This window comes from Bactrocera neohumeralis, unplaced genomic scaffold (assembly GCF_024586455.1).
Source record: "Bactrocera neohumeralis isolate Rockhampton unplaced genomic scaffold, APGP_CSIRO_Bneo_wtdbg2-racon-allhic-juicebox.fasta_v2 cluster11, whole genome shotgun sequence".
In the NCBI taxonomy this organism is placed as follows: domain Eukaryota; kingdom Metazoa; phylum Arthropoda; class Insecta; order Diptera; family Tephritidae; genus Bactrocera; species Bactrocera neohumeralis.
Genome location: NW_026089624.1, coordinates 24,426,044 through 24,498,132, shown reverse-complemented (window position 1 = coordinate 24,498,132; position 72,089 = coordinate 24,426,044). Strand labels below are relative to the sequence as shown.

Below are 72,089 nucleotides of genomic sequence, written 5' to 3'. Positions count from 1 at the left end.
TTTATTAGTTATTTGTTAATTTTAGAAGAGTACAGAAAAAAAATAAAAACTAAAAAAGTAAAAAATTTCAACAATTATGAGCTGACGAAGTGGGGGGTCTCTAAAAATTTCCACCTGACCATACCCATGATTTCAACCCTCCTAGTTATCTGAAACCAAAAAAAAGGATTGTTAATCTAGAACAGGCCCGTCCAACATAATTTTGTGAAGGGCCAGGTTTAGCATTTTCATAATCGTAGGGGGCCAAAAAAAAATAAAATGTCCTTCAGTTTTGGTATATTTATTTATTTATAATAAGCAACATCACATAAATCTTAATATATTATTATTAATGGAACTATGGCCTTAGCATATAAAGATATTCTTATTCTTAAAATCTAATTAATGAGATGTCTGAAATTTTTTCTGTTTGCACAGCGCATCTATGTGAGCTGGAGTTTAAGAAGTGGCTATGCGCAAAATGCCTTTAAGATGGCTATCTAATAAAGATGATCTGGTTTTTGATTTGTTAAATTTCATGCGAGAAAACAGCTGCTCGCAAACATACATATGTACTACCAAATAAAGAAATATGTTGAATAGCCAGCTTAGTACGGTTTGGGTATTGACTGGGTGTAATATACTTTTTGTAAAATTCAATTAAGTTTGGAAGACAATTATTATATGCTGTTTTTAGATGAGAGCTGCTTTGCAATTCTATTAACTCCAGCTGTAAACTCTGCGCAGCGCCTTCAATTTCAACATCAAATGGATTTTGAAACACTTTCATGCAGGGAGTTTGTGATTTGAAGTCTGCGAATCTCTCATCAAACTCGTTCCTTAATCTTTGTAACATCAACACGTACTTGTCAAAATCCAAGGTATCTTGCTTTCTTGTAGATAAGGTCTCCCAATGAATCAACTGCTTTTGTTCCAGCTGCTTTTTCAACAATAAAAGCTTTTTTGTGAAAGCTAGAACGTGTTCGTATAACTGTGTGCATAGTTGGTCTTTCCCTTGTAGTTTTAAGTTAAGATCAGAAAGATATTTAGTTATATCAACCAGGAAAGCCAGATCAGCCAACCACTCCTCATCTGTAAGGAAAGTAATTTCTTGGTCTTTGTTGCCAAGAAAAATCTTTAAGTCGTCCAGCAGAGAATAGAATCGTTTTAGTGTGGCTGCTCTGCTGAGCCAGCGAACGCGACTGAAGTATACAATGTCTTCGTGATCTGAACCGACATCAGCCAGAAAAGCCTGGAACTGTCTGTGGTTAAGCCCTCTTGAGCGTATAAAATTAACTGTCTTCACTACTTTATCCATCATGTGTTTCAGGCCTATACAACTGGGATGCCCAAAGACTATAAGAGATGGCGGGCCGGATGAAGGGACTATGCGGGCCGGATGGTGGCCCGGGGGCCGTATGTTGGACAGGCTTGATCTAGAATAATGTCGCAATGGCCGGAACTACGGAAAAGTGGGAACAAATTTTTTTCTAGTACCTTCAGCATAAAGGAGGTGAGGCTTATAGGTCTAAAATCCTTGGCATTACCTTGTGTTCTTCTGCCTGGTTTTGGAAGGAACACAACTTTAATTCTTTTCCAACTTCTTTGGATGTAAGATAGTTTAATGCTAGCTTTGTATATATCTTCAAGCCTTTGAACCTATGTCCTACCAGTTTTTGCAGCCCTATGGGCATAATCCCGTCAGGACCTGCCGCTTTAAATGGAGCAAAACTATTTATGGCATATTTGATTTTGCTTTTGTTTACTATTTGGCCTCGGTAATCAGCTGCGCTTATCGGTGGTTCTGGCTGAACCCTCGTTAAAGGTGTTTGCTGACTCCCGGGGAAGTGTGTTGTATTTAGTACCTCCAGAGACTCTTTTGCCGAGGAGGTCCAATCACTTCCCTCCGTCCTAATGTAGGCAGTGTTAATATGATCTTTGGATAGCATTTTGCTCAGCCTTGCGGTTTCTCTGCAACTTTCTGTCGATGTGCAGAAAGATCGCCATGAGTCGTTTTTAGCTTTCCTGACTGCTTTTTTGTATCATTTCATAATATTTTTATATGGCTGCCAGATGGTTCTAAAACTCTCATTGAAAGGTTTCCTTAGTTGTGTTCTCAAATTCTTGAGCTCACTGTTCTACCAAGGAAGAGACTTTCTCTTTTTCAGAACTGTTAGTGGTGTAGATTCATTGAAAGTTGTGGTTAAGATTTTTTCCAACTTCTCTCTTTCTGAATCTGGTTCCTGAGGATTGCTAATACTCTTATTGCCTCTCTTTTCAAGGCATTTTGTTGCTATACTGGTAAATTTTTCCCATGCTGTTCTTCTAGGGTTCCGATGTATTAGAGGAGTACTGTATTTCTCGCGGATGCTGAAGAGTTTCCAAGAGTGATCCGACATGAAAGGCTTATGGATACCCTCCAGTTATCCACCAAAAGACTGTCTGTCTCGGTTGATGGCGTGAGGTCCAGCACTTCCTCCCACCCCGGAAACCTCTCAGAGCTTGGGAAAATAAAGGTTGGCTTATCGCCCTTGTTACATATACTTAAATTCCTATTCTGAATATACTGTAAGAGTGACTCACCCTATTAGGACATCTTCCTTCCTGTTGTCCTCTAGTAGTCTTATAAGTGGTGCCGGTGGTATGTCCTTCTCATGGGCCTTGTAGGCTGAAACCAAGAAGAAATGATTTTCCTTTTGTTCCACCTTTACCACTGTGATACCTGCTGTGCTGTAATTAGGACAAAGAAATTCATTTATACTTCTATTAATAAGAATGCATGCCCTTGGTTTACCTTTGTTTCGTGTGTAAAAAATGCAACAGTTACTGCTGTTTAGCCCTTTGATGGTGTCTTCATTAACCCAGGGCTCCGGTATTAGACTGATGTCGATGCCCCTCTCGTTTATGAGGGTTGTCAGATTCGCTGTAATACACTTCGAGTGCTGCAGGTTAATCTGTACGCAGTGTAATTCCGAAGCTGATTTTGCAGTTAGTCTTCTTAAGAGCCTCTATGGACTCTTCGCAAATGTCAACCAGAATTTGTCTGCTTGCTTTATTGGGTTTTTCCTCCTTGATCAGCTGCCACTCATCTATACCAGGTATAGCTTTCTTCTGCAGCTTGATGCATCTCAAGAGTTTCTCGACCGACTACTCTAGAGGGGGTAGCCAAATGCGAGAACAAGGTCTCTTCGGGATATCCCTGGCGGGTATAAGCCTCAATTGGAGGCCTACAAAGGCGTTGCTGGATTTAGGATTTAGGTTCGGATTGCTTCCTTTTCAGGAAGTTTACGTATTCCTCTACTATATTTTTAAGGCGCTTTGTTTCTGTCTCATCAACTGGGGTATCGGCTGCCTGATGTTTGGCTATATTTCCCAGCTGATTCTAGGATTTTTTGCGTTTTTTTCTGTTTTCTCCTGTAGTCGCCAGTGCGACTTTGGTTGGTGCTCATGGCAGCTTTGGAGGTAGACGCTTCCTCTCTTAGATTGGTTGTTTCCGCTGCTGTATCTACCGATATACTTTGGCTGGTATGTCATGCAGTACTCTTACTCGGCTCCTGGCTGGAGGCGAGTAATTCGTCCTCTTCGGATTCCGTTATAGGATTCCTATATGTTATATAAGTTCCTTAAATCGTCGCTATTGTCGTCAAATTGGATGTTGTTAAGTTAGTTTTGTTCATGCTTGGTCCCACGAATAAGCCGGAAAGGGTTGGTCACTCGTCCGCAGAGCCGGTATGCGTAGAGAAGGCATTTAATACCTCTGACCTCACCCGGGCATCGGAGGGGACCGTTCGCCATCAGCTATTCGTTACCGCTCGCTGACCATTCAGCCATCGGCGCGGGAACCTCAACACGTAGGCATAGGGTGGTGCTGCTGCGGGTATCCTCATACTTTCACATTAGGAGATGGGCGTAAAACCTAGGGTTTATTCATCCATATCAGCATTGTGGGAATTATGAGGTGTCCCTCTTAGTTCGTAAGAGTAGAATGCGTTTACTTTGGGATGCACACTTTACTATTACTTAAGCCCTTTCGCCACGACAAGGCGACCAACTTCAAAGGAGACTTGGTTAATTTTTTACATCGGTCGACTCCGGGTAGGTACGGGGACAAAGGTCCGCTCGGCACCCTTTTTGAGTGACATTTTTCCGGCCTTGAGCTGTGGGGTGTGCCCTCGCGATATCGCCTTAGTCGACCGTTTGGGTGGCGGCTACTGCTGAGCATTTTTGCGCGAGTTAAATAATAATAATGTAGTGTTTATAATTTTATTTATTTGTTGAGTTTAATATCTCCACATTCATGTTTGATGACAATACTAAGACTAAAGGACATTAGGTTTGCTTACAACTATTTGTACTATCGACAGAACATTCATGTTGTTCTGTTGTGTTCTTATTTTAAGCTGATAAAAATATTTGGATAAGTTCTTATCTCTTACTGATAATTACAATACATTTTTGTGTGTATATGTCATACATACATGTTTTTATGTTTACAGCTGATAAGGATTTGTTGATATATTTGGGTTCGTGAGTATGATAAGGAATGTTATCTTCCTTAACTCTTCCCTTTGTTAAAATGAAATGTTCTCATTTCAAAGGCGCTGTGTTTGGAGTCGCTGTACTTCCATTTCGTATATGTATCTGCTCGAAAACTCGGCGTTTTTTGGCTTCTTGTTTAATCTGTTAACATTTACATGCCTTTACTGAGGCGTATATAAATAATTCTTATATTATTACTAAAAGAATAGCATAGTTTAAAAATTGTAAAGGGCGTTCCTCAACTTGAATTAGGCATTTGTAAATTTCTTGTATATTAGAAAATTTATAATTCGATTTGAATTCTAATATTTTCATAATTTTGATTTGTTCATTTCGATGACCATGTATTATATTTTTTAATTCTTGGTCATGGTTAAAATATGTCTTATTATCTAAAGTAGTGCTAATATTAAACTGAACTAATTTTGTGCACATTGCTTTCTTGAACATTATTACAATATGCTTTGTCCTTATTTAGTAAAGAGATGGTACAATTATCTTGCAATTCTTGTTTACAAATATTTATTCTTACACTATTTTTACACTTAAATACTATTATAAAATTATTTTCACATTTTGCTATTTTTCTTTCAATTTGTAATTTTCCATGTTTGTAGGCTAACGGAATTAAATTGTATAATGTGCATTTATTATTAATGATAGGGTATTTGTATATTGTGATTATTGCATTCCTGTCCATACAAATGTGGATATCCGAATATTCTAATATATTTATGACTGGAACATCAAAAATTTCATTTGAAATCAATTCGTGAATATTGTTCAAGTTTAAAGTTCCAGAGTAAAAATTTTCATTTCTAGCAAAATTAATTGTATTTGTAATTGCCTCTAACTCTTTGTAAACTTCTCTGCTTACAAATTCTTCTACAGCAAATTTCGGATCTATTTTTTCTAATAATTTTTCAAACTGAGAGTTAATCTTTCTGTGTTTGCTATTGTTTTCAATAAAGTAATTATTCTTTTTATTTCTATTAAATCGTCATGGTCTGATGTCCCTAAAAAGTTTAGTGAACGTCGTGCCCTGTAGTTTGTGGGTATTAATTGTGATTTTAAAGCCTCTATTTTACTGACAGGAATAGCCTCTTCTTCATTCGGATTTGCATTATACCTGTTTCTCATAATATATTCGTACATACCGACACTATGAGAAACAGGTATAATGCAAATCCGAATCGTTAAATTAGCTACATGGTACAAAAATTGTGTGTCTTCAAATAAATACACTATGTCTGTCTCAAAACAAATTTTATATTACTGAGGTCAGTAACTAAATTTGCAAAAGAGGAGTAAATTGTAAATAATATTATAATACCGCCGTGCATGCTGTAGCCTGTCTTCGAATGCTGTCCTTATGGATAATTTTTTCTCTCTCAGTTAGAATGGTTTATATTTATTGGCACTTTTATTCCGTCTGTCCGTTCGGGAATAAATTATATCACTTGACCTACCTATATGTAATTGTCTTTCTATCTTTATTGTGATAATTTAATACTCTTCCTTGATTTTTAAGTAAAATATCTTCTATTTCCGAATACTTTTCCCGATTGAAGAATACGTCTTCCGGTTTTTATCCTGTAGTTGAATGGATAGTTTGGCCATTTTGGGGTACATTTGAGATAATATTTCCGCTATGTACTCATGGCAATTTAGCTTGTTTTCCAGTTTTCGTAAATAACAATATTTTGAGTACTTATCAATGGAGCTGATGTATGTATATATTATTGTTCATGTGAAATATATCCATTTATTTGTATTCCCCTATTTTTGTTGGAATTGGAGTTTTTCCTATAGGTTGTTTGTTTGTATGTGTCTCATACTTGGGTTGTAAGAAAATTTCACATTTTATTGTTTCTGTTCTACAGATTTCCTTCAAGTTGGGCCAAAAATGTGTAAGTAAAATTTCTTGTGTGTTATTTTTATAATTGCGGTGAGCACGTCTGTGTGTCTTTACTACTAGTTCCTTTTGTTCGTCTATGTTTATAACATCTGTCAATAGATTTGGTGATATTACAAATGTGCAAGTTGGAAAATTAGCAATAATGTCATCTTTGACATGAAATAATATTTCCTCGTCTATTTTTAAAGCGTTCGTGACAGTGGGTCTGGTAACTTCTTTTAATTTTTTTATTAGTCATTCTTGTCTTTGTAGTGGATTGTATGACGTACTCTATTTGGAAAAATTGTTTTCGTTCATACGCCTACGTTTGCTGGGTCATACATAGGTAGAATTTGATTTTTAAATGAATTCAGTGGTTGTTTTACCCTTTTGAAATGTTTTACAGGTGAACTTTCTGCTGAATGTTTAGAACAATCAGTAGTCGCATTTATTTGTTGTCTTGATAAAGCGTCTGCTACAACATTTTGGTGTTCGGATTCTTGTCTGATATTGAATATATGAGGGACTGATGATCTGTGTAGATAGTTAAGGGGTCAGTAGGGTAATCTGGCCTGTTTTTTTGACTTTTTTTTCATAGAAATTTTTATTCTACAATAGAACTTTTTTCACTCATCATGAGGTATATCGTGGAGTGTATAAACAAATTTTTTGGGAATTTTTTGATGACATCTGTTGGAGAAATGGCTGATGAATGAGATGCGTTTTTTCACTGGCGGACACGATTTCTCATGTTTGGATCATCTGAAACATAAAAATCCAATTTATTCTTAAAAAGTACATGAGTGGTTATCGTCCCTACTAGAATCATGAAAAAATGTTGACAAATATAAAAGTATTTAAGGTTTTTTTTGTAATTTTTTCCCATGCTTTTTTTACATAAATTTTGTCATAACATTGTCAATAAATTATGAAAAATATAGAGACGATAGCCTGGCGTTTTGTGAACATTTAAACAAAAATTAAGCAAATCGGCAGAGTATTTCGACCGGAATCATGTCCGCCAGTTTAAAAAGTGTGTTTTGAGAAATACGCGCTTAAAATTTGAGGTGTGTACTCTGAGCGCTCCGAACGTCGAGCGGTATTATTATTTTTATGCCTTTTTCGGAACCTTCCAAAGGTAAAGTAGGTTTCTACATTAATTCTAAAGGTATAACAGAAAATGGACAAAAAAAAATTTTTTGGAAAAAGATTACCCTATTGACCCCTTAAATTTGCTACCATATATAGGTAGTTTCTTAACTTTTGAAATGACCAAATTATGGTTAATAGTTCTTTTTCATTTGTGCTATAATTCGGTTCAGTATCATTTAATGTTCTTGAAATGAAGGCAATTGGTTGTTTATTTTGAGATAGGACTGCCCCAATAGCGAAATTACTTGCATCAATAGTTAAATCAAATGGTTTCGAGAAATCTGGTTGAAAGAGTTGTGTTTGTTCCCGAAGTGCTATTTTTATTTTTGACATTGCTTCCAGTGCTGCCTCGTCTAATTTTATGTCCACTTTGGCGCTCTGATTTTTTTTTATCATTCTTTGATCGCTTCTTAAATTAATTCTATAATAACTAGCTAATCCTAAAAATGACCTTAGTTCTTCAAGAGTTTTTGGAACTGGGAAATTTTTTATTCTTTCAATTTTGTTTGGATCCACAGTAATCTTATTATGCTTAATGATGTGGCCAAGATACTCGACTGGGTCTTGAAAAAAATGTGACTTTTCGTCTGAAATTTTCATACTGGCTTTGTGTTGTACATTTATTATAGTTGAAACGTGTTCAATATGCTCTTCTGGTGAGGAAGAGAATATTACTACGCCTATATAAACATATGAAAATTTACCAATATATTCTCGTAAGATATCGTCTACGCATCGTAGAAAGATTGAGGGTCCGTTTTTCAACCCAAATGGCATCCTCAAACTTATCCTTTGTTCCATTGACTGCAAAAGCGGTCTTTTCTCTATCGGATTCCTTTATTAAAATATGATGGAATCTTGATTATAAATCTATAGCTGAAAATACTTTTGCTTTCCTTAAATTTTGGAGAGTCATATTTACACCAGGTATTAAATATCTACGTATGTACGAGGCCCAGACGAAATATCTTTTGTCATCAAACAAACAGTCGTCGCACTGGCGACTTGGCTCCCACGTTACTGTTGACAGTCATAACTTTGAAGTCGTAGATAATTTCGTCTATCTTGGAACCAGTGTAAACACCACCAACAATGTCAGCCTGGAAATCCAACGCAGGATAACTCTTGCCAATAGGTGCTACTTCGGACTGAGTAGGCAATTGAGAAGTAAAGTATTCTCTCGACGAACAAAAACCAAACTCTATAAGTCACTCATTATTCCCGTCCTGCTATATGGTGCAAAGGCTTGCACAATGACAACAACTGATAAGTTGACATTGCGAGTTTTCGAGAGGAAAGATTTATGGTCCTTTGCGCGTTGGCCACGGCGAATATCGCATTCGATGGAACGATGAGCTGTATGAGATATATGACGACATTGACATAGTTCAGCGAATTAAAACATAGCGGCTACGCTGACTAGGTCATGTTGTTCGAATGGACGAAAACACTCTGAAAGTATTCGACGCAGTACCCGCCACGGGAAGCAGAGGAAGAGGAAGACCTCCACTCCGTTGGAAGGACCAAGTGGAGAAGGACCTGGCTTTGCTTGGAATCTCCAATTGGCGCCACGTAGCGAAAAGAAGAAACGATTGGCGCGCTGTTGCTAACTCGGCTATAATGGCGTAAGCGGTGTCTACGCCAGTGAAGAAGAATTGGATATCTGTGATTGTCTGAGCATTAATTTTTTGGAAATCAACTACCATACCACTTTTTGGCTTACCTTGTTCGTCAGTGGCTTTTTTTTGGAACAGTCCATATGGGTGAGTTATATAGGCTTTTACTTGGTTTAGTAATCCATTTTTAGTAACTCGCTGATTATACTCTCGCAACAAAGTTGCTAAGGAGAGTATTATAGTTTTGTTCACATAACGGTTGTTTGTGAGTCCTAAAATTAAAAGAGTCAGAAATAGGGTTATATATACCAAATTGATCAGGGTGACGAGTAGAGTTGAAATCCGGATGTCTCTCTGTCCGTCCGTCCGTCCGTGCAAGCTGTAACTTGAGTAGAAATTGAGATATCATGATGAAACTTGGTACATGTATTTCTTGACTCCATAAGAAGGTTAAGTTCGAAGATGGGCAAAATCGGCGTGGCAGTGGGATGCCCACAAAATGGCGAAAACCGAAAACCTATAAAGTGTCATAACTAAGCCATAAATAAAGATATTAAAGTGAAATTTGGCACAAAGGATCGCATTAGGGAAGGGCATATTTGGAAGTAATTTTTTTTGGAAAAGTGGGCGTGGCCCCGCCCCCTACTAAGTTTTTTGTACATATCTCGGAAATTACTATAGCTATGTCAACCAAACTCTATACGGTCGTTTCCTTTGGGCATTTCCATATACAGTTTAAATATAGAAGAAATCGGATAATAACCACGCCCACCTCCTATACAAAGGTTATGTTGAAAATCACTAAAAGTGCGTTAACCGACTAACAAAAAACGTCAGAAACACTAAATTTTACGGAAGAAATGGCAGAAAGAAGCTGCACCCAGGCTTTCTTTAAAAATTAAAAATGGGCGTGGCGTCGCCCACTTATGGACCAAAAACCATATCTCAGGAACAACTAGACCGATTTCAATGACATTCGGTATATAATATTTTCTTAACACCCTGATGACATGTACGAAATATGGGTGAAATCGGTTCACAACCACGCCTTCTTCCAATATAACGCTATTTTGAATTCCATCTGACGCCTTCTCTGTATAATATATACATTAGGAACCAATGATGATAGCGGAATAAAACTTTACACAAATACGGTATTTGAAAAATATGTAAATGACGGATAATGAAATCTCGATTATCACTTTATCATGCGAGAGTATAAAATGTTCGGTGACACCCGAACTTAGCCCTTCCTTACTTGTTTTTTTATTCACAGAGTCGTTATCCCCAGTGGGATATGGATATTGTATTGTCCATAATGTGTCCTCTGTCTGGGACCTAATTGTCGCCTTAGTAGTTGTAGTGAAATTAAGAATTTCACTTATTTCTACGTTTTTTAGCATTACTTTTCTAATGTCTTCTTCGTACTAAGGGTTTTTGATAGTAAAATTAATTTTTTGCTCCTCGTTATGGGTCACTTCCTTCTGGTACTTTAAACTATAATCAAATAAATCCACTTCTGCTTTAAGAGTTCTAAGTCCCTGTTCTCCTAATATCATATCGAATTCATTTAGCTTATCTATTTCCTAATATACTAAATCATATCCATATGTCCCAATCACTTTTTTCGAATTAATGACTGAAAAGCCAAGTAAAGTTTTTGTTTTAAAAGGAATAATTTGTATTGACTTGCCAATTTCACATTTGTTGCAGTACCATTATAATATATTATAATTATTAGTTGATCCTGTGTCCACTAAAATTGTAACGGGGTGCCGGTTAATCCACATTTTCTTTCGATACAAAGCAACCCGTTTACTCGCCTAAAAAAGTACTACATGTCTCAAAATGTCCATCGTAGTCTGCTTGTGTGGTTCGATTGATGCGCTGCATTTTTGGTTGATTGAAATTAAATGTATTTGGTTGGTGAGGCGGATTCCTTTGTTGGTTGAAACAATGTGTTGGTCTCTGGTACTGCTGCGAATTGTCTACTTCCATTACAACAACTTGTTGCGGTTGATTTTAATTTCTATGCTGATAACTCCTCTGTATTGTGACGATTGGTCTGTATTGATGATGTTGTCTGTCCTCCCTATGTGGATGACCTTGGCCTTCGTTGAAGCGAGGATTATATTTCCTTTTATTATCAGGTTGCTGGAATCTTTGTTGCTCGTTCCCCCTTGGGAGGTTAGAATGTAACTCGAATTGGTGATTCTGTTTCCAAATCTTTAGGGTTATGACTATACAATGTCCCACTTGTATCTTTGCTATTTAACCCTATGATGAAGGTCTTTACTGCTTCCTGATTCGCATAGTCTTTCATAGAACCACTTTCTTAGTTTTCGGACATCTCAATTTTTGATAATGCCAAATTAAGCGCTTTGTTCACTTCACTGTGGAATTCGGCTAAAGTTTTCCTTCCTTGTACGATCTTTTCCATTTCCTCTAAAAGGACGTATAGTGGCCTGAGGTCCGCAAACGTGTAATCCAATCTATTTATTATGAAATAAAAAATTTATCTTCGTGTTGTGGTATGTATGAATGAATATCTGCTGCTGCTCCTGTCATTTTTGTGCGTACTATACCAAGTGCACTGTATTATCTGGGGTGGTTGGTGAATTCTTTTATACCATCCATAAAGATCCATACTTGCGATCTCAAGGATCTATATTGATCTTTGTTTCCATCGAACCGTGGAAGTGCTTTGAATAATTTCAGGTCAATATCCATGGGGTCGTTAATGTGCAAGCGTATTGCTTCGTGTTGTTCAACCGTCGATACTCCTCTTTTAAACGGTTGGCTTGATTCAATCGCTGATAGTCGATTGTGCATCTCAATGCTTTGCTGATGATGTTTGAGTTAGTACGTCGATGTGTGCTCGTAGTTGTGCCATTTCTGATGTCATCATAACTGCTTTTGATTTTCTACGGCTGCCGTAGATTTTTGGCCTTTTTTCCTTCCGTAAGTTCTTGATGTGCTCCAGTTTTTAGTGGTTTCTCAGAATTCTGTTTTTGTTCCAATTTTTCAGGAACCTTCTTCTTTCTTTAAGACCGTGGATTTTGGTTTTTTAAGTCTTATATTTTAAAAACTGGCTGGAAATCAAGTTGATTTGCGATCCCGGTTGAGCACCCAGTTAATAATGTTTATTATTTTATCTATTTGTTGAGTTTAATATCTCCACCATCACGTTTGATGGTAATACTAAGATTAAAGGACATTAGGTTTGCTTACAAGTATTTCTACTATCGACAGAACATTCATGTTGTTCTGTTGTGTTCTTATTTTAATATACTTGAATAAGTTCTTATCTGTTACTGATAATTACAATACATTATTATGTCATGATACATGTTTTTATGTTTACAGCTGATAAGGATTTGTTGATATATTTGGGTTCGTAAGTATGATAAGGAATGTTATCTTCCTTAAGGGGTTAGGTGTAGTCAGCGGCACGAAAAAATGAGAGTTTTCAGTATTTTTTTTTTTTTTTTGCTATTAAATCATGTTATTGTACAAAAGTAGTAATATGGCATTATTATAGGATATGTTGACGTGAAGTCACGAAAATTTCAAAAAAAAACTTAATTTCCAAAGTTATAGTTGTTTGTGTTGATCTGTTCCTTGGAGCTTCATCTAAAATCAATCGGACAAAATAAATTAGTTTTATAAATAGATAAACTCGGGCCTGATCGAAAGATTTTTTTTATTTTCAAAATTAACAAAATGGCGGCCTCAGGAAATTTTTTTCTAAATTTTTGCGAAAAAATCAACAGTTAATTGGTCTTAAAAAATCAAAATTTTTGAAAAAACAAAAATCCTTCGATCAGGCCCGAGTTTATTATGAATTCTAAAAGCTGCATAAATTTCATTAAAATCTACGAACGGTTTTCGAGTTACAGTTGTCACCGGTTCAAAAAACATAGTTTTGAGAAAAACGCGTTTAAAGTTTCACACCAGCGCTTTGAAGTGCCCGAGCACTCTTTGTTATTTGTCGAATAACTCAAAAACTAATTATCGGATCAACGTGAAATTTTCAGGGAATATTTTTAAAATATTATACTTAACGAAAATGCAAAAAAAAAAAAATTTTGAAAATTCTAACTATCCCTAACCCCTTAACTCGCGCAAGAATGCACCGTAGTAGCCGCCATCCAAACGGTCGATTAAGGCGATATCGCGACGGCACATCCCACAACCCAAGCACAAGGCCGGAAAAAGGTCACTCAACAAGGGTGCCGGACGGACCTTTGTCCCCGTAACTACCCGAAGTTGACCGATGTAAAAAATGTACTAAGTCACACCGTTACCAGCATTAACACCACCAACAATGTCAGCCTGGAAATCCATCGCAGGATTGCTCTTGCCAACAGGTGCTACTTCGGACTGAGTAGGCAATTGAAAAGTAAAGTCCTCTCTCGACGAACAAAAGCTAAACTCTATAAGTCGCTCATAATTCCCGTCCTGCTATATGGTGCAGAGGTTTGGGCGATGACAGCAACCGATGAGTCGACGTTACGAGTTTTCGAGAGAAAAATTCTGCGAAAGATTTATGGTCCTTTGCGCATTGGCCACGGCGAATATCGCATTCGATGGAACGATGAGCTGTACGAGATATACGACGACATTGACATAGTTCAGCGAATTAAAAGGCAGCGGCTACGCTGGCTAGGTCATGTTGTCCGGATGGATGAAAATACTCCAGCTCTGAAAGTATTCGACGCAGTACCCGCCGGGGGAGGCAGAGGAAGAGGAAGACCTCCACTCCGTTGGAAGGACCTGGCTTCGCTTGGAATATCCAACTGGCGCCACGTAGCAAAAAGAAGAAACGACTGGCGCGCTGTTGTTAACTCGGCTATAATCGCGTAAGCGGTGTCTACGCCAATTAAGAAGAAGAAGAAGTCACACCATGGGCTGAAAAGCTCACTGCTACGACCAAATAAGTCACAAAAGCTAGCACATCCCGCACAAGGGCAGACACCGGCACCTGTTGAGCAAAAACTGCCCAAGTCCCCCTGTCACACGGGCAACTGAACGCCAGACGCTCAGCACAAATCTGACCGACAGGCAATTCAGCCGGCAAAGAATAGAAACAACACGGTATAGCACTGAAACTGTGTGATAGCCCAGCAACTACAACCATATGGCGGCTCATCCAACAGTATCGAGAAACTACTTGTTTCCAAAAACACTCTACCCCCCACTCACTGAACAAACAACTTTCTAAAGTAACTTGACCAGAATACAGTGGCAAACTTGAATTCAGTGCTTTTCATTTTAATGAAACTATTTTAAATTTATTTGAAAAATATGTTCCGAAATGTGTTGTTACTCAAAGAATGAGTTCTAATTTATGGTTTTCGAGAGAATTCTGTAAATTAAAAAATAGAAAATCTCCAGCTTTTAAACTAAAAAAAACTGGTTTAGTTGTTGACTATTCAAAATATTCCAAATTTTAAAGAGATTTTATAATATTTATTTAAATTATAAAGATTTGTTACAGTTTTTTTGTTAAGAATGAATGCAGAAGGTGCACCAATTCACAATAGCCATGCACAATAGTCATTTACAATAAATTGACCGCATCTGCCGTTCATATTATATCACTAGATTCTGCAATGGGTGCTCTCGTGCTCTTTTATATTTCGGTATAGGATTTTTGCAATCTGCAATCTTGCAAGAGCAAGAGAACCCCCCTACTATGTTATAAGAATTATATAAACAAACTAAAAAATTATATTCTACAAATTGTTCTATGGTTTCGTCAACTCCAGACGCAAGATTTCTAGTTTTCCGTCCGTGATGAAATATAAGTATACTATGTCCGTGACAATCACACATTTTCTAATATGTTTGCTGAATTCGTTAGGTCTAATTACTCTCCAAAATCTCCATAAAATGTTCCGCATCAGGATATTTTATGTCCGATTTCTGTAATAAATGTACCCACCATTTCCGAAGCAGACGGCTTGTTTCTGTTAAATATGTTAGAACAATCATTTAATTATAGCACAGATATGATTCCCTCATGCTTTCTTAAAAAATATGCCAAATATACATATGTATATACCAACCCTTAACAAAACTAGTTTATTAATCTCTTAAGCTAGATTTCCATCTATATGGAAAGTATTTTATAATTCCTATGCGTACGAGTCGATTTAGGTTATCCATTGAAAACTATAGGGGAATAGCAAAGTTGTCAGCAATACCTAAACTTTTTGAAGTAATTATAACAGATGACATACTCTTCTGGATTTTTCCATTAATTTCTTGTTCTCAGCACGGTTTTCGTAAAGGGAAATCTACAGTAACTACTTTTCTTGAATTTGTATGACATGTATCAACGGGCTTTAGGGAGAATAAGCATACTGATATTATATACACAGATTTTAGTAAAGCTTTTGATAAAGTAAAACACTCAATTCTTTTGAATAAACTTGATCTTTTTGGTTTTCAACCAATATTTCTAAAATGGGTTGCTTCTTATCTTAGTAATAGAATTTAACAAGTCATATTTAACGATACTTTTTCTGACATAATCAATGTTCCTTCAGGCGTTCCTGAAGGTAGCCATCATGGTCCAATTCTGTTCTTGTTATTTATAAATGACATATCATCTGTTGTTAAGTATTCAAGAGTTTTATTATATGCTGACGATGTAAAACTTTTTAAATCATATACTTTAAATGGTGAAAGATGTCAGTTGCAAACAGACTTTAACAACTTAGTTTCCTGGTGTGTTAGAAATGATATGCCATTGAACTTCAAAAAATGTAAAACGACGTGATTTTCACGTAGATCTAAGGTCTAAAGATCATCATACGTAATATAAAACTTTAGGTTAGAACGAGTATGTTACCAAACTCCATTTTAATCCTCATGCATCTTCCGTAGTTTTTAAAGCTAAAGGTGCTCTTAGTATCGTTAAACGTTGGTCTAAAGAATTTAGAGATTCACTTACCACAAAAAATCTTTTTACATCATCGGTGATTCCTATATTAGAGTATACTTCTGTGGTTTGGAACCCTAGTTATCAAGTCCACTCGGAAAAGTTAGAGTCCGTTTAAAAACAATTTTTAGTTTTTGCTTTAACTCATTGGCTAACCGTTTAAAACTTATAAATCTCCCTACACTCGCTAATTGTAGGGAAATGCTTGGTATAATATTTATTAAAAAAACTCATGAATGAATTTAATTCCTAATTTTGGCTGTTGAAGTTTTTGTTTCTCCAGCTGCTGAACAGCTTAAGATCGCAACGCTTAAAACTCTCTTGCCTTTTATGACTCGGCTAATTCCGCTCGTTTGCGGATTGCGACCCTCGCGTCGGTTGGACGTTAGGAGGGTAATCCTTGGGTATTATTATTAAGTACGGAGGTGCGTGTTAGGCTTGCTAATGTGGGGAAGAGGAAAGCGGGCGCTTGCAAGTGCCAGTAAGGGGGGTAAGAAAAAACGGGTTGAATCAGGGGGAGCTGTTTTTGTTGGGGGCGGGGCATTCAGCCAGGTTGCGGCTGCAAAACGTTTAACTGGTGAGTTAAGTGGGTTGGTTTATATGCGAAGAATTTTGAGAAGGAAGCTGCGAAGGGACTGTTGGAGCTTACTTCAAAATATGAGGCAATACCGATGACGGTTATCACCAAGAATGCCCATCTTCGCGGACGCGTTGACGCCCTTAGAGGAAGTTGTAGGGGGCCTGCGCCTCCAGCACCTGTGCTGGAAGCAATTACATCGGTGACGCCGAAGCCTGTGGAGAACTGGTCGGTTGTGGTCAGGACGAATGTGCACGCAACTTCCCCTAAGGAAGTAATTAAAAAAGGTGAGAAAGAGGTGGGTCCTTCACTGGGAGTGAGGATCCATGAAGTACAGCTTCTTAAGGGTGGTGGGGCGGTTATTCGCACTCCCTCCATAATGGAGAGGGAAAAGGTGGCGAGTAACAAGAGATTCGGGGAGGTGGGGTTGGACATGAGTGCCACCCGGAAGTTGGGTCCTTGGGTTGTGGTTCAGGAAGTTCATACGGAGATCTCCCATAATGTATTCATGGAAGAGCTACTCTGGCTGAATTTCCAGGATTGCAGCCCGGCATCGCAGAGTTCGGAGGTGAGTATGGTCAATCGTCCTTGGAAGGTGCTCCTGATGGTATCACCAATGTCGTCCTGGAGGGTACGGACAAAATGATGTCCGCTCTCCTGGAGGCAGGTAGGTGCTATATTAAGTGGTTCTCCTTCCGTATGCTACCGGATAGCTCTGTCGCGGGCTGCTTTCGGTGTATGGGCCACCAATGGTGTCGTGAGGGGTCTTCCTGGGAGTTTCAGGGTCTTTTCGGACCATTAGGTTAATGCTGCAATATTTATGAATAATTCAAGCTATGATTCTGTAGGTTTGGATTCTTCACAGCTGGCTGTTTGTGTAGCAATAGAGGAGATGTTCGGTAGAATGGTTGTGGTTAGTTTGTATTGCAAATTTAGCGAGCCCCTAGAGCCCTACCTGCGGCACATGGATAAGCTGCTACTTCTTGTAGGTGGTAGCCTATTTATCCCGGAGTTGGATGCGAATGCCTCGTCCTCGATGTGGTTTAGTAAGGTATCCCGGCATTCGTCTGGATATCGGAGCCACAGTCGAGGTGAGGCATTAATTGAATGGGTAGTGGCTAATGGCCTCCACATTGTGAATGAGCCCAGTGAGTGGCATACTTTTGATGGGCCTGATTGTGTGACGTTTATGAATGAGGCAGCAAGTAGGGCGTTTGATGTTAGGTGGGAGGTCAAGGCAGGGTGAGGATTGAGTGATCTTAATTTGATTCAAATTACGGTTTCTCCACAATAACCTACCTCTTGGTATGAGAGTCCATTGCGGCGATGGCTTACCACTGGTATTGACTGGAACCTATGTGGACTCTCTGTTAGGGCAGCGGTGTTGGACATACCGATTAGCGATTTTGAGGTGTTGGGGGGATAGACGAGCAAACTGCTCGTCTATTTGAGGTAGTTTGGAGGGTTAATGATAGGGTTTTTAGGAGGTATGAGTGTTCTATGGTTAAGAAAATTAAGTGGTGGACGCGTGAGTTAACCTTGAAGAGGAGGTCAGGCGATTGAGACAAAAGTTTCAACGCGCTCGACGGTCCAATTCTTATAGGTTGTCCCATCTTAGGTATGAATTTAGTTAACCAAAGTTAAGGAAAAGGAGTGGAGAAGTTTTGTTAGTGTGAATAGGAACGACCATTGGGGTCAGCTCTATGTGATCTGCCGGGGTCGTAGGAGTCAGGATATCCCCTCTCTTCGCGTCGGTGACACTCTGTTATCGTCATGGAGAGAGTGTGCGGGGGTTCTGTTAGGAGTGTTCTTTCCCAGGTCAGAGGTGCAGGTACCTCTAGCACAAGAGGTGTCTGAGGGTTTAGATGATGGGGAGTTGGGGTACGCTATTGGCGTAGACCTAGGTCTAAACGGTCTCCTGGTTTTGATGGTTTGAATGGAGATATGTGCAAAAGCAGAATACCTCGAGGTTATTTACGATGCCTGTCCCTTCTTTAGATGATGGGAAGTTGGGGTACGCCTTTGGCCTGGTTAGGGCTAAACGGTCTCCTGGTTTTGATGGTTTGAATGGAGAGATGTGCAAAAGCTTGTAGAAGTTCATTCCTGAATACCTCGATGTTATTTATGATAAGTGCGCCTGGGAAGGATATTTTCCACGTGAGTGGGAAAAAAGCAGGGTTGCTCCTTTCCTGAAGTCCCCTGATAAGATCAGGATCAAGCCTCGTTGCAGTATATATGGAAGCTTAAAATAGCTCGCGCACTTCTTCGGGTCCGGACAGGCATGACCATTAAATTGAACTTCAACTCGATCGTCATGTATCTTCGGGTTCGACAAAGTCTTGACAGTAGCCCGAAGCTTACTCACACCGGTGGAGAGGTTGCAGGACTTCAAGTGCTCTATCCATTCCACCCGCTTATGATGGTTTACCAATCGCCGAATCTCCAAATTGAGATCCCTTATTCGGAGAAGCGAGCGGTAGCTACTGCGATCAACTTGCGGAACCGACGTTCGACAACGGAAACGTCTGTAGGAATGGGTAGAGCGTTGAAGGTGCTCTCAGTAAATTCTGTGAAACCGACACAGATAGCCTTGTTCAAGTTAACAAAGGTGCGGTTGTCCAGAGAAACAAAATCGGGAGGTTTCTCGATCGAGATAATTATAGACAGATGATCTGAAGCGGTAGTTAGCATAGGTCGCCAGGTTATGTTATTTATCATACCACCACTAGCAATGGTAATATCGCGCGAGCTATTTCAGGTGCCCATAACTCTGGTGGGGGCTTCGTTATTCATTGTGCAGAATGTCGAATCGTCAATCTGTTCCGCCAGCTCCACCCCCCTACGATCGTTTGACAGGCAGGAATCCCAAAGTTCATTGTGCGCGTGTAAGGACGGAAAACGCTGGGAAGTGACACCAGCCAGTGCAGGAATTGTACTTACCTGATGTAACGTTCCGACGTATGGTGGACTGGCACACGGAACAAACTCTGCGAGGAACCAAGAGTTGCTGATTGGTTCTCGCACGAGGATTGGAGCGAGATGAAGGTTGGGGGGAGGACAAGTCAGTGTAGGAGTTATGTTTCCTGTTTGAGCTCCTGGGGACCGTGAGGGTCCTATTGGTCTTAAGGCCTGAGCAGGTCTCAAGATGGCTCCATTCATTGCATGCATTACACCCGACCGAGGTGGAGTTTGGATGGAACCTTTTAGCGCAAACGCAGCAGAAAAATTTCTCCGGGCCCAGTCAGGAGAATACGGAGCAAGCCTGCTGCAAGGCATTGCTCTAATGACAAAAAACAAAGATTAACACTTACCGATCCAAGCGGGGTAAGATCGCCGAAAAAACAGTCCTTGGCCGTATATCTGGGTCAATTCTGGTACGTAGAACCGGCTGTCGTGGGAATTGCAACTGCAGCTGATGTTGTTGTTGTTGTAGCTGCTGACTCTGCTGATGCTGTTTTGGCGCCCGCTTAGTAATTCGTTTTATTGTGTTTTTCTGTTGGGTCGTTATGTTTGCGCTGTTGAATGTTTTTTGCATTGTCCTCTAATTCGTATTTAGGCGAGCTAGGAGGACAATGCAGGGATGTGTGTATTTGGTATGAAAATCCCGACCGCCTTGCAGGGTCTGCCAATACAAAGATTTTAAATCTATTTTGATTTGGGTAATGAGTATGGTTATAAATTGGCTTAGTGTATACTTTGGGTTTAAATTGCACAATCACCGGTTAAAGTCCAGTGCGGTGTTTGGTGTTATTATCGGGGTAGAATAATCTGGGTTTTATTAACCTTGGGTATACGTCTGCTCCCAGCTCCAGCATGATTTTGTCAATGAAGGGTCGGCTGGGACTAAGGGATTGAACTTTTTAATGATTTCGCCACTTAAGTCACAATTATAGGGTCGGGTCGGTAAATCATTCTTCGCTTTTTGTTGTTTTTTGTGGCTCTTTGCAGAACAACCTCTCGTGCTCATGTAGGGTTGAATGGTGTTCCCCATTACACGTGCCACATCGTTTTGTACTAGTGCACTTTTGGGTGGAATGTGATCTGGTCACGCAATTGTACTTATACTTGGTACTGCGTCAAACGTTTCGTTAAGGGGTCAGTAGGGTAATCTTTTTCAAATTTTTTTTGTGTTTTGCATTTTCTGTTCCCTTATACCCTTAGAATTAATGTATAACCCCACTTTACCATTGGAAAGTTTCGAAAAAGGCTCAAAAATAATAATACCCTTTGACGTTCGGAGCGCTCGTAGTGTTCGCAACTGTGAGGTCTCAAAGGAGCACCGGTCGAACATCAAGGGGAATAGATCACGCGAGAACGAGTTGTATGACGATACCGAGAGTGTTTTGTACGGAGCAGGCATAGCAGATTAAGAGCATGTTAATTTTTCGACGTTTATGTCCATATTTGTATGCTTTTTCAATACCTCAAACTTTAAACGCGTTTTTCTCAAAACACACTGCTTTAAACTGGTGGACAGGATTCCAGTCGAACTACTCAACCGATTCGCTTAATTTTTTCTTTAAAATGTTCGCAAAACGCCTGGCTATCGTCCCTACTAGATCATATATTGTTATAATTTAGTGACAAAATTTATGTAAAAAAACATTGGGAAAAACTTAAAAAAAAACTTTAATTATTTTTTTATTTATCAACATTTTTTCATGATTCTAGTAGGGACGATAACATTCACCTTCGATGCGTATTTTCTTTGGCGGCTGCAAATTGGCTTCGTGCTGGTTTGAGGAGCATTCCGCTATAAGGAAATAAGATAAATTATTTGGTAAGGTGACTATTTTCGTTATTATGAGGTACGTATGTCAACTACTCTTGTTTTGTCTGCACCAAGATACGTTTTTTCGATGCGACCAAGTCTCCACTCATTTTTGGGTAGTGTTTCTTCGCGTATAACTACCATATCGTTGACGTCTATACTATTGTCTTGAGAGTATTTCCACTTATATCTTTTGTGGAGTTCTTTCAGATATTCTTCTTTCTATCGTTTGCAGAAGTGTTGATGGAGTATTTTCAGTTTTTGGCATCTTTGTGCGATGCTTAGATGTGTATCTTCTAAGTTGGGTTCTGCTAGGATTAGTAAAGAGGTACCTATTAAGAAATAGCCTGAAGTTAAAGGTTCTAAATTCGTTGGGTCTTCACTCAATGGGCTTAAAGGGCGAGAATTCAAGCAACATTCGATTCGTCATGTCATGTGCTCCTGTAAGTACATCATCAACGTACATTCCGTTTCGAAGTATCTCTGCTGCCAGTGGGTGGGTTCCTTGTACATCATCCGCTAATTTGAGGAGGTATTGATAGCTAAATATGGAGCACAGTTAGTACCAAACGTAACAGTTTGTAATTCGAAATCTTCTTTTGGGTCGTTAGGGGATTTCCTAAGTATGATTCTTTGGAACGGAGTGTGTTTGCTTTCAACGAGTATTTGGCGATAATTTTTTTTTAATATCTGCGTTCAATACGATTCGAAACATTCGCCATTTTACTGCTAGGTCTGCTTACAGAATGGGTCCAGTATGCAGTACATCATTGAGGCTGTTCCTGCTTGAGGTGGGGCACTATGCGTTAAATACCACTCGGAGTTGATTAATTATGCGATCCGGTTCGATGACTGCGTGATGTGGCAGATAATACGTTTTCGGGTTCGTATTCTATTTTGGTCATATGACCAAGTTCCAAATACTCGTTGATGGCCTTGTCGTATTCCGTTTTTATTTCGGGTTTTCTCGACAATGATTTTTCATTTTTAAGAAATTGTGCTATGTATCTTGAGAATGGGGCAATTCTATGTTTTCTGGGGTTTTAAAGAGTAATGTTACCACATAGCGCTTATTTGAGTTTCTGTGGGTTGTATTTTTATAAATTTGCTCACAAACTATATCTAAAGTTGAGGATAGAGGCTTCCTTGGAACTTCTTCAACTTCCCAAAATTGTGTGAGCAACTTATCTGGGGTCATCTTATTGAAAAATGACATTATTGAGGGTGAGAAGGGGTTTTCTGGTGTGGGTCCTGATAGAATCCAACCGAATTCTGTTTATTGGGCTAGTAGGGTTCCGAGTACACCACTGATAATTATTTGTGGATACAGGTCACTTCCGTTCAAGATGTCGACAGGTCTGTGTTCATAAAAGTGAGGGTCAGCTAAACTAAAACCGAAATCTGTATTAGAAATGGTCGTATTAAGTGAGTGAGTGGGTAAATTATCAGTTAAAGTTTTTAAGATAAACGCGTGTATTGTTATCTTAAACTCATTTCTTGTCGGGGAACGAAGGGCGAGTTCACAAATTTTGGTGGGTGTTGCTGAAACCATGTCGTTCAATCCAGTCACTTGTGCATTTTTTTGAACGTGGGTAAGTCCAATTTTCTCAGAAATTTCTCTGAAATGAAGGTAGCTTCTGACCCGGAGTCGACGAGTGTTCGAGCTGCGAATAATTGCCCTTTGTATACGTATACAACTTGGACTATAGCAGTACCTAACAAAATCTGCTTTCCACTAAAGTTTTGTGGGTCATTGGTTTTATTTTCAGTGGACTGTAAGAGGGTTGTGTAAGCTTGCGGATTTCTATTGGTATTAAGGGTTTGAGAGGTACTATTGCTGTTTGGGTCAAGAGGCGGGTTTGAGGCTCTTGATCCTTGCAAGGGGGTCTGGAAACGGGGTAGGGTATCCCTATGCAGAAGTGTGTAATGTTTCTTTCTGCATATTCTAAAAGAACATTTGCTCTTGAAGCAGTAACCATTATTTTTTATTGTGGTTATTCGGGTCTCAACATTCATTTGTAAGAACTTTGGGCATTCTCGAATGAAATGTTGTGTTCTACATAGCTTACAACTTTCAATGTTTTGAGGATTTTTCGAGAAGTTGTTGCCTCTAAGTGGGTGTTCATTAGCGTGTGAAAAATTCAGGGTCAAGGTTCCGGAAACATTTGCGTGAAATGTGCTGAATTTCCTGTCTTTTCCTTTTTCATAGGCTCCACTGTCGGATTAGGTCCCTGTAATGGGGTCAGTTAGATTTCCTACTGCTTCCAAAGATTTATATCTATGAGTGAGAAACGCGTCGAAAGTTTTCCAGGAAGGTATTTTCGAGTTATCTTCTAGAGTGTCCTCAAATTGATGAAATAGGGCTTTAGATAGTTTCAATCCTCATAAGAAGATAAAGATGGGGTACTTGTGTCTATGAACACGTTGTGCAGATTTGTGAGACAATTGTTGACGGTCCTCTGAAGGTGTTTAATGGCGCTTCCACTTTCTTGGGTTGCTTGGGGTAGGTTGAACAAAATTTTCAACTACGCGTTGACCTGAACTCGTTTGTTTTCGTATTGGTATATCAGGTCTCTCCATGCCATCAGGAAACCATCATTTGTTAAGGGTGCGTTTTTAACAATTGCCTTTGCTTCTCCTCCGGTTTTTTGAATTAAACGGAACAGTCTTTCCACGTGGCTGATCTTGTGATTGTTTACATATATAGCCGTAAACTTGTCTCTGAATGAAGGCCAAGTTGCGAAATCTCCATAAAATATGTCCCTGCTACAAGGGGGTAGATAAATTGAGAGTCCTATGTCCCGCGTTGTATATTCCTCTGAAACTCGCTTCTTTATTATTGGGGTTGGGGTCTTGAGATCATCAATAGCTTGATTAATGGATCCTAAACATTTCAAATATAATTGATGACTTTTCTGACATTTTTCTCTGATTTTTGCAAAGTCAATAGTTTCACCGGGTTTTTGTGGGGTTCTACGAAAGGCATCCTACGATATGTTTGCCTTGTCGTATATCGCGTTGAGTTCAACTCTTTTTATTTCCAGAGTATAAATTGACTTATCTTCGGGTTGGGTGTCGTAATGTTCCTCAATATATTCAAATAAATCGGAAATACAAAATTTGAACTCTTTCATTATTGATAAAAATTCACTTAACTTCAATTTGAAAAATAGTTCTTTATAAGTTTGAATTTTAATAAGTGAATAAGCAACGAACTTATTTTTTTGTTTTATCTGTATATTTTGTACCGATAAATATGATAGGAGAAATTCCGACGAACGAAAAATTTCCTAATGGGTCTTATGAAATTTTTCCTACAGGGTCTGTCTTTTGCTTTCTCACACTGCACTAGCAGTCAACGTTAATTTGTTTTAGTTGAGCGGGTAATGCAATAAAACATATATACTATACCTGTATGTACGAGTGGGTACCAAAGCAACGCTACTTGGCTCTAAAAAAATATGTGCGAATGTATGTAGATGAAAGGTACAGTGCAAAGCGGAATATGGCAATAACAAATTTTGCAAATACCTTGTGCTTAATACCGGTTAAGCAAAAGATTTACTTTTAATAGAATATTATTTTGTTTTTGTTTCACTATGCCGTTTTATTCCGACTTGCACTAATAAATTTATATTTTAAATAGATTTGGGTGGTTGAATATCGTAATCCTGATGAAGCGAAGGGTGGTGTTTGGGTTGGTGAATATGTAACTACAGTGGATCAATAAAGTTTACATACACCTAGTTCTATTAAATTACGACACGTTTATTTGTTTTAAAATTAATAAATTGTGTGCCTTTTTTCTATCCATTTCAAGATGTGTATATTTAGCATTAAATATAGCATATCAAAATATTTTTTTTTTTACACAAATAAAAAAAATTAATGCTAAAGCTAAAAATGCGCCTAGTTCATATCAAAAAAGTTTACGTACATCAATAATTATTTATATAAATCAAAAGTAATTACATTAGTTTTAGCGGTTTTTTGCCTACATATTGTTGTTATTATTGTCCCTAGACGTCGACGCATGCTCCCCACTCGATTTATAGTATTATTTCCGGATATTTTGACCCCCTAAGTCGATGATCCAGCGTTTTGGCCTTATAATACGATTTTCCAAAGAGTTACAGATATTTTGAATGGGATTAATGTCTAGTGATTCCGGGACCTATGGAGTTATTTTTATTCCTATAACAACCCTGCATGTATATGATACAATGCTTGTTTTGGGTCGTTATCCTGTTGTAAATAGAAGTGGCTGCTATTACAGCCGATTTAAGCACACTTAAATTTTAAAGTATTATGTTAAAATGTTCAGATACGTGTGTTTATCCATTTTTGAAATGTACACAAAAAAATAAATCCCCAAATAGTAAGGAATGTGTTGAATAGTGCTGGTTTTCATATACGAATCGCACGTCGTATGCCATACATAAGTAAGGTTAATAAAAAGAAGAGGACGGCGGTTGCTAAACAATTTTTAAACAAACCGTATTGGTTTTGGGAAAACATTGTATTCACCGAAGAATCAAAATTTAATATATTAGGTTCGAATAGATCACGAGAAGTGTGGAGAAAGATCAATGAAGAGTCGCAAAGAAAAAATGTATTGCCAACGGCCCACCGTCAACAAACTGATTGGACCTTATCAGTGTGGCTTTAGACCTGGAAAATCAACAACCGACCAGATATTCACCATGCGCCAAATCTTGAAAAAGACCCGTGAAAGGAAAATCGACACACACCACCTCTTCGTCGATTTCAAAGCTGCTTTCGACAGCACGAAAAGGAGCTGCCTCTATGCCGCGATGTCTGAATTTGGTATCCCCGCAAAACTAATACGGCTGTGTAAACTGACGTTGAGCAACACGAAGAGCTCCGTCAGAATCGGGAAGGACCTCTCCGAGCCGTTCGATACCAAACGAGGTTTCAGACAAGGCGATTCCCTATCGTGTGACTTTTTCAACCTGCTTCTGGAGAAAATAGTTCGAGCTGCAGAACTAAATAGAGAAGGTACCATCTTTTATAAGAGTGTACAGCTGCTGGCGTATGCTGATGATATTGATATCATCGGCCTTAACACCCGCGCCGTTAGTTCTGCTTTCTCCAGACTAGACAAGGAAGCAAAACAAATGGGTCTGGCAGTGAACGAGGGCAAGACGAAATATCTCCTGTCATCAAACAAACAGTCGTCGTACTCGCGACTTGGCACTCACGTCACTGTTGACAGTCATAACTTTGAAGTTGTAGATAATTTCGTCTATTTAGGAACCAGTATTAACACCACGAACAATGTCAGCCTGGAAATCCAACGCAGGATTGCTCTTGCCAACAGGTGCTTCTTCGGACTGAGTAGGCAATTGAAAAGTAAAGTCCTCTCTCGACGAACAAAAGCCAAACTCTATAAGTCGCTCATAATTCCCGTATTGCTATATGGTGCAGAGGCTTGGACGATGTCAACAACTGATGAGTCGACGTTGCGAGTTTTCGAGAGAAAAGTTCTGCGAAAGATTTATGGTCCTTTGCGCGTTGGCCACGGCGAATATCGCATTCGATGGAACGATGAGCTGTACGAGATATACGACGACATTGACATAGTTCAGCGAATTAAAAGACAGCGGCTACGCTGGCTAGGTCATGTTGTCCGAATGGACGAAAACACTCCAGCTCTGAAAGTATTCGACGCTGTACCCGCCGGGGGAAGCAGAGGAAGAGGAAGACCTCCACTCCGTTGGAAGGACCAAGTGGAGAAGGACCTGGCTACGCTTGGAATATCCAATTGGCGCCACGTAGCGAAAAGGAGAAACGACTGGCGCGCTGTTGTTAACTCGGCTATAATCGCGTAAGCGGTGTCTACGCCAATTAAGAAGAAGAATAAGATTTGTGTAAAAAAAAACAATTATTTTGATATGCTATATTAAATGTTAAATATATAAATATCTTGATGTAGATAAAGAAAAACCACAAAATTTATTAATTTTAAAACAAATAAACGTGTCGTAGTGTAGTAGAACTAGGTGTATGTAAACTATATTGGTTCATTGTATGTATATAATCCTGATGACACGAAATCCTGATGACGATAGTTAATTGAGTGGGTTTTATTTCATGAGGCACTCGATCCGGCTCTAAGGACCAAAATGTCGGGGTACTCGACGTTGCCGGTGTTCCAAATAAAATAAAATTATTAGATTTCAATAACAATGCCAATTTGTATATTTGAGGGTGTAAGATATGTATAGTATGGGTGGGTTAGTACTATATACAATTATATGGGTTTATACAATTAAGGGTTAATTGTGAATATACATATAAAAATGAATATAAGTATAATTGTAGATATGAATATAACCTGATGTGATTACTTATTCCTGCGTTGATACTTCGATGGTTCTGCTGCTATTGTTGTTGTTGTTGTTGTTGTTGCTGACTCTTGATGCTGTTTTGGCGGCTGTATGTCCGTCTGCTTTGGTAATTCGTTTTATTGTGTTTTTCTGTTTGTTGGGTTCTTCATCGTTATGTTGGCGCTGTTGAAAGTTTTTTACATTGTCCTCTAATTCATATTTAGACGAGTTGGGAGGACAATGCAGGGATGTGCTCCGATTTCATCCATTTTCACACTGTTAGTAGAAGTTATTATAAGATTTGTACTCACCAAATTGGGTTTTTGTTGTTTTAGAAGTTTAGGAGATATATACATTAAACTTGTTAGAGGGCGGAACAACGCCCACTTTTTAAAATTTTTTTGTTTACAGGTGCTCCTTGCTTTATATACTGTTCCTAGGGGCTTGAATATTTTTCTTTGGATTTGTGCAAATTTTGGTCATAAAGAGGCATACTCTAAGGAATTATAAGTACAAAGTTGTATCCCGTTATATCAATTGCTTTTAGATTTGTGTACTGGAAAGTAGAAGAATCAAATGGAATTTAAAATTGTGTTATATTGGAAGAAGGCGTGGCTGTAGTCCGATTTCGCCCATTTTCGCACTGTGCCATAGGAATATGAGAAGAGTACCACGTACTAAATTTTGTCGAAATCGGTCTGTCGGGTCCCGAGATATGGGATTTCACCGAAAAGTGGGCGGTGCCAGGCCCATCATACCATCTAGAAGGTGAAATTTAATGTTTCCGTCGTAATTAGTTATTGATTTATAGTGCTTTTAGTAGGTTTGAACATTACCGTTATATGGGGAGTGAACAGGGTTTTCATCCGATTTGACCATTTCATATTATTGATAGGAGTTCTTGCAATTTTCGTGCTGCGCGAGTTTTGTTTTTGTAGCTTTAGAGGTTTAGGAGATATTGTATACATTAAACTTATTAGAGGGCCTGTTTGTCTACAGGTACATCTTGCTACTGCAATCGTCTGTACCAAATTACAGCTTTATATCTCAATTTAGTGCTTAGTTTGGCACATCATATGTTTTCGGTTAATGACGATCTTTGGGCGTAGCAGTGGTTCGATTACGCCCATCTACGAACTCGAAAGTTTTGTACTAAGGAACCCACATACCAAGTTTCATCGAGATATCTCAATTTTTACCATCCTGTGAAATCGGCAAGGTCGTATCTTGAAAAGTTTTTGAATGGCAGCGTTCTAAACAGCGACCGCTCAGAGGAGCAAACATATATATATGTGAAACTTTAAACGCGTTATTCTCAAAACGACATTTTTCAAAATTGCTGACATCATAACTCAACGAGAAATTGGCCGATTGACTTTAAAATAAAACTGGGTATAGTTGAATACATTTGCTATACAATAGACTACGATCTTTTTGATTGGTTGAAAATAGTCAATTTGGCATTAAAAAACGGCCATTTTTTTTCGTAAAAAACCGATGTGTTTTTTTTTAAATTGCGCCATTTTCTTAATTTTTGATATTTTTCAAAGATCGTAGTTCATTGTATAGAAAATATATTTAAGTTTACTAAACATTTTGAATTTTTTTGTTTCAGCTACTCATTCAACCGTAATCATGCCAGCAGTTGAGGCACTTTTTTTCAGCACTACCGCAGGCAGCACATAACTCCGTTATTTTTCAATACTTTTGTAAAAAAAAAAATTTAATATAGCAAAAAATATACTTTATTACGTCCATAGAACGTCGCAACATTCAATCTAGTACTTTATTTTAAAAAAATTCACGAAAATCGCCTAATTTTTCATTCGTCACACTGGTATAGCCCCTTAAGAGGTGCCTGTTTCAAATTTTCTATTTTCCATATAAATAACATGGAAAAAAAATCATTTTCTTTGTGGTGGTTAATGTGCGGAGGGTATTATATGTGCACGCGATGGCTGCCAGTAGGGATTGTAAACTCGATTTCGATTCTACTTGAGAATCGAGTTTTCTCGTAAAATAATCGATCTTCAGTAGTCGAAGTCGATTAAAAATCGATTCTTGACATTCGAAAAATCGATTATTTTACGAGTAAACTCTATTCTCGAGTAGAATCGGAATCGAGTTTACCATCCTTACTGGCAGCCATCGCGAGCACATATAATAACCTCCGCACAATACCACCACAAAAAAAAAATGATTTTTTTTCCATGTTTTTTATATGGAAAACAGAAAATTTGAAACAGGCACCCTTAATAATGGTTTCCCAAAAAAGTCTTGCGGTATTTTTATTGAATTTTTTTTTTTATTGAAATCGAAATGAATTTTTGATGACTCATGACCGATGCTACGGCTGCTACTATGCCGGTCTATTTCGACCAATTCAGCGATTTTATCGCAATTTTCGACGACAGGCCTTCCGGAGCGTTGCGCATCTTCGACCACCTCTACACCAGAACGAAAACGTTAAAACCATCGTTGTGCGGTGGAAATGGAAACTGTATCGGGTTCATAAACTGCACAAATTTTATTGGCGGCTTGCGATGCACTTTTGCCTTTATCGTAGTAGTACTGTAAAATATGCCGTATTTTCTCTTTATTTTGCTCCATGTTGGCGACGCTATAACTAACGAACGACCTAAAAGAAACGAATATCAACCAAACACGTGTTAGCGCGTGAAATGAGCTTTCCAAAAAGGTATAGCATGACCCGATGCGACGAAAAAAACTAGAACTATGCGCTTTCAGCGCCAACTAGCGAAAATACCGCAAGACTTTTTTTGACAACCTATTATTAATATTAAGAGCTCATCTTTTGTGTGACTTTCTTTTTCACATTTTCGAAAGTTTTTAGCCTGTGTTTCAGTTGAAAAAAAAAGGTTGACTCAGAATGACACACCCTAATATGTATATAACTGTATGTACATACATATATGACGATTAGTTTTAAGTGATATCAACAACCGTTAGGTGATCAAAACTATAATACTCTGTAGCAACTGGTTGCAAGAGTATAAAAATTAAGAATGATCTATCCTATTTCATTATCACCCGTATTATCTACTAACATCTTTGAAAATTAATAATTTCTTACAAGTATATAAATATATTACTAATAAAGTGAATAAATCAATAGTGGTAATATATTTTATGTGTATTTGTGTTTATTAACAAATCGAAGAAAATTAGTATCAACTATTTTAAAATTTAGAAGTAATCCACGACCTACACTAACGTTTTCGTTTTTATACCCATTTTCATATAAATATAATTTTACTGTATCGAGGAGTTCATAATTAATGTATACATTAGTCACAGCAAAGCGTGGATGGGGTCCTCTAGTCTTTATATATAAAAATTACGTGTCATGTTGTTTGTCTGCGATGGACTCCTACACTATTGATTTTAGCTAAATTTAGTACCCTGTATCCAGTTTGAGGCAACTTAAAAGATAGGATAGTCAAAATAGTTCATAAATAAAAAATACAGTAAAAGCTGTATTATATGCACACTCTATTAAGCGGACAACTCTTATAACTGAACAGAAAGGGTGGTTCGTAAGAGTCTGTTTATGGGAAATTTAACTGTATATATTTATATTTAACATATGCATGTATTCTTCTTCTTCTTTGCTGGCGTAGACACCGCTTACGCGATTATAGCCGGGTTAACAAAAGCGCGTCAATCATTTAATCCTTTCGTTACGTGGCGGCAATTGTAGACTCCAAGCGAAGCCAAGTTCTTTTCCACCTAGTCTTTCCAACAGAGTGGAGGTCTTCGTCTTCCTCTGCTTCCCCCGGCGGGTACTGCGTCGAATGCTTTCAGAGCTGGAGTGTTTTCGTCCATTCGGACAACATGACCTAGCCAGCGTAGCCGCTGTCTTTTAATTCACTGAACTATGTCAATGTCGTCGTATATCTCATACAGCTCATCGTTCCACCCAATGCGATATTCGCCGTGGCCAACGCGCAAAGGACCATAAATCTTTCGCCGAACCTTTCTCTCGAGAACTCGTTACGTCGACATATAGCAGGACGGGAATAATCAGTCACTTGTAGAGTTTGGTTTTTGTTCGTTGAGAGAGAACTTTACTTCTCAATTGCCTACTCAGTCCGAAGTAGCACCTGTTGGCGAGAGTGATTTTGCGCTGGATTTCCAGGCTTACATTGTTGGCGGTGTTTATACTGGTTCCAAGATAGACGAAATTATCTACGACTGTTAACAGTGACGTGAGAGCCTAGTTGCGAGTGCGACGACTGTTTGTTTGATTACAGGAGATATTTCGTCTTACCCTCGTTCACTACCAGACCCATTTGCTTTGCTGCCTTGTCCAGTCTGGAGAAAGCAGAACTAACGGCGCGGGTATTGAGGCCGATGATATCAATATCGTCGGCATACGCCATCAGTTGTACACTCTTGTAGAAGATGGTACCTTCTCTATTTAGTTCTGCGCTTTGTCTGAAACCTCGTTTGGTATCGAACGGCTCGGAGAGGTCCTTTTCGATTCTGAAAACTTTATATACATATGTCTGGAAAACTATATGTAAGTCTGAAGAGGGTATATGTATATGGGTATATGTATATGGGTATATGTATATGGGTATATGTTTTTTAATCCTAAGGACCTCCTATATCCGCGCCGCTATGGCGCTAAAATTTCTCAAATTTCTTTCGTCAATACATTTCTTAATTCTAATTTCTTAACTAGGTACATATGTATATGTGCGTATGCTTAGTGTACATAAGTGTAAATATATAATATATTTTTATTGTATGCTTCAGATACCAACGCATTGATATTTTACAACTCTTTAGATTAGTACTTCTAACGCACTTATACACATACGTACACACGCTTGATAGTTTCTTATCGGTTTCTATAGTAATATTAGTTTTATGTTTACTCTAATTAATGAGTTTTCTTAGATAGGCAATGATGAGCATTGATGATTATGAGCAAGCTTCATATTACAATTTTGTTGTTTACCATTGCACTTGACATTAAGTGGACTATATATTCTTCTTATTTAACTTACTGTTTACATGTGTTTTTTTATGTATTAATGTATGTAATGTTCTATATATAATTCAATCTTAATGTAATAAAACTTTCATGTTCATATATTTATGAATGTACAATTTGGTAACAAAATGTTTTGCTTCACAGGAGCCTCAACCCCAGTTTACTACATTTTAGGGCTTCATTTTTGTGAAATCGCCACATCTAATTCGTATTTTCAGTCCAGCATCATATTGAAATTTACGTAATTTATCTCATAAAATCTGTACAAACTGTATCTGAGCGAAAAAACATCAAGATAAGGAAAAAATTTAAAAGATCATAAAAAAAACTGACACATGCGAACGCCAAACCCTTTGAGGGTTTTACTATACTGACCTAGTACCATCACCCTGACTTGGAATTTCTCACCCCCCAGACAATAATCCCAAAAATGTTCCACAGTGTTGATTGATTAATATGAGGAATGCACCGCGACCTTTGGTCTATTGTGCCCTCTCCTAACTTACATAGACTCACCTAGCCCCAGCGCATCGATGAAGTTCAATAGACTTCTGGGCGCTAGTGAGGCTATGAGATCCCTATGCGGAAACATTGATCCGAGGGCCTTAGTCCTGCGTCTACAGACTGCTGTGCAGTCAATCAGCAGGTGCTCCGGGGTTTCAGGCTCCAAGTCGCAGAACCGGCAGTTAATGCAAGAGGATAGGCCCATGTTGTACAGGTGCCTATTCAACTTGCAGTGGCCGGTATACCATGCGACCAGTAGCCTGAGTTTGTTCCTGGGGAGGTTTATTATAACCTTGAACCTTCTCAGATTGTATCCTCCCATTAGCAACTTGGCATGCCACGTGTTTGCCGCCAATGCTCCTCTCTGCCCACTTCTTCTTCCCTGCGAAGTAGCTCCTTTATGGTATGTGGACCTACCCCAATAAAGGGTTCTGGTCCCACCATCTTGGTGGAGGCTGCGCAGCGGGCTAGCTCATCCGCCAGTTCATTACCAGCTATACCTCTGTGACCAGGCACCCAGATTAGGTGTACCTGGTTACGTTCTGCAAGGCTGTTCAGCCTTTCCCTGCACTCCTGCACTAATAGCGATTTGTTTTCGTAAGAAGAAATCGCTTTTAGCGCCGCTTGACTATCGCTGAGAATGGCTATTCTCTCATTGCGATAGTTGCGATGGAGGTTTATTTCTATACACCGACTTATGGCAAAAACTTCTGCCTGGAAAATGCTTGGGAACTCTCCCATGGGTATGGACAGCTTAGTGCGTGGGCCCGCGATCCCCGCACCGATTCCCTCCGACATTTTCATCGCCACTTATCTTTTCCATCCTCTGGGACGAGATTACCCTACCTTTGCCCCACCCCTCTGCCGTTATTTGCAGAATTGTGTGCTTGGCTACCTGACCGATAACCAAATGAAGCGGAGTAAGCTCCGTCAGAACCTCCAGTGCTGCCGTTGGACAGGTGCGCATTGTGCCCGTCATGCAGACACAGGCTAGCCGCTGCAGCTTCGATAGCTTGGTCTTAACCGAAGTCTGCGACGCTACTGAGGCCCAGGCCACCGCCCTGTATGTGATTATTGGTCGCACTATCATGGTGTACAACCACCTGAGGATCCTTGGCTTACAGCCCCATCCTTGCCCGCCAGCCGGTTGCACACCATTAAAGCTTTTGTTGCCTTGACCAGGGTCAGGTTTACATGCTGATACCACCGCAAAGTAGAATCTAGCATCAAACCTAGGTATTTGACACTGCCGGTCATTCCTCTCTCTCTGCTCCCAAGTGTAAGATTCCTGACACCGGGTAAGGACCTGCGTCTTGTAAACGGGACTACGGTCGTCTTGGAGGGATTGATGTTTAATTCAACCTCTTTACACCACATCTTCGCCAGGTTTAAACCTATTTGTATTAGGTCACAGAGAGTGTCTTCGTATTTGCCTCTTGCTATAATTACAATGTCGTCCGCATACCCTTGGCAGCGGATCCCATTGTTCGTTAGCAGTACTAACAGGTCGTCTACAACTAGACTCCATAGCAGGGGTGATAACACACCTCCCTGTGGGCAGCCTCTTGTTGCGCCAAGCCGAATCCTCTTGTCACCTACTGTGGTCTCAGCAACTCTGGTACGCAATACAGATTCAATCCATCTGCGCACCGGTGCTGCCACATTCCTTTTCTCCAGTGCCTTGGCTACACTTTTATGAGACGTGTTGTCAAAGGCACCTTCGATGTCCAAGATCAGAGGTTATCTGGTACAGAACAGTGTTAGTGGATCTACCCGCTCTCGAGGAGAGAGAGATCCTCTACCCCGCCGTCAACCGCACTGCTGTCCATTGGGCCTCCTAGTCCGTCTAGGAGCTCCTGCGTTGAAGGTAGCTCCGTGTTCCGGCCATCTGCTGGGACGTCAGTGGTCGTTGCTGGCCCTGCCTGTCGGGACTTGCTCCCGCAAGGCTGCTCCGACAACTCGTCCACCTCCATTCTTGTTTCCTCCTCGGCGGACTCTGGCACTGCCTGGTTATCGACGCCCTTGTCCTGTAGAGTCGCAGGCGTTATGGCTTCCTTGCTCGCGGTGTCAGCAGGCTTGTAGGGCCGCATGACGACCGTGCTGTACCTGTAAAACAGGCGGAAGCTCGCGGCCCGGACATACTTATACGTCTCGTCGTTGATGTATAGGTGTAACCTCCATCCCTTATTGTCACCTGGCTTCTCCTTTTTGCTGCCTGCAACACACCAGGACGAGATACTGAGTCCCCGGTTCTGGTTCCTCACCAGGTTCAAGGCGTGCTCGTAGGTCCTGTCCACGCTTCGAGGGAGGAACATCGTCATGCTGTGCATGATTGGCACATCTTCCACCCTCTTCACGCAGAGGACAGGGCCTGTCCAGCTTCCCAGCTTTAAAGCGTGTTCCCTCAGCCAGTCGGCGGACGACTCGTCCAGGCAGTCTACCTGCATCATACCTCCCCTGAAGTCGATGCCCAGGAAGGACGCCGTGTAGTCCTCTCCTTAGGACGCCTCGTCCATGAGGGTGTCCTGAAGCACGGTGAGCTCATCCGGTTTCAGCGACTCCGCCGGGTATTTGAAAGGCAGAACAGCCATGCGGACGCCTCTGACAGCATCCGCATATCCGCGCCGCCCCTCCTCCAGCCGGTGAAGAGCCGGTACAGATGGTTGGCCCCCGGCTGCCTTTGTATCCGTGTCTCGCACCCTTTTGGATCGGGGGGCTCCTGTGGCGTAATTTGGCCGCTCTTCCTTTTTCCGGCTTGGGCGTACGTGCCCGCGGGCAGTGCCCTGCTGTCGCCCCGCCTTACGGTCCGAGCTGTGCTGACCGGGCCACGGTTGCTATTACCGCTGCCTTGTGCGCGAGCTGGCACATTGTTGTCGTTTCCCTTTGCCGGAGACGCGTGGTTTCCTTGGCTCTTGCTCCTCGCTAGAGCCTCCGCTGCCTCCGGGGTTTTCCCATCACGGAGGTGCCGTGGGTACTACTTCATGGTGGAACCACTCATACCTTTTCTGTGAGGATCGTCGCACCCGCCGGGTTGGCGAGCTTCTGGAAGGGGGCGTTACCCACCTCTTCTGCGTCTTCTCCTCCTTCTCCCTCTTGCGCCGTTAGGCTCTGCCTGATGCGACTCGCTCGAGGCCGACCCACTACACAAACCGGCGGGGTCTTGGTGACCTTAGTTACTGCTGCAGCGGCACCAGGCGTTACCGCCAGGTGAGCTCCGCTGCAAGAGGGAACGTCGTCATCATCCTCCCTGGCGTGCTCCTCAAACAGCGAACGCTCCTCTGTCGCGAATGCTCCTGCGTCGAGGAAGCTAAACTTCCGCCTAGCCCCTCGACCCCCCTTACCTTTCACTGCCCCGATCTCCTTCTCCCTTTCCACTACCGTTGTCCTTTGTCGTTGCCCTTCTCCGTCATCGAGTCCAGTGTTTAGTTTTGTTTTGGTATTTGTTGCTGTTCATCTTTTTCTTTCGACCCTTGGCTCAAACAGGGTGAGCTGTCGGGTCTATGTTCTGTATGGGGAACTGAAAGGTCCGCCACGCCAGAGCCCCTTGGCGCGGTAAGGCCACCGTTACTTCCCAATTCGGCCCGGTGTTGGGAAGGCTCCGTTAGAATACAGCCACATTAACCTCCTGGCTGCAAAGTTCCAATGGGCACGGAAGTCGCATAACACCCTGGATTAGGAGGTGGTAGCTCTTAGTTAGCGCACGCATGCGGCATCCGACATCCCGCGTGGTCCGTGCTTAACAGCACCAGCCGCACAGGATTGGGGGGCGCCGAGTATGCCTTGCGCCTAAGCCCCTGCACCGCGACAAGGTGCCTACCATTCGCAGGAGAGTGTTATAGAATCACCTGATTTAGACACATCAAAGAGAAATATAGTAATATAGTAAACAACCAAATGAATGAAAAGTAAGGGATCAGAATTCATTTGCAAGTCGGCTTCCTAAATAAAAAATGCGTCCATTATTAACACTAAATGAAAAAATATTTCAAAGTAGACAATTTTTATAACAAAATAAGACAATACAATGTTCTCTTTTAATAAATATTAAACGATGTAATTTTTTTAATGCTGTTTTGGACAGATGTTTTATAAATCCATAACTGCACTGATGATGGTCTAGATTAGTGAATAAATTATATGTGATCTAGTCACATACAGCTTTTGATATTAGCGATGCCGCGTAATCAAGAGTTCGCAACACTTATTTTCGCATTAATGTCTGAATTTTCAAATTGTATATGTACTTAAAACACGAAATAAAATATATACATATTTAACTACTTTCAGGAAAAACTAAAGTCTGTTACAGTTTTGGGCGCAGGCTTATTGGTAGGTACGGCATTAACCGTTATCATTCCGGAAGGAATACGCTCTTTGTATATGGATACCTTAACACCCAATTTGCCAGAAGTCGGCAAGATATCAGCACGTAAAGTTGAAAAATCTCTATTTTCTGCAACAACGGAGACTTTTAATGTAGACCACATGAGAGAACCTGACTTCTCCCGCACTATTGGTGTATCGCTTGTATTGGGGTTTGTATTTATGCTGCTAGTGGACCACATATCGCAACATAAAAGCGTAAACAGTTCTAAAGACAAAAACATAACAGCAACATTAGGCTTGGTTGTTCATGCCGCTGGTATGTATAAAAATTTTACAGGTATTTTGAATGACATATTTGTTTTTCATTTTTAGCTGATGGAGTAGCTCTTGGAGCTGCAGCAACGACCACCCACCAAGACGTTGAAATTATTGTATTTTTAGCAATCATGTTGCATAAAGCTCCAGCTGCCTTTGGGCTCGTTAGTTTTCTTTTACATGAACAAATTGAACATCAAGAAATACGCAAGCACTTGTTAATTTTTTCTTGTTCGGCTCCACTATTAACTCTTTTGACTTTTTTTGGAATTGGGCAGGAACAAAAGGAGACCCTCAATTCCTTAAATGCGACTGGAATAGCTATGCTTTTCTCAGCAGGAACATTTCTATATGTAGCAACAGTGCATGTTCTACCAGAACTAACTCATGTCTCTCATTCGCATTCACATGGCCAGTATGATTATCGTCAACTGAACAGTACAGCAAGTGGGATTGAATCTCAAGGTGATATACATTCTACCAATGTACGGTTTTCGAAAGGTCTTCTTTTAAGTGAAATGATAATATTAATATGTGGTGCATTACTTCCTCTTATAATAACTTTTGGTCATCATCACTAAATTAAGCCTTATTCTTCTGTTAATGAAAATTTGGATTTAACGGGCGCAATCGATGTTTTACTTTATATTAACTAAACATATCTGTATCTAATAAAAAAAAACCTAAGATGATTGAGAATAGTTGGCTTGGCTAATAAACAAAGCGTTAACGTGCATATATATATTTTGTTTGTATAAACGTTAGCCGAAATACATACAGCTGCGAAAATAGCTGTACCTGTGGCAGTTTTGCATATAAAATAAAAATAAAAAAAATAAGAGAAAGCAAAAAAAAACTTATGGTTTTTACGTAAATAGCGAAAGCTCCTGTTTTATTGAGTTTCTTTGGAGAACTAACTAACAAACTATACAGAAATGGTTTTATTAAAGGTATGTTTTGTAACAGCTCTGCCGCAGCGAAGCAAGCTGTCAGTATCACTTACTTGATTTCCGTTCCCACAGTCTGTAAGACGCTTGGTTATCAAAAATGATTTTGCGCGTATGGAGCATTAGATCCTCTTCATACGTAACTGTTTTAACATTTCTAATGATAGAACTTCTTCTATCATTTCGGAACTTGCCATACGTTGGAGAATTGTCGGCATTGGTTTCTGATTAACTATCTCTTTTGTTACAACTAGCTTATCATTTATTTGGATAGTAGCATTGCGCTGGGTGCCCTTGAATGGTATTAATTCATTATTAACGCGTATGCTTCCTTCATACTGGTTTAGGAATAATATTCCTAGCGATATTTCCTCTACTGTGGGTTGTTTATTGCGCTGCAGTTGGCGGTTCGACTTCTCAATAAATTGGGCATACATGTAATTACTACATTATTATCGAATTTACAGTCAGTTCAAGTTTCGTATATTACATTTTAAAATAGATTTGATTAGAATTTTGTTAAATTTGTCTTTTACTATTGCTGCTCTTTTAATAAAATTTTAACAATTATCTTTTTGAGTGGTTGGTAAATTTACAATATAAATGATATTATTTCCATTGGTGGCAATGCTAACATTCGCAAGTTCTAAAGCTTCGTCAATATTCATACAAAGAAAATCTTTTTTTTGCAAAATCACTTCTGTAGCATTAATTTCTGAGTTTGACAGGATATAGGAATTTATAATATGGGTTTTTACATAACGGATTGCATATTCTGCATCTAATAATTCATCTTTGAGGATCTGCATTTTAAATTTGACCTTTAATATCAACTCATTAACAAGATTTTTTTGGCTTTTAATTTGCCCAAGGATTTCATTAGTTATGTATATTGGGTATTTTATTTATTTTTTGAACTGTTAATCTATACTTAATATTATAAAGCTGAAGAGTTTGTTTGTTTGTTTGTTTGAACGTGCTAATCTCCGAAACTACTGTTTCGAATTGAATAATTCTTTTTGTGTGGGATAGTCCATTTATCGAGGAAGGCTATATAGCATCACGCTGCGACCAATAGGAGTTAAGAAACAGTGGTAAATGTGAAAAAACGGGGGAAATTATTTATCTTTGAGGGCTTCCGTTCTTTGCGCTGCGAAAGCGGTTTATGAAAATTTCGAAGAGGCAACATGTCGCATTTACACATATGCCGACGGCATTTTCATTTCGGTAATATGAAATTTAGAAGAGCGAGTATTAAGACGGTTGTGTTGTGTTATACTATGAAAATAAAGTACATTTTCAAAATAACATTTTTCCAAAAAATTAATATTTAGTTTAATATTGTTAATTTACAGAATAATTATGCAAATCGGGTTGGGAATGAGCGAAGTCTTAAATTTAATAAACTTATACAAGCATAAATCAAAATATCATTTCTCATTTTAAATTTATAATTTTAATTGGTATATAAAATTTTTGCCACAATTATTACATAGTAGTCCAAAAATATGAATTCTTATTTTTCCCAGAAATATATTTGTAAAAGAAGGATCTTTATCCTTTTCTTATTATCTTATTTTTCCCAGAAATACATTTGTAAAAAAGGATCTTTATCCATTGTTATTATTTTATTTTTCCCAGAAATACATTTGTAAAAAAGAGGATCTTTTTCCTTTTTTGTTTTCCACATAAAAGATTTAAGGAGTTCAAGAGTTCAAAACGTGCGCTACATGAGCTACCTACTCGACGGCATTTCGTAATATGATAAAATACATTTTTCAAGAGCTCAAAGCATGCCCTACATCAGCTCGAACCTACCTATGTACCCTACGCCTTTGCGAAAATGATTATGTTATGATAACAAATGCCCACATATAGATTTGACAATGGCAATAGCAATAGATTTGACAGTTAGTAAGATATAGATTTTATCCTGTCGAGATGCCCCGTAAGATAGGTCGTATCAGCTGAGTCGGGCCTACGTTCTACGTTCTCCACTGTTTCTGCTATCACTCGCGCGGTCGGCTCCGTACTGAACGGTCGAACGCAGCGCTAATTTGTTTTTGCGATATATTATCATCGTAATAATACTTTTTAAACACATTTTCATTTTGTAGTTGTTTTCTATATAGTAGATATTTTTTTTGTTTTAGTATATTATTACTTTGTTTCTAATAGTTTCATAGTAATTAAACCTTTTTTTGTTTTCATGTAGATTATTAATTAAATAAATGGGTTAGTTTACCTTATTTTCGTTTTATGGTAATTCTTTTGACATAATATTCAGTTTACCTAAATACCAAGTGCAGGTCAAAATAATTATTAATCTTACATTTCTTTTTTCTACATTCTTTTTATTCATTTTCTACGTTCTTTCTTTGTCACTATAATGCCTAGAAAAAGAACTCAGCTTTCTCGGCAGTCTGCTACTGCAAAGCGACTGCGAGTTTTGCGCAGCAATGAAACTGAGGATGAGAATATGCAAAGGTTGGGTACTCAACGAGGAATCAGTGAACAAAACCGTGCTAGGGAATCGAGCGTTGAACTTTCGCAGCGTCTCGCCTCACAAAATTTCCGAACTTTGGCGAACCGACAACGGGAATCAAGCGCTGAGCGATCTCAACGTTTGGCCTCACAGAATTCCCGAACTTTGGCTAGCCGTGATCGGGAATCAAGCGCTGAACGTTCTCAACGTTTGGCCTCACAGAATTCCCGAACTTTGGCTGGCCGCAATCGGGAATCAAGCGCTGGACGATCCCATCGATTATCACAGCAAAATGCCCGATCAGCAAGGAATAGAACTCGCAGGCAACGAGTTGAGTGCAGTAATTTATTGAATGCTGCGTTTATTTATGATTGCACCCTTGACTATACTGAGTTAAATGATATTGATATTGGTAGAATGGATAAAATTTGCAATTTATGCCAAGCAAAAAAATGGGCGGCGTAAGCTCCTGGACTGTGTTGTAGTGGTGGCAAAGTAAATATACCTATAATTCCGCAACCAACAACAGTTTTAAAAGAACTGATATCAGGCTCACATTCATTATCAAAGCATTTCTTAAATCACTCAAGACAATATAATACACTATTTCAGATGACTTCATTTGGTGCCAAAGAAATTCGTGAGGGAAACTTTATGCCCACTTTTAAAGTCCAAGAGCAAGTTTATCATTTGATCGGTGACTTACTTCCAGCTGAAAGGGCACAACCCGATTTTTTGCAAATATATTTTGTTTCCCATGCAGATCAGATATATTTGCGCTCAAATTTAAACCCTAGCTTGCAAATCGATCTTATTGACGTTCTCCAAACATATCTTCACGATCATAATACGTATATTAAAAGTTTAAAGTACAATCTGGAAAATAGAACGCCCAATGATTTAAAACTTATTCATGCTGATGTGAAACCGCCGAACGAGCATCGAGGTCGGTATAATGCGCCGGTAGTAGATGAGGTAGCTGTTCTTTTAATCGACGAAGACAAAGGTCCCCGAGATATTGTGTTGACTGAGAGAGATGGTTGACTTCAACGAGTTTCTGAAACTCATAGATCTTATGACCCGCTTCAATATCCCTTACTACTTGGTGAGAATAAATGACTTTAACAACATATTTCAAAGGATTATTCAACCAATATTGTGTTGATATGGCGGCAAAAATGATTTCAGAGAGGCTTGACTTCATCAAAAGAAATCAAAAAAAAATTGAGAGCAGAAGAGATGCCGTCGTAAATGATGGGAATATAAACGCTTCTAATATTGGCCAGCAAGTTATATTGCCGTCGTCATTTACAGGATCCCCCAGATTCATGAATGAAAAAAGTCAAGATGCCATGACATATGTCAGGAAATTTGGAAGACCTGATCTCTTCATTACATTTACATGTAACTCAGAATGGCCGAAAATAAAAATTTAGTTATTACCTAATCAACATTCTTACGACAAACATGATCTGGTTTCTAGAGCATTTCGTTTAAAACTCAAGAAAATGATAGACCTACTAACGAAGAAGAATATTTTTGGACCATCGAAAGCCTTTGTTTACAGCGTAGAATGGCAAAAAAGAGGTTTATTTCACGCCCACATTTTATTGTGGCTGGCTAACAAAGTACAACCAGATTCTATAGATGCAATAATATCGGCTGAAATACCTGACAAACGACAAGATCCAATTCCTCAAAATATTGTCATAAAAAATATTATACATGGTCTTTGCGGATTTCATAATCCTGCGTCACCATGTAAGAAAGAAAACGTTTGTTCTAAAAAGTACCCTTAACATTTTATTTCGGAAACACAAACCGGGGATGATGGTTACCCAACCTACAGACGCAGGTTTCCAGATAATGGTGGAAACACAGCAGTAATTCGTGTCAAAGGTACAGAAATGAGCGTGGATAATCGTTGGGTGGTTCCCTATAATCCAGTGCTATCACGAATTTTCAATGCACACATTAACGTAGAGTTTTGTCAATCGGTCAAAGCTATTAAGTGCATCTGTAAGTGTTTTCATAAAGGTTCTGATCAAGCCACATTTTCGTTACAACTGAATAACGATGAAGTAGAAAGATACCTAAATGGTCGCTATATAAGTTCCTCGGAAGCGTTCTGGAGAATCTTCCAATTTTCTATGCATGAACGTTTTCCGGCAGTAGTTCATTTAGCAGTTCAATTGGATAATGGACAAAGAGTTTATTTTTATAATAATGAAAATCTCCAAGATCGTGTTAACAATCCTTCATCAACGACACTTACAGCGTTCTTTGATTTTTGCAGAAGCGAGGATTTTGCAAAAACCCTTTTGTATCACGAAGTTCCTCAGTATTGCGTGTAGCACAGAATTTAATTTTCTAGAAGAAAACGTGGGCAAGATGTTGAAGGATATCCCGGTGTAAAAAAAGACACAACTTTAGGCCGTGTTTACAACATTCATCCAACTCAAACTGAATCTTTTTATTTAAGGATGTTACTGCAATATGTTCGCGGTCCAGTGTCATTTGAACATCTAAGGACCGTGAATGGTGTTATTTTCCAAACTTATCAAGGCGCTTGCAAGGAATTAGGTGTACTGGAGGGAGATGAACATTCACAAAATACCATGTCCGATGCTGTCATATCCGAGTCAGCTACAAGATTAAGGGAATTATTTACCATCATCCTTATATTTTGCCAACCATCTGACCCCCTAGAGTTATGGAATAAATTTGGTAATGCTTTATGTGAAGATATATTAAACAGACTGCGTAATGAGAATTAGCATATAATGATGATGTATGCAATGATGGACTAATCATAATTGAAGATAAAATTCATGAGATTTGCGACAAATCCTTAACTGATTTTGGGCTTCCTGCATCAAAAAGAAATTATTCGCTTTTGGACCCGTTAGAAGTAGCATTGCGAAAACCATATGATATAAATGAATTAAATGAGTATATTATTCAAACAGTCACCGACTAAACCTCGTACTGAGCAGTTGAGTTAGCGTCTTTCTCTGAGTTTATAGCTATTCATATAGCTCTCTTTTGGTGTTCTTTTTTTTTGCACTACGGTCTGCTTATTTAAGTAACGCGATTAATACTTATTTTAAGTGAGAAACAAAATCCAGTACTTATATCAGTGTGTTATAACTTTTCCACTATGCCCCCGGCGGGCTTCCAGTTCGGGGCAACAAGTTTATAAAAACGAAATGTCTTTTCAACATTGGCGCTGTTAGCGCTAGCTATCATCAACATCTTAATTGTAACAAAGGCACCATTTATGCACCGTTTTTAAACGATGTGCCTGAAAGCGAAATAATAGAAGGACTCAGTTCTTATGAAGTCTCCGCGGTTTATAAGTTCACTCGCAAAGTTGAAGGTGTTATAAAGCCTACTGGTGTTATGCTAATATCATTCAACAGTTATTCCCTTCCAAACAAAATAAACATCGCATGGAGGATGACCTCTGTGCGACCATACGTGCCTAATCCAATGCGCTGCAGGTCATGCCAAAAATTGGGTCATACGCAAAAACATTGTAAGGGTTCCCCAACATGCGAAACTTGCAATTTCCCTCCTCCACACGATAATGACTGCATCCGAGTCATGTGTGCGAATTGTTCTGGCGAGCATCGTTCTTCGGACTATAAGTGTCCAAAGTATATGCAAACCAAAGAAATTTTAAAAATAAAGACACTAGAAAAGTGCAGTATGCACGAAGCCCTTAAAAAGTATAGAGAAAATACTTCCCTCTCTTCCCTCACTGCTAGCTTTTCACATGTGCTTCAACCTACAAAAGAGGTATCCTCTGTATCCAACACACCAACAAAAATTTCAGCCATCAACAATTTCACAAAATCTAAAAATAATCACAGAATTGCCGACAATGACTTGCCTAGTACATCAAAACAAAACGCAGAGGTCACCTCTGCTCCCAACTTATCAACAAACTCTTTAACTAGAAAAAATCACTCATCAAACACCAACAACAAACATATTTCCATCAACAAGCCTGCATCGATCAGTTCAGACTACAACAACGTCTCACATTCAGCTAAAAATATCAGTGACAACTGTACCCAACAAGCCTCTTTCTTAAATCCCAAACTTTTCAGTCCAACAACAGCCTCTCTCAGTTCTAACTTAAACAACTCCTTAAACTCGCTTAATAAATATACTGACTTCAACAACACTACTACCAACACTACCGTGCAGTCTAATCCACCTAATCACGAAAATCTCTTTCCAACAACAAGCAATTCCAACGATTATAAATACTCTACTCAACATACTGAACAAATAGAAATTGACTCTGAATAAATACGCTTAGCCTTTACTCTCTTTTGAACTAGTACTCAATTGGTGACACTCAGCTTCAACTGACTGCTCATACGAGTTGATATTCTAGCTCTCTTCTGTTTCCCTTTTTCTTTTTTCCTACATAGATCTTATGATTCCATTATTGCAATGGAATTTAAACGGCTACACTAATAATTACAATGAGCTTCAACTATTAATACAAGATCATTCCCCAGCTATTATACTCTTAAATGAAACTCACATCTCTTTCAACTTGTCTGCTTTTACTCCTAAGCAGTACATTGGCATGTTTCACAATCTTCCACATATTAGCACAGGTAAAAGAGGTATTGCGATTCTCATAAGAAGAGATATTCCACACAAAATTAATGCCATTCAATCCAACTTGCTAAAAAATCACCATTATCTGCACCTATATTGCACCAGATGAACATTTTACCAGTACAGACATCCTGCAATTAATCAACCAAGCTTCTACTCCTTTAATTTTCGCTGGTGATTTTAATGCACGGAGTCCACTATGGGGCTCTCCAATAGCCAACAAGGGGGCAAATGCATTGAAGACGCTTTACTTTCCTCTAACTTAATATGTTTGAATAACGGATCCGCGACACAATTTTCCACTCACTCCACTTTTTCCCATGTAGATCTTACAATGTGCACCGACACACTTGCCACAGTGTGCGAATGGAGTATACTCGATCACCTGCACGGAAGCGATCACTTCCCCATTGTACTAAAATTGCACCTAGGTTCAACAACTAAAAACCACAAAATAAATAAGGTATTCAAAACTGATTACGCTGATTGGGAGAAGTTTCAGACACATTGCGAGATAAATGGCAATAAAACCCCAATATCTGACAACCCTAACCAAGAAAGTGCGAGGTTAACAAAAATTATCCGTTCAGCAGCGAATGTTAGCATTCCTCATACAAAGCCAACAGCAAGTTCAAAGAGTGTTCCTTGGTGGAATAAAGAAATCGCTGAATTGCGGGCAAAAAAACAGACAGATTGGTATGAATACAAACGGGCTCGATCACTAGTCAACTTAATATCTTTCAGGAAAGCCAATGCTCTTTTCCGTCGTTCCGCGAAACAAGCCAAGCGTAAATGTTTTCAGGATTTCACAAGCAAAATAGATCCTTCGTCTAGTCCTAAGTTAATATGGAACGCTTTAAAAAAACTTTCTGGAGTGCCTAGAAATCTAACCATTCAATGCGTAAAGGGGCCAATAGGTTTGGTAACCAATCCTTCCGATATTTCCGAGTTATTTGCAAACCACTATTCTGAAACAAGCTCAAATATTTCATTCAGCACACAGTTTCAAACCTCTAAAACCACCACACTGTCCGACACTTCCTACTCTGTCTCCCCTCTTTCTTTTTCTGCTAAACAAACATTTCACTGTCTGAATTTGAGTTCGTTGCATAGATAAAATTTCTTTTCCAATTATCAGACATATGCCAAAAAGCCTCAAGCTCCGATTGGTAAAGCTTTATAACAAAATTTTCAATACTGGTGTCTACCCCCAATTTTGCAAAACGTCCTGTGTCATACCAATACTTAAACCACACAAATCCTCCGATGAACTTGCTAACTATAGGCCGATTTCCCTCCTTCCATGTATGGGCAAAATTTTGGAAAAAATCGTAGCTAACCGCTTGATGTGGTATGCTCAGCGAAACAAGTTCATATCACCGAATCAAGTCGCCTACAAAAAAGGTCAAGGCACGTTAGATGCTTTAATCCAACTAGACTACTTCATTACTAACGCTTTGTCCAGCAAAAACCACGTGTCCGTACTATCTCTGGACTTTCACTGAGCTTTCGACAAAATTGGAGCCCATAATATTATTCGACAACTAAGAAAATGGAAAATAGGCCAGAATATGATAAGTTTTATTACTAACTTTCTCACAAACAGAAAACTCAAAGTCAACGTAAATGGTTTTCTTTCTTCAACACTCCCGCTTTCTAATGGTACGCCGCAAGGCTCACCTCTTTCAGCCCTCCTTGGCAAGTGTTATCCTGCGTTGAATTTCCAGGCTGAAATTGTTGGTGGTGTTAATACTGGTTCCTAAATAGACGAAATTATCTACAACTTCAAAGTTATGACTGTCAACAGTGACGTGAGTGCCAAGTCGCGAGTGCGACGACTGTTTGTTTGATGACAGGAGATATTTCGTCTTGCCCTCGTTCACTACCAGACCCATTTGTGTTGCTTCCTTGTCTAGTCTGGAGAAAGCAGAACTAACGGCGCGGGTGTTAGGGCCGATGATATCAATATCATCAGCATACGCCAGCAGCTGTACACTCTTATAAAAGATGGTACCTTCTCTATTAAGTTCTGCAGCTCGAACTATTTTCTCCAGAGCAGGTTGAAAAAGTCACACGATAGGGAATCGCCTTGTCTGAAACCTCGTTTGGTATCGAACGGCTCGGAGAGGTCCTTCCCGATTCTGACGGAGCTTTTCGTGTTGCTCAGCGTCAGTTTACACAGTACGCTCGATAGAACCTTATATGCGATGTTGAGGAGGCTAATCCCACGGTAGTTGGCGCAGATTGTGGGATCTCCTTTTTTATGGATTGGGCATAGCACACTTAAATTCCAATCGTTGGGCACGCTTTCGTACGACCATATTTTACAAAGAAGCTGATGCATGCTCCTTATCAGTTCTTCGGCGCCGTGTTTGAATAGCTCGGCCTGCAATCCATCGGCTTCCGCCGCTTTGTTGTTCTTCAGGCGGGCAATTGCTATTCGAACTTCTTCATGGTCGGGCAATGGAACGTCTGCTCCATTGTCATCGATTGGGGAATCGGGTTCGCCTTCTCCTGCCGTTGTGCGTTCACTGCCATTCAGCAGGCTGGAGAAGTGTTCCCTCCATAATTTAAGTATGCTCTGGGCATCGGTCACTAGATCACCTTTGGGGGTTCTACAAGAGTATGCTCCGGTCCTGAAACCTTCTGTAAGCCGCCGCATTTTTTTGTAGAATTTTCGAGCATTACCCCTGTCGGCCAGCTTATCAAGCTCTTCGTACTCACGCATTTCGGCCTCTTTCTTTTTCTGTCTGCAAATGCGTCTCGCTTCCCTTTTCAACTCTCGGTATCTATCCCATCCCGCACGTATTGTGGTCGATCGTAACGTTGCGAGGTAGGCAGCCTGTTTTCTCTCCGCTGCGACACAGCTTTTCTCGTCGTACCAGCTGTTCCTTAGCACTTTCCGAAAACCAATGGCTTCGGTTGCAGTTGTACGTAAGGAGTTTGAAATGCCGTCCCACAGTTCCCTATACTGAGTTAAATGATATTGATATTGGTAGAATGGATAAAATTTGCAATTTATGCCAAGCAAAAAAATGGGCGGCGTAAGCTCCTGGACTGTGTTGTAGTGGTGGCAAAGTAAATATACCTATAATTCCGCAACCAACAACAGTTTTAAAAGAACTGATATCAGGCTCACATTCATTATCAAAGCATTTCTTAAATCACTCAAGACAATATAATACACTATTTCAGATGACTTCATTTGGTGCCAAAGAAATTCGTGAGGGAAACTTTATGCCCACTTTTAAAGTCCAAGAGCAAGTTTATCATTTGATCGGTGACTTACTTCCAGCTGAAAGGGCACAACCCGATTTTTTGCAAATATATTTTGTTTCCCATGCAGATCAGATATATTTGCGCTCAAATTTAAACCCTAGCTTGCAAATCGATCTTATTGACGTTCTCCAAACATATCTTCACGATCATAATACGTATATTAAAAGTTTAAAGTACAATCTGGAAAATAGAACGCCCAATGATTTAAAACTTATTCATGCTGATGTGAAACCGCCGAACGAGCATCGAGGTCGGTATAATGCGCCGGTAGTAGATGAGGTAGCTGTTCTTTTAATCGACGAAGACAAAGGTCCCCGAGATATTGTGTTGACTGAGAGAGATGGTTGACTTCAACGAGTTTCTGAAACTCATAGATCTTATGACCCGCTTCAATATCCCTTACTACTTGGTGAGAATAAATGACTTTAACAGCATATTTCAAAGGATTATTCAACCAATATTGTGTTGATATGGCGGCAAAAATGATTTCAGAGAGGCTTGACTTCATCAAAAGAAATCAAAAAAAAATTGAGAGCAGAAGAGATGCCGTCGTAAATGATGGGAATATAAACGCTTCTAATATTGGCCAGCAAGTTATATTGCCGTCGTCATTTACAGGATCCCCCAGATTCATGAATGAAAAAAGTCAAGATGCCATGACATATGTCAGGAAATTTGGAAGACCTGATCTCTTCATTACATTTACATGTAACTCAGAATGGCCGAAAATAAAAATTTAGTTATTACCTAATCAACATTCTTACGACAAACATGATCTGGTTTCTAGAGCATTTCGTTTAAAACTCAAGAAAATGATAGACCTACTAACGAAGAAGAATATTTTTGGACCATCGAAAGCCTTTGTTTACAGCGTAGAATGGCAAAAAAGAGGTTTACTTCACGCCCACATTTTATTGTGGCTGGCTAACAAAGTACAACCAGATTCTATAGATGCAATAATATCGGCTGAAATACCTGACAAACGACAAGATCCAATTCCTCAAAATATTGTCATAAAAAATATTATACATGGTCTTTGCGGATTTCATAATCCTGCGTCACCATGTAAGAAAGAAAACGTTTGTTCTAAAAAGTACCCTTAACATTTTATTTCGGAAACACAAACCGGGGATGATGGTTACCCAACCTACAGACGCAGGTTTCCAGATAATGGTGGAAACACAGCAGTAATTCGTGTCAAAGGTACAGAAATGAGCGTGGATAATCGTTGGGTGGTTCCCTATAATCCAGTGCTATCACGAATTTTCAATGCACACATTAACGTAGAGTTTTGTCAATCGGTCAAAGCTATTAAGTGCATCTGTAAGTGTTTTCATAAAGGTTCTGATCAAGCCACATTTTCGTTACAACTGAATAACGATGAAGTAGAAAGATACCTAAATGGTCGCTATATAAGTTCCTCGGAAGCGTTCTGGAGAATCTTCCAATTTTCTATGCATGAACGTTTTCCGGCAGTAGTTCATTTAGCAGTTCAATTGGATAATGGACAAAGAGTTTATTTTTATAATAATGAAAATCTCCAAGATCGTGTTAACAATCCTTCATCAACGACACTTACAGCGTTCTTTGATTTTTGCAGAAGCGACGATTTTACAAAAACCCTTTTGTATCACGAAGTTCCTCAGTATTGCGTGTAGCACAGAATTTAATTTTCTAGAAGAAAACGTGGGCAAGATGTTGAAGGATATCCCGGTGTAAAAAAAGACACAACTTTAGGCCGTGTTTACAACATTCATCCAACTCAAACTGAATCTTTTTATTTAAGGATGTTACTGCAATATGTTCGCGGTCCAGTGTCATTTGAACATCTAAGGACCGTGAATGGTGTTATTTTCCAAACTTATCAAGGCGCTTGCAAGGAATTAGGTGTACTGGAGGGAGATGAACATTCACAAAATACCATGTCCGATGCTGTCATATCCGAGTCAGCTACAAGATTAAGGGAATTATTTACCATCATCCTTATATTTTGCCAACCATCTGACCCCCTAGAGTTATGGAATAAATTTGGTAATGCTTTATGTGAAGATATATTAAACAGACTGCGTAATGAGAATTAGCATATAATGATGATGTATGCAATGATGGACTAATCATAATTGAAGATAAAATTCATGAGATTTGCGACAAATCCTTAACTGATTTTGGGCTTCCTGCATCAAAAAGAAATTATTCGCTTTTGGACCCGTTAGAAGTAGCATTGCGAAAACCATATGATATAAATGAATTAAATGAGTATATTATTCAAACAGTCACCGACTAAACCTCGTACTGAGCAGTTGAGTTAGCGTCTTTCTCTGAGTTTATAGCTATTCATATAGCTCTCTTTTGGTGTTCTTTTTTTTTGCACTACGGTCTGCTTATTTAAGTAACGCGATTAATACTTATTTTAAGTGAGAAACAAAATCCAGTACTTATATCAGTGTGTTATAACTTTTCCACTATGCCCCCGGCGGGCTTCCAGTTCGGGGCAACAAGTTTATAAAAACGAAATGTCTTTTCAACATTGGCGCTGTTAGCGCTAGCTATCATCAACATCTTAATTGTAACAAAGGCACCATTTATGCACCGTTTTTAAACGATGTGCCTGAAAGCGAAATAATAGAAGGACTCAGTTCTTATGAAGTCTCCGCGGTTTATAAGTTCACTCGCAAAGTTGAAGGTGTTATAAAGCCTACTGGTGTTATGCTAATATCATTCAACAGTTATTCCCTTCCAAACAAAATAAACATCGCATGGAGGATGACCTCTGTGCGACCATACGTGCCTAATCCAATGCGCTGCAGGTCATGCCAAAAATTGGGTCATACGCAAAAACATTGTAAGGGTTCCCCAACATGCGAAACTTGCAATTTCCCTCCTCCACACGATAATGACTGCATCCGAGTCATGTGTGCGAATTGTTCTGGCGAGCATCGTTCTTCGGACTATAAGTGTCCAAAGTATATGCAAACCAAAGAAATTTTAAAAATAAAGACACTAGAAAAGTGCAGTATGCACGAAGCCCTTAAAAAGTATAGAGAAAATACTTCCCTCTCTTCCCTCACTGCTAGCTTTTCACATGTGCTTCAACCTACAAAAGAGGTATCCTCTGTATCCAACACACCAACAAAAATTTCAGCCATCAACAATTTCACAAAATCTAAAAATAATCACAGAATTGCCGACAATGACTTGCCTAGTACATCAAAACAAAACGCAGAGGTCACCTCTGCTCCCAACTTATCAACAAACTCTTTAACTAGAAAAAATCACTCATCAAACACCAACAACAAACATATTTCCATCAACAAGCCTGCATCGATCAGTTCAGACTACAACAACGTCTCACATTCAGCTAAAAATATCAGTGACAACTGTACCCAACAAGCCTCTTTCTTAAATCCCAAACTTTTCAGTCCAACAACAGCCTCTCTCAGTTCTAACTTAAACAACTCCTTAAACTCGCTTAATAAATATACTGACTTCAACAACACTACTACCAACACTACCGTGCAGTCTAATCCACCTAATCACGAAAATCTCTTTCCAACAACAAGCAATTCCAACGATTATAAATACTCTACTCAACATACTGAACAAATAGAAATTGACTCTGAATAAATACGCTTAGCCTTTACTCTCTTTTGAACTAGTACTCAATTGGTGACACTCAGCTTCAACTGACTGCTCATACGAGTTGATATTCTAGCTCTCTTCTGTTTCCCTTTTTCTTTTTTCCTACATAGATCTTATGATTCCATTATTGCAATGGAATTTAAACGGCTACACTAATAATTACAATGAGCTTCAACTATTAATACAAGATCATTCCCCAGCTATTATACTCTTAAATGAAACTCACATCTCTTTCAACTTGTCTGCTTTTACTCCTAAGCAGTACATTGGCATGTTTCACAATCTTCCACATATTAGCACAGGTAAAAGAGGTATTGCGATTCTCATAAGAAGAGATATTCCACACAAAATTAATGCCATTCAATCCAACTTGCTAAAAAATCACCATTATCTGCACCTATATTGCACCAGATGAACATTTTACCAGTACAGACATCCTGCAATTAATCAACCAAGCTTCTACTCCTTTAATTTTCGCTGGTGATTTTAATGCACGGAGTCCACTATGGGGCTCTCCAATAGCCAACAAGGGGGCAAATGCATTGAAGACGCTTTACTTTCCTCTAACTTAATATGTTTGAATAACGGATCCGCGACACAATTTTCCACTCACTCCACTTTTTCCCATGTAGATCTTACAATGTGCACCGACACACTTGCCACAGTGTGCGAATGGAGTATACTCGATCACCTGCACGGAAGCGATCACTTCCCCATTGTACTAAAATTGCACCTAGGTTCAACAACTAAAAACCACAAAATAAATAAGGTATTCAAAACTGATTACGCTGATTGGGAGAAGTTTCAGACACATTGCGAGATAAATGGCAATAAAACCCCAATATCTGACAACCCTAACCAAGAAAGTGCGAGGTTAACAAAAATTATCCGTTCAGCAGCGAATGTTAGCATTCCTCATACAAAGCCAACAGCAAGTTCAAAGAGTGTTCCTTGGTGGAATAAAGAAATCGCTGAATTGCGGGCAAAAAAACAGACAGATTGGTATGAATACAAACGGGCTCGATCACTAGTCAACTTAATATCTTTCAGGAAAGCCAATGCTCTTTTCCGTCGTTCCGCGAAACAAGCCAAGCGTAAATGTTTTCAGGATTTCACAAGCAAAATAGATCCTTCGTCTAGTCCTAAGTTAATATGGAACGCTTTAAAAAAACTTTCTGGAGTGCCTAGAAATCTAACCATTCAATGCGTAAAGGGGCCAATAGGTTTGGTAACCAATCCTTCCGATATTTCCGAGTTATTTGCAAACCACTATTCTGAAACAAGCTCAAATATTTCATTCAGCACACAGTTTCAAACCTCTAAAACCACCACACTGTCCGACACTTCCTACTCTGTCTCCCCTCTTTCTTTTTCTGCTAAACAAACATTTCACTGTCTGAATTTGAGTTCGTTGCATAGATAAAATTTCTTTTCCAATTATCAGACATATGCCAAAAAGCCTCAAGCTCCGATTGGTAAAGCTTTATAACAAAATTTTCAATACTGGTGTCTACCCCCAATTTTGCAAAACGTCCTGTGTCATACCAATACTTAAACCACACAAATCCTCCGATGAACTTGCTAACTATAGGCCGATTTCCCTCCTTCCATGTATGGGCAAAATTTTGGAAAAAATCGTAGCTAACCGCTTGATGTGGTATGCTCAGCGAAACAAGTTCATATCACCGAATCAAGTCGCCTACAAAAAAGGTCAAGGCACGTTAGATGCTTTAATCCAACTAGACTACTTCATTACTAACGCTTTGTCCAGCAAAAACCACGTGTCCGTACTATCTCTGGACTTTCACTGAGCTTTCGACAAAATTGGAGCCCATAATATTATTCGACAACTAAGAAAATGGAAAATAGGCCAGAATATGATAAGTTTTATTACTAACTTTCTCACAAACAGAAAACTCAAAGTCAACGTAAATGGTTTTCTTTCTTCAACACTCCCGCTTTCTAATGGTACGCCGCAAGGCTCACCTCTTTCAGCCCTCCTTGGCAAGTGTTATCCTGCGTTGAATTTCCAGGCTGAAATTGTTGGTGGTGTTAATACTGGTTCCTAAATAGACGAAATTATCTACAACTTCAAAGTTATGATTGTCAACAGTGACGTGAGTGCCAAGTCGCGAGTGCGACGACTGTTTGTTTGATGACAGGAGATATTTCGTCTTGCCCTCGTTCACTACCAGACCCATTTGTGTTGCTTCCTTGTCTAGTCTGGAGAAAGCAGAACTAACGGCGCGGGTGTTAGGGCCGATGATATCAATATCATCAGCATACGCCAGCAGCTGTACACTCTTATAAAAGATGGTACCTTCTCTATTAAGTTCTGCAGCTCGAACTATTTTCTCCAGAGCAGGTTGAAAAAGTCACACGATAGGGAATCGCCTTGTCTGAAACCTCGTTTGGTATCGAACGGCTCGGAGAGGTCCTTCCCGATTCTGACGGAGCTTTTCGTGTTGCTCAGCGTCAGTTTACACAGTACGCTCGATAGAACCTTATATGCGATGTTGAGGAGGCTAATCCCACGGTAGTTGGCGCAGATTGTGGGATCTCCTTTTTTATGGATTGGGCATAGCACACTTAAATTCCAATCGTTGGGCACGCTTTCGTACGACCATATTTTACAAAGAAGCTGATGCATGCTCCTTATCAGTTCTTCGCCGCCGTGTTTGAATAGCTCGGCCTGCAATCCATCGGCTTCCGCCGCTTTGTTGTTCTTCAGGCGGGCAATTGCTATTCGAACTTCTTCATGGTCGGGCAATGGAACGTCTGCTCCATTGTCATCGATTGGGGAATCGGGTTCGCCTTCTCCTGCCGTTGTGCGTTCACTGCCATTCAGCAGGCTGGAGAAGTGTTCCCTCCATAATTTAAGTATGCTCTGGGCATCGGTCACTAGATCACCTTTGGGGGTTCTACAAGAGTATGCTCCGGTCCTGAAACCTTCTGTAAGCCGCCGCATTTTTTTGTAGAATTTTCGAGCATTACCCCTGTCGGCCAGCTTATCAAGCTCTTCGTACTCACGCATTTCGGCCTCTTTCTTTTTCTGTCTGCAAATGCGTCTCGCTTCCCTTTTCAACTCTCGGTATCTATCCCATCCCGCACGTGTTGTGGTCGATCGTAACGTTGCGAGGTAGGCAGCCTGTTTTCTCTCCGCTGCGACACGGCTTTTCTCGTCGTACCAGCTGTTCCTTAGCACTTTCCGAAAACCAATGGCTTCGGTTGCAGTTGTACGTAAGGAGTTTGAAATGCCGTCCCACAGTTCCCTAATACCGAGTTGTTGACGAGTGCTCTCAGAGAGCAGGAGTGCAAGCCGAGTAGAAAATCGTTCGGTTGTCTGTTGTAATTGCAGCTTCTCGACGTCGAACCTTCCTTGTGTTTGGTGGCACGCGTTTTTTGCTGCACAGAGGCGGGTGCGAATCTTAGCTGCAACAAGATAGTGGTCCGAGTCGATGTTAGGACCTCGGAGCGCACGCACATCTAAAACACTGGAGACGTGTCTTCCGTCTATCACAACATGATCGATCTGGTTGGTAGTTTTTCGATCCGGAAACAGCCAGGTGGCTTGATGAATCTTTTTATGCTGGAATCTAGCACTACAGATAACCATATTTCGGGCCCCGGCGAAGTCAATCAGCCTCAACCCATTGGGGGATGTTTCGTCGTGGGGCTGAATTTACCGACCGTAGTGCCAAAGATACCTTCTTTGCCCACCTTGGCGTTAAAGTCGCCAAGCACGATTTTGACATCTTGGCGGGGGCAGCTCTCGTAAGTGCGCTCCAAGCGCTCATAGAAGGCATCTTTGGTCACATCGTCCTTCTCTTCCGTCGGGGCGTGGGCGCAAATCAGCGATATGTTGAAGAACCTCGCTTTGATGCGGATTGTGGCTAGACGCTCATTCACCGGAGTGAATGATAGTACTCGGCGACGGAGTCTCTCCCCCACCACGAATCCAACACCAAACTTGCGCTCCTTTATATGGCCACTGTGGTAAATGTCACAAGGACCTACTCGTCTCTGTCCTTGTCTCGTCCATCGCATTTCTTGGATGGCGGTGATGTCAGCCTTTATTTTTGCGAGGCAGCGGCACTTTCCCAATTAAGGGTCCAGACATTCCAGGTGCATGCCCTCAAATCGTAGTCCTTATTTCGTTTGCCATGGTCGTCATCAAAAGGGGGGTCTCTCATCCGAGGCTGATTGTTGATTTTCATTGGTAAGATTTTTTACGTGGTGGGTCCCAAACCCAGCGCACAACCCTGCGGAGAGGATGTTTCGCCTTCTCACATTAGCTCGCCTTCGAACGGATGTTCTTAGGCTACCCAGAGGATACTTGGTCAAAGACCAGAAGTAGTGAGCTGCTTGAGCCATATGTAAAAGAATCGTTTCTGGCCACTCCCAAGTGAATGGCGATCAGAGAACTTTCCTCACTTGCGTGAACTTCTACACATGACTCCATCCCCCCACGTTATTGCGAAGAAATTTGACTTAAAGTCGAGTCCCGTTGCATAAATTAGGTGGTTTAAGAATTCTAAGTAAAATTATTGGGGCGCCTATTTTTAGCTTAAGGAAATGTGGAGGAAGGCCACTTGGGTTCAAAGAATTTAGAAATTCCTGTGGGTAATGGACCACATCTTCTTGACGCATTACATTATCAATAGATGCGTATGTGACTATATCTCCTTCAAGTTTACTTAAAATTATGTCATTAATTTCGTCCACGCTACTGTTTCTCGCCGCCAATATAGCCCTTTGACACATCCATTGGTGATCTTTATTTTCTATTTCGCTGATGTCAGGGTAAACTTTTGATATTAAATCTTCAATGTTACCTACTCTTACTCCTAAATCGCGGTCAATTTCAATTTTATTTTGAAAATGAGGTATTTTCCCGTCCCCTACTAAAAGTAATTTTGAAGGGAAAGTTATACTACCTCCCCCCAAATGGGGTCTCATATTTGTCGATAATTTTAAAATATTAACAAACTTTCATAATGGAGAACTTTTAAGGCAAGACTTTAAAATGTCTGCTCTAGTTCCATTTACTATTACGGGTAAAGTTTGTCGAAAGTCCCCAGCAAACATAACAGTAATCCCACCCATGATTTTATCACAGCTTCTAAGATCTCTAAGAGTTCTGTCTAGAGCTTCTACGTGAGCTCTCTGGATCATGGTGCATTCGTCCCAGATTATTAAACTGACATCTTTTAAAACTTTCCCCAAAGGGCCATTTTTACGTATACAGCACACGCTATCTTTCTCTAAAGAAACACTTAAGGGCAGTTTAAAGTTGTAATGAGCTGTGCGTCCACCTGCTAATAAAGTTGCAGCGATACCTGACGACGCTACTGCCAAGGCTAGCTGTCCCTGAGACTTTACTTTTGCTAATATAAGATCGGGAGCATCCAAAAAAAAAAAAATTCTTCTTTCATTGAAACGAACACTTTGCAGAACACCATTATACGCTGTCCCCTGGTCATTAACTAATCTTGGTTAATTTTGAATAATATACTCATTTAATTCATTTATATCATATGGTTTTCGCAATGCTACTTCTAACGGGTCCAAAAGCGAATAATTTCTTTTTGATGCAGGAAGCCCAAAATCAGTTAAGGATTTGTCGCAAATCTCATGAATTTTATCTTCAATTATGATTAGTCCATCATTATATGCTCATTCTCATAACGCAGTCTGTTTAATATATCTTCACATAAAGCATTACGAAATTTATTCCATAACTCTAGGGGGTCAGATGGTTGGCAAAATATAAGGATGATGGTAAATAATTCCCTTAATTTTGTAGCTGACTCGGATATGACAGCATCGGACATGGTATTTTGCCAATGTTCATCTCCCTCCAGTACACCTAATTCCTTGCAAGCGCCTTGATAAGTTTGGAAAATAACACCATTCACGGTCCTTAGATGTTCAAATGACACTGGACCGCGAACATATTGCAATAACATCCTTAAATAAAAACATTCCGACTAATAATTTAGCTCAATCCTTATTTACTAGTATACTCGCCAGAATTGAGACTTGGTCACTGGAGTCTGGTGCTTCACTTTCCTTAGACAAAACACATATTCTTCATGTATGTAGGAAGCAAAATTGCAACGGTATTTCACTAACCCACAACCAAACTAACATCGAATGTAAAACACAGCTGAAAATACTAGGATTAATTTTTGACTCTAATTACAATTTTAATGCTCAATGTCAGAAACTCGTTAATGACACGATTAAATATTGTTAAATATCTCTCGTCTAGGCATTCATTTATTCATCCGAACACACTAGTCAATGTTGTCAGAGCTTTGCTAACTTCAAAAATAGATTATGGGCTCCCCATCTATGGCAATTGCTCCAAAAGCAGTATCAACCTTTTAAATGCACCTTACCATTGCGCAATACGGCGAAGTCTCCGGGCCTTTCCAACCTCGCCAATAAAAACGATAATGGCTGAATCTGGTTTACCAACTATTCAAAATAAAATTATAGATTCTTCGCTCTAAATTCTTGCGAAAACAGTTGAGAACACCAACCCATTACTAAATACAGGCTATGTTCGTAAATGCATCATGACGCGCATCATGACGATTGCATAACAAACAGAACGTTCAGAAATGCAATCATTGCAACACTGCAATAATCAAGCGTTCAAAAAAGCAACACTTCTATCAACTGTCATACATAATTTCTATCAAAAAATTGTTTACTGCATTTAACTACGATGTCTGAGGAAAAGTAAGTGCAAAACTGTTTTATTTTAATTTTTGTATTGGAATTTAGTTAAATTATGTTAATAATAATTGTATAAATTATTATTTTTAAATTTTTAGTGAAAATCTCAGTAATGCGGAGACGCAGTTATTGCTGAGAGTACGGTTGAATATGTCCTCGGGAAACGACTTTATTGTTTTAATAAATGATTTGTTTTTAGGTATTTTTCTTTTTAAAGACAAACATTTGTACCTACAATTTTTTCTTTTTGACTTCAATACCCTTCTTTTTCTTAAATTTAAAGAAAATCTATCATTTCTTTGCTCATAAATTTCGTTTAGTGTTAGATTCAGCAAAATTTCCATTTTAGTACTATACGCGTTCAAAAATGCAAACAAATGTATTTGCAAATTGTCAAAAATTGTATAAGAAGTATCAAACGTCAAACTTGCAGTGTTGCTACTGTTGCTTATGCTGCAAGTCATGATGCATTTACGAACATAGCCACAACTATCACGCATGCCGCGAAAAAAAGAAAAATTCCAAGAATACAATCGGCTATTTCGAGATGCTTAAGTTTCGCTGAAGAAAATAATATTTTACGTAACGCAACACGCAAATTCACCACTCGACATCCTCCCTGTCTGATCAATGATAAAATACTACAGAATAAGCTTATGTTTTTGTCCAAGCAAAACACACCAAACGAAGTCTTTCAACAAACCTTTGCTGAACTGGAATCTAATTACACAAATAATGGCTGGAAGTTATTGTTTACGGATGGCTCCAAGTCCACCGATTCCAGTTCGTTAGCAGTTGTCACTGCCACAGGAGAAATTATTTGCAATTGGCTTCTTCCCTCAACGGCCTCTGTATTTACCGCTGAAGGATCTGCTATCCTTCATGCAGTTAATTACGCAAAAAAGACTAAAGGAAAGTTCCTCATCTGTACAGACAGCAAATCGTGTATGTCTGCAATAACGTCTCCTTCCAATCGCAATCCCATAATAGAAGTTATCAGAGACGCGGTCATTGGTACCCCTCAGAAAATCCAAGTAATGTGGATCCCTGGCCATGCTGGTATTACAGGCAACCACTTTGCAGACCTCGCTGCGAAAAATGTAGCCAGGACTCCTGCCTTAACATACTGCGTCTCATCCAAGCAAGACATTCTTAACCTTATTAAGCACAAAAGGCATCAAAAAAACGCAAGCTAATAGAAAACATTTAAACATCACTACGCGGTCATAAACCCAGCCAGAAATCGTATAATCTACTCGTCAGCAGTTCCAACTAGCGCAATGAAGACATATACTCGATTAAGGATTGGACACACTATCATAACACACGCCCACTTACTATCGGGTAAAAGCCCATCCATTTGCCCGCTTTGCGAGGACACCGCTACTATCAAACACTTACTCACACTCTGTCCGATGCTTCACCCAACAGCCCACAACTCTGGCAACATTGATCTCATAAAACTACTAAGTGAACCTTCAGAAAAAAACGTGATGATTGTATATAGATTTTTAAAAACCAACGATTTGTTAAAATATATTTAAGCAAATTACATCTTTACTAACCCTTAGCAATTAGAATTTTTCACCTAGTTATAATTACAAGACGGCTGAAGGCCTCGTAGCCAGTGCTGCACTTATGTATTTATATAATAAAACTCTTTTTGTTATATGAATTATTATAAATAAATAAATAAATAAAATATTATTCAAAATGAACCAAAATTATTTAATTTTATATTAGTTAGGTGACAACGTATAATGGTGTTCTGCAAAGTGTTCGTTTCAATGAAGGAAGAATTTTTTTTTGGATGCTTCCGGTGGGACCCTCATGACCTTCATTACTAATCTTATATTAGCAAAAGTAAGGTCTCAGGGACAGCTAGCCTTAGCAGTAGCGTCGTCAGGTATGCCTGCAACATTATTAGCAGGTGGACGCACAGCTCATTCCACTTTTAAACTGCCTCTAAGCCCTTGGCCCTTTGGGAAAAGTTTTAAAAGATGTCAGTTTAACAATCTGGGACGAATGTACCATGATCCATAGAGCTCACGTAGAAGCTCTAGACAGAACTCTTAGAAGCTGTGATAAAATCATGGGTGGGATTACTGTTATGTTTGCTGGGGCTTTCGACAAACTTTACCCGTAATAGTAAGGGTAACAAGAGCTGACATTTTAAAGTCTTGCCTTAAGAGTTCTCAATTATGGAAGTTTGTAAATATTTTAAAACTAGCTGTGCCCGCGACTTCGTCCGCGTGGAATAGTGATTTTGGGCTTCGTCTTTATCTTCGTCCGCGTCAATTTCTAAATATGTAAACTATTTTTAATAGTTTGTTTTCAGTTTTTATATTTTATATTGTAAAAAATTGTAATTGAAAATATAGATGTGTACAAAACTATATATGCGTATTGAGCAATGACAACATTGTTCAAATGTAAACAAGCGCCATTGAAACAAACGTCAAAAGAAAAATTTATTTGATTGATTGAAATAGGAAAATACGTGTGTGAAAATAAACAAGCTATGGATGACGAGAAATTGATTGCTTTGGTTGAGAATAAAATTGAGTTATTTAATAAGAGCTGTCCATATTATAAGCTGCAATCAAGGAAAGGTGCCTTGTGGGCTGAAATCGTGAGGGAGTTGAACGCAAGTGGTAAGTTGCTTTGTTATTTACAACTCTTTATGTTGTTAATAATAATTAATTATATTTATAAAGGAGAAATGTGTCGCCGTAGATGGGTAACACTCCGGGATCGGTACGGGAGGGAAGTACGGAAGACTAACGCCCCCAGCGGCAGCGGGATGGAGTACCAACAGCAGTGGCATTTGTTGGAGACAATGAAGTTCCTTAAGCCACATATTGTACCAAGGCCGTAATTTTTAGTATATTAATTGAATATACAAGTTAACACCGGTAAACACGTATCCGGTCAACACTCCACTCCCACCGATATTGCGGACGGTGCGTCGGCACGTTTGAGTGTGGAAATAGCGTAACAACAACTCTCCCACCGATACTGATGATGAAGCGTCGACTAGGTAGCGCGTGACAACAACAACATCGTTACAGCGGAAAAGCAAGAGGTAAATTGCCGAATTGCATTTTGCGAGTCACACGGCAGAACATGTGCAGCAACTGACAGGTAAAACAAAGAGTCAGGTATTTAGGCGTAGTCGTCGCAATATTTTATTAAGCAAATCAGTTGTAATAACTCGACCGATACAAACGGCTGCTCTTGTGTAAACAAGAGAAATAAAAAGATTAAAACTCAACAAGTGTTTTAATAATTGGCGCCCAACGTGGGGCCATAGTGCAGTTCTTGTGTTATAAAGGACAAATCCTGTGCGTGGCCGTGGTTCGAATCCACCCGACAGTCGTGGAAAAACATTTAACTTAATCAACACTACATAAATAGTGAGAGCTACGAACAATTTTTTATTTTGAAAAATTTTAACCGCAACCATTTCATTAAACTCATTGCATTAAACATATTATTTTGTGAAATTTAAACACTACCTAACAGTGGGAGAAAGTGTGGAGCCAAAGCTCTAAGAAATAAAGCATCCTAATCATCGTAATCCTGTCTTCCTGCTGCTGGATCACAACCCCAGGAATCATCGTGCTGCTGCCCTATCATACCTTATTTAGTGACATAGCTTATCGAGATATGGAAAATTTCATGTGAGTAGAGTGATTTAGCAGCTAACTTTGTTAAAAAAAAAAAAATATATAAAAAAATAGGAATTTTTTTTTACTATCCTTTTTGGTAATTTTTAAATAATAAATTAAATTTGTAAAGGTGGGTAACGGTTAGAAAGGGAAATCCCCATATCCACTTATCACTTGACTGACTTAGAAAAAATTAAATATGGACGCACAAACTCTAGAAGCTCTTCTTAATACTGCCATTCGTGCTGCGACCGAGCATTCCCGGCGAGAATTTCAGTCTCGGGTTGACGAACTGACAAACAGGTTAGCAAGAATCGAAACACCAGTTCGTGTTACCCAATACGAACCGGTGACTATTCAACCCGGAATACCATGTGACGAATCTTGGACCTTGTGAAAACCTTGCCGGAGTTCAAAGGCGAAGCTACCCGTTATGTGTCTTGGAGACAAGCAGCTCATACTGCTTATAAGCGAAGCGTATCCGGGGAGCTCAAGGCACTACCAAGCGGTAGGCATAATACGAAATAAAGTAGTAGGAGCCGCAGATAGCGTTTTATCCTCTTTTAATACAGTTTTAAATGTTCACGCTATCATTTCTCGACTAGACTTTGCCTATGCAGACAAAAAACCAATTTATTTAATTGAACAAGAATTGTCGACCCTTAGGCAAGGAAAATCATCAGTGGTGGAGTTCTATGATGCAATGGAAAGAAAGTTGACTCTGATAGTCAATAAAACAATCATGACCCACGGTGAGAACACCACGCTCATAGGATCACTTAACAAGAAATATCGGGATGATGCCCTTCGCGTGTTCATCTCGGGACTCAACCGCCTTTGTGCGATGTTCTCTTCTCCTCTAGACCCGCTGATCTTCCGTAACTTCCCATAACTTAGACCCTTATTATTATTCACCCCAATACCGTAGAGTACCTCAAGACCAACGAGGACAAACTCTAACTCAGCAAACCCCAGTACCAATGGACATAGACCCATCATATTCCCGACTCAGACAGAACAGACCCCAGCAACTCCGTGGTAATACCGATAGGTACCGTAATCAAGGAGCCTACCCTAAGATAAACCGTCCAGATAACGGAAATACGGCCGGCACATTCAATCGCCAACAGCCCGTGTCAACAGGCTTGAATAAAGAAAAAGCTGAGAAAAGGCAGCACGGTAGTGATCAGCTGCCAATACAAAAAGTTCAGCGTATCAACAATCCCACCCAGGACCAATATGAACCAGAAAGTGAATATTGGAGTGATACCGGCTATTATGGCTATTATCATGACGCAGAACTTAAGAGTGCTGAGTGTGACCCGGACGAGCCAAAGGACGACGTTAATTTTTTTAGGACTAAGTCCCTCCTGCCCTATGTCGAAAGGACGCTTGGGGGAAGAGGAATAAGATTTTTAATCGACACCGGTGCTGCAAAGAGCTATGTAAAACACCTTAACGCTCTAAAGGGAATAAAACCTGTGAATAACCCTTTCACTGTTAAATACATCCACGGTACCGATATAATAAATAAAAAATGTACAATAAATATATTAAATAAGAATGTTGAATTCTTTGTCCTACCCAGTTTTGAAACTTTTGACGGCATTATAGGATTCGACTTACTAAAAGAGGTAAATGGTCGTATTGACTTGAAGAGTGGTACGTTGAGTTATGACGGTGGAAAGGAAAAATTCGTGTACCACTACTGTTCGGACGTTAACAAGTTAGCAGAAAGTAAATCGAAAACAAGCGAGGACAATATTGACATATCTACACTGCTAAAGCGTCATGCTAAAGTTTTCGCTGATCCAGATGAAGCACTGCCCTACAATACCAACATTGTAGGTACAATAAGGACTGTGGACGATTTACCTGTCTACTCAAAAAGTTACCCGTACCCCATTGCTTCTGCGGAATTTGTCAATAGGGAGATATCAGATCTGTTGCGTGACGGAATCATTAGACCATCCCGTTCCCCTTATAACAATCCAATTTGGGTTGTAGATAAGAAAGGTTTAGACGAAAGGGGCAACAAGCTATCACGACTCGTAATTGACTTTAGAAAGCTAAACAGTAAGACAATAAACGATAAATACTCAATTCCGGACACCTCTGTAATCTTGGCAAACATGGGAAATGCTGGATTTTTCTCGACAATAGATCTTAGATCAGGATTTCACCAAATCAAACTTGCGGAAAAGGATAGGGAGAAAACGGCTTTCTCAGTAAATAATGGAAAGTACGAGTTTTGTCGCCTTAGCATTTTCCAGAGGGCGATTGACGATGTCCTTAGAGAAGAAATTGGGAAAACATGCCATGTTTACATAGACGACGTTATAATTTTCTCCCAAACTGCCGAACAACACAGTAAGGACATTGAGCAAATCCTGACAAACCTTTCGATGCTAATATGCGCGTTTCCCTTGAAAAATCCAAGTTCTTTCAGGCATGTGTTGAATTTCTAGGCTTTACCGTATCAAAGGAGGGAATCAAAACATGTCCCGACAAAGTCAAAGACATTTTAGAATTTTCTATCCCAAAATCGTTAAGAGCTTTGCGTTCATTCCTAGGATTAGCAGGATATTATCGACGGTTTATAAAGGACTATGCCTCGATTGCGAGACCTCTAACAAAGTACCTAAGGGGGGAAAACGGAAATATAGGCGCTAATCAGTCGAAGAAAATTCAAATTACTCTTGATGAAGATGCACTTAATGCATTTAATAAGATTAAGAAAATCCTTGCATCAGAAGACGTATTGCTTCTTTATCCTGAGTATAAGCAAACATTTGATCTGACTACAGATGCCTCTTCTTATGCTATAGGCGCCGTTCTGTCACAGAATGGAAGACCTATGACGATGATTTCAAGGACCCTCTCTTCAACCGAAGAGAACTACGCTACCAATGATAGAGAACTGCTGGCAATAGTATGTGCTCTACAAAAGCTGCGTAACTATTTGTATGGCGTAAAGAATTTGAATATTTACACCGAACACCAACCCCTCACATTCGCTTTATCCGATAAAAATCCGAACGCGAAAATGAAAAGATGGCGTGCCTTTATTGAAGAGTTTTCACCGCAGTTTCATTGCAAGCCTGGTAAGGAAAACTTCGTCGCAGACGCCCTCTCCCGACAACATATAAATGCATTAGACCACGACATGGACTCGGCAAGCATGGCTACGAATAGCGAAGAGTCGCTGTCTCAAACAATCCCCACTGTAAACCCTTAAATTGTTTTCGGAATCAAATAGTCCTTGAAGAAGGAAATTTCACAACGCTTAACTCGAAAATTTTATTTAAATCCCGAATGAGGCACTGAATATCGTTCAATAACGTAGGGGAACTGATGAAAACTATAAAACAATGCGTCAACCCAAATCTTGTGAACGGCTTGCAGTGTGAATTGCCCATCTTGGCAAAGATTCAAGATGAGCTGGTAACGGCATATCCGGCCGCCAAATTCCGTCATACCACCAAACAGGTAACAGATGTCTTCAACAAAGATGACCAGCGCGAGATACTTCAAATTGAACATAACCGAGCTCATCGGTCACTCTGCGAAAACCAGGAACAAGTCCTTGAAAGTTATTATTTCCCCGAAATACGGCAAATTTTGAGGGAAATAATTTCTAATTGCAAGATATGCCACGAGGCCAAATACCAACGGCATCCCCCAAACCCAGAAATAGGTTCGACTCCTTTACCTGAATATCCGGGAGAAATCCTTCATGTTGACGTTTATTCGACCGATAAGATACATTTCCTAACATCAATAGACAAGTTCTCAAAGTTTGCAATAGTATTTCCAATCAAATATAGAGCCATAGTTGGTGTTAAAGTAGCCATATACGAACTTCTCAACTTTTACAGAAATACTAAGGTGTTGGTCTGTGACAATGAGAGATCTTTGAATTCAGAAACCATTAAATCTATACTCAAAAATCACTTTGGCGTCGAAATCTACAACACCCCACCCGCCCATAGTACGACGAACGGTCAGGTAGAAAGATTCCACAGGACCCTCACGGAAATCGCCCGCTGTCAGAAGCTTGGTATCGCTAACACAATTGAGCTATTCTGCTAGCCACAGCTAAGTACAACCGCACAATTCATTCAGTAACGAACAACAAACCAATAGAAGTAATACATTCAATACCGGACAAATTAATAAGGGAAATAAAAACTAGACTTACACGTATTCAGCAGAAAGATTTACAAAAACATAATGAAAATAGACAAACACGACAGTATCCAGTATCCAGGGGATAAAGTTTATGTGAAGACTAATAAAAGAATAGGAAACAAATTTTCAAAACTTTACACCGAAAAAGTAATCCAAAAGGATCTTGGGACATTTGTTATAATTGATGAACGAAAAGTGCACAAAAGTAATTTAAGACACTGACTGCTCTCCCTTCTGTCGCCCTTAGGATCATTCTGCTTTCGAGCTAACGCGGAAATTCTCGACTATACCAACTCTTATTACATTCCTATTACATCCGGAGCTGTAGCTGTTTATGAGCAGCATGACTTTCTACTTCATAGAACTAATTTATCAACATTCGAAGCAGTAGCTGAGGAGACAGACGAACTACTGATCCAATTCCCACAATCACATATTAAACGACTATTAGAGAATGACGCTAATGAAATATTGCAACTATTGAACGCAATAAAAATACACCATCGGTACGCTAGAGGTATAAATATTCTGGGGACTGCCTTGAAATACATAACAGGGACTCCAGACTCCGACGACTTTAAAATGCTCGAGACCAGAACCAATGCCCTATTAGAAACAAACGAACAACAAATAGCGATAAATTCAGCTACACAAAAGAAAATAAACGAATTGACAGTGACAGTAAACAAATTACTACAAAATGCAAAAAGCACTCAAATAGATACGGGATATCTCTTTTCTCTAGCCTCCGCCAGAAATAGAGCAGTTATAATGGAATTGGAAACCATTTTAACGTCAATCACTCTGGGCAGGTTAAATATCGTCAACCCTATCCTACTAAATGGTATGGAGATCAATGAGTTGTTAGCTGCTGAACATTCTGCAAATATTAGCTTAAGTGATTTATTGTCCATTTCTAAAATTAAGATATTTCAAGATACGAATTGCATTTACTTTGTTATTAAATTCCCAAAAATAGACAGATTTTGTAATAATGTAAAGTTGCTGCCAGTGATCCATGACGGAAAAATTATCTCTCTAGAAACAGACGTTATTGCTGAATGTAATGGTAGATACATTCCACTCTACAACTGCAAGGAAGCTGTAGCGGCAAACTTTTGTCAGCCTCTGAAGGAAAGCCCCTGTACGCTTCAACTACTTAACCAACACTCCGCAAAATGTAAGTCAAAATCCGCCGATAACGTTCCCGCTATTGAGGAAGTTGATAATGGCATCCTGGTAATCAACGATCAACCAGCGTCTATACAATCCCAGAACTTGACGAAACTAACGAAAGGAACTTTCTTTGTAACATTTGATTCAGAGATTATGGTAAACACTACGACGTCAACTGGGCTAAAACTATTCGATCGCATCCCGAAGCTGCACGCGCACAATATGTAAATTTCACCGAACACATTAATTTACTATCGTTACCATACTTACAGAAAGTAAATATGAGGAACATTAGGCACATAGCGAGGTTGCATGATCTTGTTAACGCCCGTTCATTACAATCAGGACGCGCACTTCTCTTGCTCCTATTTGTCATATCTGTAGTTGGAGCAATCTTAGTGAAACGAAGACGAACTAGCATGGTATTGAATAAAGTCATCAAAGAAGCCGAGGACGCCTTCATTTCAAGAGGGGGGGTAGTTAACACCGGTAAACACGTATCCGGTCAACACTCCACTCCCACCGATATTGCGGACGGTGCGTCGGCACGTTTGAGTGTGGAAATAGCGTAACAACAACTCTCCCACCGATACTGATGAAGAGGCGTCGACTAGGTAGCGCGTGACAACAACAACATCGTTAAAGCGGAAAAGCAAGAGGTAAATTGCCGAATTGCATTTTGCGAGTAACACGGCAGAACATGTGCAGCAACTGACAGGTAAAACAAAGAGTCAGGTATTTAGGCGTAGTCGTCGCAATATTTTATTAAGCAAATCAGTTGTAATAATTCGACCGATACAAACGGCTGCTCTTGTGTAAACAAGAGAAATAAAAAAGATTAAAACTCAACAAGTGTTTTAATAATTTACATACTTGTATTTGAAATAAAAACTTAAATTTACAGGGATAGATTCTCACAAAATATTTGTGAAACCGCAGTCACCGGTCAGGGTCAGTTGCAATCAACAACTGAAGACACTCGATTGCAGCCACTTGGACATAAGCCACATGCGCAGGAGGTGGAAGTGCCATCACCGCTATGGCCATTGTCGCCTATGAGTCCAATTGCAATATCGCTGCCGCCGCCATCGCCTCCTATTGCCGTGGAGCCATCCCCGACTCCTTCCGCATCCACCTCGCTTCCCTCACCATCCTGCTCGATGCAGGCGGCTACCCAAAAGGGTAGGAAGCAAGGTCAATCTGGGTCAACTACCAGCGAGGTTGACGAGAAAATGATAGAAGCGATCAAGATTTTTAAAAATAAATGGTCAACGCAACCAACCCAGCAGATCCAACAACAACAATCAACAAGTCCGGCTGTACAATCATTCAGCACTTTAAATAAAATGGACGACGAAAAACAAACGAGAGCAATAGAGAAAATGCTGCAAGCTGCGTTTGAAGTGCAGAGAGGAGAGTAATAAAATGTTAAGTTAATTTAATATAGAATATATAAATGAAGTATTTATTTTTAAATTATTATTTCACTTTTATTTATATGTTGTTAGATAATTCATTTCTTATGTAAATAATTCTAAAAATATTCTTTTGTTTTTAATTAAAATTTCATTTATTTCAATTCTTCAAATCTCATGAACTAAAAAAAAATGGTATTTATTTCTAATAAGGTCCTCCAGGATCATATAGTCCTCCTGTAAAAGAGTCTAAATTGTTCTGGAATGGTACAGATTCTTCATTTATAAAATAGTTAGGAAGTCTCTCCCGTAAGTTAAACGCATTTGAAGGACCTCTACGCACCGAAGTTCGCATTGGTCGTAAAGAGTTGTTTTCATTTTCCCGGCGCCACTCACCGGCATGAACAATGTTTTGTCCTTCCACTCGATCTACATAGTTCTCCGGACAATACCAGCGATTGTGGTCATTCAACATTATAAAATTGTGTAAGGCTATGCACGCCAACACAATTTTTTCACAATTTTCTGGATTACATTCAATCGTTGTTTTCAAAATTCTCCACCGAGCAGTCAATATACCAAAGGAATTTTCTATGACTCTACGAGCGCGTGACAATCGATAATTGAAAATAAGTTTCGTGTGAGTTAGATTAGTTCAAGGAAATGGGCGTTAAATTATTTCATAATGGGAGTGCAGCATCTCCAACGAAAAAGTAAGGAAAAGGTTCCGGTGACACGTCAGACAGTGACACAGGTGGTGGCAAAGGCAGAGTGTTTTGTATTAGTGCACGGCCAAATGGAGTAAGTCGAAAGATTCCTGCATAAATAATAACAGAAATCCATTATACTATAATCTTAAACAATTTAATATACAGTACCTCCGTCACTTTGACTTCCTTAGCTGCCAATATTAACTGCTGTGAACGTATATTTCGCATCACATACAGCCATCAAAACGATGTTAAAGAATTTTTTATAATTGTAAAACATCGAATTGGAATATAGCTCCATGAAATGCTCTGCACCGACACGCCTTGTGACAAATAGCTAACAATTGTAAGAGAAGTACATATGTATATACATGCAAACGTATATTAACTTGCAAAACACAACAAATCAACTTACAGTAATACCAACGAGAGCCTTTCCTCGGGTCCAATCCGCTGCCATGGCTTCTTCAAGGATTTCCATGCCAAATTCAGAAGCAAATTATAGACGTCCGGCCGCATCCTTGTATGCAAAAAAAAGTTGTTCTGTTTTGCTGTTTTTCATTAGCAGAAAAGTTTTTATCTGGTAACCGCAAACGCCCCAGTTTTTATTAATTGGGCGAATTTTGTACTTTCTCTTTCGTTTTTTGTTTTTATACTGTTTATATAAACTATATAAAAAGTACAATTCGCACAAATGTAAAAACATTTCACCACTAATGTCCACTTCCATATTGCTGCTGACACAATTTTTAGAATTGTATGAAGTGTCAAACAAATGAAATGTAAACAAACGAGAACAGCTGATTTCTGCGTTTTTGCCAAGTTTTTCACTGTGCACACATATTGCGGATGAGGAAGGAAAAGGAAGGAAGGCAGTAGCGGTTTGCACTGGTTGTGCTATAAGACAGATACTTTTAGCTTTTGATGTTCCTTACGGGGCATCTCGACAGGATAAAATCTATGTCTTACTAACTGTATTGCCGTGCCTATTGCCTGTGGAGACTCCACATTGCTTATAGCTTACAAAATATAGCAAACTAATTTGTATGCCATATAAGGTAAGCTATAAGCTGTCACTTCAGCAATGTAACAGCGCAGTTTTCATTTCTATGCAAAGTTCGAAGAGGCAACATATCCCATTTGCTCATATGCCGATGGCATTTTCATTTCGGTAATATGAAAATTATAAG

General features: G+C 39.4%; 1 protein-coding gene across 1 annotated transcript; it reads left to right on the top strand.

The window, feature by feature from the left end:
- Nucleotides 1-37,619: 37,619 nt before the first annotated feature.
- On the top strand, nt 37,620-38,738 carry LOC126766167 (zinc transporter ZIP9). Its single transcript, XM_050484061.1, has 2 exons — nt 37,620-37,999; nt 38,056-38,738. Exons 1-2 carry the CDS (start codon nt 37,738-37,740, stop codon nt 38,577-38,579), a joined length of 786 nt encoding a protein of 261 aa, XP_050340018.1. The 5' UTR covers nt 37,620-37,737; the 3' UTR covers nt 38,580-38,738.
- Nucleotides 38,739-72,089: the final 33,351 nt, after the last annotated feature.

Bases quoted from the DNA above. Each gene is read 5' to 3' on its own strand.
- LOC126766167 (XM_050484061.1), top strand. From the start codon at position 37,738: ATGGATACCTTAACACCCAATTTGCCAGAAGTCGGCAAGATATCAGCA. The intron at 38,000-38,055 runs GTATGTATAAAA...TTTCATTTTTAG, and splicing joins CTTGGTTGTTCATGCCGCTG to CTGATGGAGTAGCTCTTGGA.